This window comes from Brachionichthys hirsutus, unplaced genomic scaffold (genome assembly GCF_040956055.1).
Source record: "Brachionichthys hirsutus isolate HB-005 unplaced genomic scaffold, CSIRO-AGI_Bhir_v1 contig_310, whole genome shotgun sequence".
Classification (NCBI taxonomy): Eukaryota; Metazoa; Chordata; class Actinopteri; order Lophiiformes; family Brachionichthyidae; genus Brachionichthys; species Brachionichthys hirsutus.
In genome coordinates this window covers 1-69,000 of record NW_027180608.1, presented here as the reverse complement: position 1 = coordinate 69,000, position 69,000 = coordinate 1, and the positions used below count along the sequence as shown (strand labels likewise).

The 69,000-nt window shown below is 41.7% G+C and overlaps 1 protein-coding gene across 1 annotated transcript; it reads right to left on the bottom strand.

The window, feature by feature from the left end:
* Nucleotides 1-19,609: 19,609 nt before the first annotated feature.
* On the bottom strand, nucleotides 19,610-65,433 carry LOC137916173 (beta-catenin-like protein 1). Its single transcript, XM_068759253.1, has 16 exons — nucleotides 65,404-65,433; nucleotides 63,765-64,001; nucleotides 61,680-61,786; nucleotides 60,667-60,806; nucleotides 60,113-60,210; nucleotides 57,303-57,396; nucleotides 55,353-55,444; nucleotides 54,653-54,725; nucleotides 52,291-52,349; nucleotides 51,744-51,892; nucleotides 48,675-48,856; nucleotides 38,812-38,909; nucleotides 36,872-36,952; nucleotides 26,279-26,416; nucleotides 24,721-24,793; nucleotides 19,610-20,873 (listed from the first exon to the last, which is right to left on the bottom strand). Exons 1-16 carry the CDS (start codon nucleotides 65,431-65,433, stop codon nucleotides 20,785-20,787), a joined length of 1,740 nt encoding a protein of 579 aa, XP_068615354.1. The 3' UTR covers nucleotides 19,610-20,784.
* Between the last annotated feature and the right edge of the window lie 3,567 nt (nucleotides 65,434-69,000).

Genomic DNA, 69,000 nt, shown 5'->3' with positions numbered 1-69,000 from the left:
CATCATCGGCGGAGACTTCAACACGGTTCTAAATCCATCAGTAGATCGCTCCAGTACTACAGTACACACGAGGCGTTCACAATCAGCCAAAGTACTACTGGAATATATGGATGATTTTGGCCTTGGCGACGGCTGGAGATTAAAAAATCCAATGAAGAGGGAATACACGTTCTTTTCTTCTGTGCACCGTTCGTTTTCAAGAATTGATTATTTTCTCACAAATAATTCTGTGATTGAGAATATTTCTACTAAAATTAATCCAATAATTATCAGCGATCATGCTCCGGTCACGCTTACCTTACAAATCGCAGCGACCTTTAAACCCCCGTCGACGTGGCGCTTTAACACCTCTTTGCTTAAAGATGCAGAATTTGATAGGGTCATAAGAAGAGAGTGGGCAGACTATCTGGAAACAAATGACTCTCCAAACTCATCTCCGTCTTTACTCTGGGAAGCAGGGAAAGCTGTAATCAGAGGTAAAATTATATCATATGCCTCTTACAAAAAAAAACAGGAACAGAAAATGGAAAAGGAATTAGAGGAGAAAATTAAACTATTAACCGATGCTTACGCAGCGAACTCAAGCAATCAAATGTGGACTGAACTACAAAACACAAAACTAAAACTAGATGATATATTATCAAAGAAAACAGAGTTCATATTACAACAATTGAGATACAACGACTTTGAATATAATAACAAATCAGGCAAGTTTCTGGCGAATCAACTCCAACGTAACAGAGAAAGATCTCTCATAACAGCAATTAAAGGGTTAAATGGTGAGTGCACGCAATCACCAGAAGAAATCAATCAGATATTTTACACGTTTTACCACAACTTGTATTCAGCAGCTAATAAACCCAACCCGGAGGATATTGAGGCATTTCTCAGTAATCTGAATATGCCTCAACTATCAACAGAGTATAAGAACATTCTGGAAGCTCCGCTGTCTATAAATGAACTCCACAGCGCCCTAGATAGTATGCCTAACGGCAAAGCACCAGGCCCGGACGGCTTCCCGGCTGAATTTATGAAGCATTTCTGGACTATGTTAGCGCCGTTATTCTTCAGATCAGTGACAGAAATGAAAAACAATGGTCATATACGACCCCACATGAATACAGCAGCAATTAAACTTCTACTGAAGCCGGACAAAGACCCCACCCTCCCTTCAAGCTACCGACCTCTATCATTAATCAACGCCGACATCAAAATTATAGCAAAGGCACTCGCATCCAGGCTGGAGACAGTGATCCCGTCTGTAATTCACAGCGACCAAACAGGATTCATTAAAGGTAGACATTCCACCAACAATATTAGAAGACTGCTAAATCTGATCAGTATGTCGCAGCGACTTGGAAAAAAGGCAGTGGTTGTATCGCTGGACGCAGAAAAAGCCTTTGATAAAGTTAGCTGGTCCTTCCTCTTTGCCGTCCTACACAAGCTTGGGTTTGGAGAGTCATTTATTCACTGGGTGTCAGTATTATATAACTCTCCCAAAGCGACCGTAACCACCAACGGGATTACCTCACAGGGCTTCACCTTGCAGAGAGGTACCAGGCAGGGCTGCCCACTCTCTCCTTTATTATTTGCAATATTTATTGAACCCCTAGCAGCAGCAGTGCGGCAAAATACCAGGATTAAGGGAATCAACACTGCGGTGTCAGAACACAAAATCAATTTATATGCTGATGACATCTTGCTTTATTTACAAGAACCCTCGGATTCGCTGCAGGAAGTATTCAAGTTGATAGCTAAATTTTCACAACTTTCAGACTATTCCATCAATTGGACAAAATCAACATTACTTCCCATTACAGAAAAGTCATGGAACCCTGCAGACCAGGACCCAAACTACTCCTTTCCTACGGGCAATTTAAAGTACTTGGGCATTAATATTTCACCTAAACTGTCTGAGTTAACCCGATTAAACTTCACCCCACTTCTGGATAAAATCAGCAGTGATCTGAAGCGTTGGAATAACCTCCCGATATCCCTTTTGGGAAGAATAGCCACCATCAAAATGAAAATTTTACCACAAATAAATTATTTATTTTCAATGATTCCGTTTAAACCAACTTCCAACTGCTTCCAGTCGTTGGATTCAGCCATCACCAAATTCTACTGGAAAAATAAAAAAGCAAGAATTAGTCTATCTACCCTTCAGAGGAGTAAATCTAAAGGAGGCCTGGAAGCCCCAAATTTTATGAATTATTACTTGGCTAACCAGCTACAATATCTTGTACTATGGATGCACCCGAATAGAGACTCTAATTACTGGTTAGAATTGGAACAGAAGGACTGCAAGGATATTAGACTCGCAGATCTCCCCTTCATCACAACAACCATTAAACGGCATAACTGTTTTAAAAACCCGATGATTTCTTCCACCTTGTCCGCCTGGTGGAAAGCGTTAGAAGTTACAAATTCTAAACTGGAACCCTGCATGTTCTCTCCAATCTGGAATAACCCTGACTTTCAGGCTAGCAATCAACCTTTCCATGTAGGTATGTGGGAACAGAAGGGAATCTCTCAACTCCATCATCTCTTTCATGACAATACGTTTATGTCATCTACAAAATTGTTCCAAAAATATGAACTCGGAAGCGGAAATTTCCTTTACTATCTTCAGGTAATGAATACAATTAAGAAAAGAATTCCAACGCTCCGGGGCCCGCCTCAGCCACCTGTATTTGTTATGGAAGTCACAAAGATTTCCCCGACAGTTAAAAAGACCCTTTCTAAGATTTATAAACTCCTCTCAAGCACAGATACGTTACTTCTTCCCATCTCAAAATGGGAGACGGATCTGTCACTAACCCTAGATCATGACTTTTGGACACAAATCTGTGAAAATGTATTTAAAATGACAAAACACAGAAATCTTCAACTCATCCAGTATAAGATCCTTCATAGAACACACATTACTCAATATATGATGAAGAAAATGGGCTTCTCTGAATCTGACATCTGTTCTCAATGCTCCCAAAATACTGCTGACACTTATTTCCATGCCCTATGGTTGTGCTCACCCGTCCAGGATTTCTGGGTCGCAGTATCACATAGACTGTCGTCCATCTTAGATTGTACGTTCCCTTTATCTCCGATCTCTTGTCTACTCGGTGACTTGGCAGAAATCGTTATTTCTAAGAAATATACGCACCCCACACTCGCAGCCCTCGCCATCGCCAAGAAAACAATCCTCGTTAACTGGAAAAATAAACAGTCTTTAAACATCAATCATTGGTTGAATCTCCTCATAGAACACATATCAATGGAGAAAATCTCTGCTTCTAAAAAGATAAATAAAAAACATTTTAAATATTTTACAGAAAGCTGGTCTCCTTTTATTAAATCATTAAATATAAATATTACAACCTGATTCTGCCTGCTAGCGAAAGCCACCACAACGATGTAAATGGTAATGCTGCTTGTTTCTGTTTTCTGTATCCAGGACCGAGTGGACCTCAGAAATACATCGTCGCCCAGCCATTCTAACTTTCTATGTTTCAGCTCCAGTCTCCAGCTCAATGTTCTTCACACAAGGATGGTTGATCTCCGGGACTGTTGGCATGCTGGGCTAACTCTTCAGGGGCTGTCCCCGTGGCTTGATATGTGCAACCCGGCTCCTCGGGTCTCTGCTGGGTGGCGCATGCGTCTCGGGCGGCCGCTGGTGTTCCGCTAGGCTGCCATGTGGGGGTGCTGGCCTATGCGTTCGGGATGGCACTGAGCTGGCGCAGTCTGTCACTCCTCTGCTGGTAGTAGCGGCCGGGGTCCGGCTGGTGACCTGGCGTGGCCATGGCCCCCTCACCTCCCCTCCCTCCTCCCTGACCTCTCTCCTCCACCCTCCCCGTCCCCTGCTCGCCCTCTTCTCCTTGGTCTCGTCTCCTGTCCTGCCTCCCCCTCGCCCCTCTCCCCTCTCCTTCGCCTCCCTTCCTCTCCCCTCGTGGTCTCCCCCTTCCCCTCTCTCCCCGCATCTCCTCTTCCGGCATCCTGCTTCCCGCCGGGGCCTCGCGGCTCCCTCCTTCCTGGGGGCTTGATTATGGGGGATGGGTGGGATGCGTCGGGGGCGGCGCTCGATCCAGGCCCTGTGCATGGTTGGGCCCTCTGACACATGTGGGTGGGATGGGTGAGGCTGGGGACTATGGTCGGGCTCCCTCCTCCCCCCGCCTGGTTGGCTGGGGCCTCATGTGCTGCGCCTCTTAACTCACCACCTTAGCACAACACATTTGTAAATATACACATAGGGACATGCACCTGGGGGGCCTGGTGCTGGGGGGCGTTCACCGAGCGTCCCTCTGCAATCCCCCCCCCCCCATTTTAATGCACCACATGGGGTTACGTGGGTGCTAGGCGGGGAGATAAGGGGGAGGGCGCAGGGCAGGAGTGCGCCGTTGCCCTCCTCCGCATCCCCCGTCTGGCCCCTCCTGCCCCAAATTTTAACGCACTACATACATGTGTATATAGCACCTGGGTGTCCACACATTCACGGTGTTGGGAGGGTTCCCCAGTCTGGGATCTGGGGAGCCATATAGACAGGGTATGGGGGGGGGTTCACAATCAATTTATTTATCTTTGGCCTTGGCGCGGCATGTGGGGCCTTAGCGGGCTGGGCTTGGGGTGGGACGGTGGTCCGGCCTCCTGCTCCCTACTCTCCATCCCAGGGAATAATACTCTCCTCCCAAATGGCTGTATAGGGTCGGATAGGGCTGAAGCCCCTGCACTGTCTACTCCCGTTCCCCAGACGCTGGTTCGCTGGGTTGGGGGGTTGCCCGAGCTCGGCGGTGGGTTGGGTGGTGGGGGGGGGGGTGCGGTGGGGGGGAGGGGGCGGGGGGGGCGCGGGGGGCGGGGGCGGGGGGCGGTGGTGGGGGGTGGGGGGTGGGGGGGGCTGGACTGTGGGGGGGGCTGGGGGACTGTGGGGGGTGTGTGGGATGGGTGGAGGGTGCTGGGAGGGGGGCGGGTGGTTGGGGGGGGCGTGGTGTTGGGTGCTGGTGGGGCGCCAGGCCGGCCCGCTGTGCCCCGTGCCGCTGCGCTGGCCTAGGTTTCGTCGGCTGTGTCGGTGTAAGTCGCCCCCCGGGCCCTGGACTGGTTCTTCTGCGTGTGGTTCTGGTGGGGCCATGGTGGTCGTTCTTGGGTTGCTGTAGCTGCTTGGGGTGATCTGGGGGCTTATGTTGCCATTGTTGGGTCCGGGATGGCTGCCCCGTTCTTAGGTGGAGGTTTCACGCATGCCAGATCCACCACTCCAGCACCTATTAAAACTCGTTTAGAGAGTCAACCCCGCACACAGATCTCTGAGTTAGTGGAGGTTGCTGGGTCAGTGCTTGTGGCTCTCACTATGCTCTCTCTCTTTTTCCTCAGATCTGAGAACTTGGTGATCCATACTTTCCTCTAGAGACGAATGTGAACCTGGTCTATTGGGACAACTCTTGGTGATGATTGGATGGAAGGGGTAGAATTAAGGGGCACAAATAAATCCATTGCACTTTCTTCTCAGAACACTGTGTTTTTGTCACTTTTTGTTTGTTCATGTTGTATGTTCACTGCGGTGTGCACAGCCCTCTACGGTGGTAAGCAGGTAATAAAATCAATAAAATAGGAATAGGCTAGGCTGCCAAGAGGGCAGGTGACGGTCACAATCACTATAAGAATAAAAATTGCATAGAACTCCAGCAGTGACTGACGTTATGTCCGTCACTGTGGAGCACGAATGCAGACAAGGTAAGAGAAAAGAAAAAAAAAAAAAAAAAAAAAAAAAAAAAAAAAAAAAAAAATCAATTTCAACATTTCTAATGTTGTTGTTGCAGGTGTCATGGATTATTACCGCACCATAAGAGGAAATAAACAAACATTTGTTTTTCTGTCTGTCAATGCACTTTTATTCTCTTTGTTTTAAAGATGATGGATAAGAGGTTAATAAGCCAGAATGAGATGTGTGTTCGCTCGCTCGCTCGCTCGCTCTGTGTTGCCTGCACAACAATGCAGTGTCTAAAAATGTCCAAACTAAATCAAACCTTTATTGAGACTAAAATCATTATTTCTGATTTAATTAGAAATGAACAAAAATGTTTGAGAGATGACTTTGAGTAAATAAGATGATGAATGGATTGTGGTTTCACAGGAATAAGAGGCACAACTCTTCATGCAGCTTCATGATGTTGAAAGTAATGATGGCGATGCATCCAAAGCAACTCACGCTTAAGTACAAAGACTTTTACATTCGCAGTTATTGTCTCCCAGAGAGAAAGAATGTGTTTAGATTCCTCATTTTGCAACAATTGCAAAAACATGTAACATATCATGTGCATTATTGCTTTAAATCTACACACAAAACACGATATATATCCTGACATATTATTTAACTCCCGACACTTTAACAAGATCCATAACATTTCAACTCAGCAATGAGTCCACAATATTAAGGCAAAAGGAAAAAAAAAAGACGTTATTTTTTAAGTAATCCTCTAAATTTAGCGTGACATTGCTCTGTGGAACTTGACATTTCCTGAGTTTACTGATTTTAATGGTGTTAAATGGCGTCTAGAAAAAACTGTTTCATGCTGCAGGGAGTTCTAAAAAAAAAATTATCTAGCATTTCTATGCCAGCCGTGGAGCTCCTGCGCTTCGGAAACCCATCAAAATGTAAATGTTTGCTTCATGAGCCACATGAAAGTCGGCATAAGAAGCAAACACAGTGAAGCAGCCTTCAAAGGCAGTTTCCCCATATGCTCTGAGTCGTGGGATGTTTCCTGCTGTTTGTGTGATGGATTGATCCAGAGGACTAACACAGGTCCCTGTCATCACTCCACATAGAACAGTTCAATATAGTCCTCTCTGAGCGTGAGCCCAACACGAGACAGTTGCCATGGTGAGGAATCAGTATAGGCTATGACAGAGGGGTGGGGTGCACATAGAATATAAGTAACACATGACCCACAGTTTGAAAATAGACGTTAATAATTCAGATATCAGGACGGTAAAGTTATAACATCTGACTTCAACCTGTCACTGAAAAGGCAGCGTGTAAAAAAACTAGCAGAAGATGCAAAATTGCCACCTGCGTCTCAACATTATGCAAATTCTAAATATCTTGTAACAGGCTGCCGAGGCTCCATTCTTTCAAAATGCATCAAACAGTCAACGGTTAGGCGTTCATTTACATTCTTCAGATTCCCTCTGACGTATGTGTTGCTATATCACCATGCATTGCAAAGACACTTTTGATTTTCATCCTTTTTAACACAACCCTACAGAAGAAAAGAATGATTCGCTATATTTATTGATCTTATTGGTAGAGGGGGAAAGCTAGTCCTCTGCATTTGAACCATCCTGGTGGTGCAGTGGGCAGCCCTGGACAACCCTCTCACCTTGGACACCACTGCTGCACCTTACTGTCTGAATTTGAGACAGACATACAGACAGTTTCACACATGTAAAATAAATGTAAATAAAGTTTCAAATTAGCATCTCGGCATGTAACTGGTTAATTTAACAATCATTATGTGTTTGCGTTTGGTTTTTCATACACAGTACATTTGGACGGGTTTCACGTTCTCCTTTCTATATTTCCCTTATCTTGTTTTACTAAACACACATAAGAGACTCTCTGCACTAAATCATGAGGAGCTCTTTGATGAAATGACTGATCCTGGACCACAGATGCATCACATTCTACGATTCGCCTGTCGGTCCTCCTCTTCCTCCTCTTCCCTCCCTCAGTGAGACTGCCAACAGATGACTCCTGCCAAGCACCTCCCCGAGAGAGGCCCGAGTGTACTCCTCTAAAGCTGAGTGCATGTGTGTGTGTGTGTGTGTGTGTCTCCCCCCTTTGATGGAAACACTGACAGTAATGTGTCTAATGGAAGATAAGCAACACTCTCATGGACGGCCAAACACCATCATGCTGAGTGCGATGGAGGCAGAACTACACCGCACTCCATCTCTTGGTGCATACGCATGGAAAAACACACACACACACACACACACACACACACACACACACCCCAGCAGGTGGATGATTGGATGGTGAGTCCGGAAGATGAGTTTCAGTTATCGAGGAACATCTCAGAGAAAGTAAAGCGTTGGATCGCCATGTTCAAAACTGCCACAATCATTCTCTCTCCTCTAGAGTATATCCCCACCCACACACACACTCACACACACACACACACACACACACACTTGAAGTGCTTGGTGAGACAGAGCAGGACGAAGGCAGAAGGCACTTATAGAGAGAGAAAGAGGAAGAGTCCTTGACTGCCGGCTGACCCCGTAGCTTGTTTGTGCTGATTTTGTCGAGCGCGTTCTGATGGAGGGGGCCGGAGAGGATTCAGAGTTTATTACACACAACACATCGAGCGCTGACAGGCGGGGGGAAAGGGAGAGTGATGGAGGGCACCAGAGGTCTGTGTCTACATTGTCAAGCGATGACTACGACACCTGAACAGCCGCCATGTTTTTGTTTTTTCTCGAAGCGCTGGGGTGATAAATCATCTGGGTGCATCAAAACCCAGCCAGGCGGCGCCGTCCGATCATGTGACTTCCTCTCTGGCCGCGGCTGCACTAAACCCCCAGTGAAGTTTAACTTCACTTTGATCCATTGTATATTTTTTCATTCACTGATCCTTTACAGACTTCCTCCCGCAGCACATTTAGACTGTTGAATGCGATGCCTCACCTTAAGCTGCAAATCCTTGTTTTGTCGACCGTAATGAAATCTTTCTTCATGTGTCCCACACAAGAAAATGCACTTTTTGGTTAATTACATAATTAATGACATTTACAAACCCCTACCAAGGCGCTGATGTTTTGACTGTCGGCTTACTTGAAACTTATTAACAGACTTTGAGGACATTCTTTGATCTGGATCAATGGATCGCTACAAAATCGATTCTCCCGTCCTGACTCACTGCTTCCTCAAGCTGTTAATCGTAGAGATGATTCGAGAGGGCGCCTGGCGCCTGTGGACACGAGCGCCATGCAGATTTATTTAGAAAGGAAAGGTGCTCCGCAGGTCGATTGAAATGCAGCCACAGAGCTTCATTGGGAAACTGAGCCACCTTAATGAAGCTTTTTTCCTTTTTTAAAAGGTACCTGCCAATTTATTGCAAAGCAGCTGAATCTAAAATGCTTTCGGCTGTTAGCCAGCAGAATGTATTTGCTAGTGAAATCCAAGAAACGTAAACTCTGAGACTCACGTCTGAGCGGTGTAAGAAAACACCTTGGATTAACATATTAGTGAAGTGAGCCAGTCCTGGAGGAGGATATATATTCCTGACATGGAGGGGTTCAGTCACCTACTAATCCACAGTCAGATTATTTGTTTCTGTGCATCATTGTTTTTTCACACAGCATCTTAAATATTCAATGTGCTCTTCCTCTGTGTTTCTGAAGAAAGCATGGTGTTGCTGAGTGTGTGTGTGAAACAGCCCCAAGCTGCTCTGAATTCAGCCAAGATGGAGAACAATGGATCATTATCGTTTTTATCATATTTATATATTATTCAACATGCTGCTAACTCATTGCCTTCAAGGTATCGAACCCGTTTGGCCAAGTTGGATCAACCGAACACTGGATTGTTACGCCTCTTTAGATGAATGGATCAAATCTGATCCAGGTGCTGTAGTTTCTGTTGGACGTGAAATAGAGGAAACTCGGTTTTCGAATGACTCGGTCGTCCAACAGATTTTTTAACACCCAAATTCCGTTTTCATTCCACTGCCGAAAAGCCTAATCTGTGTGTGTGTTGCTGTTATCGGCAGTAGAGTGTCTGCTCGTTCTAATCTGGCGGTTCTGTCCAATGGGTTCCCATGAGGCAGTCCTTTCCTTTCTGTCCCTATTTCAGTTTGCATCCTCCTCCTCCTATCTCAGCTCGTGTTGTAACTGTTGGGACCAGCGTTTCGCTCATGGAGGTCATGCCGTCTTTTTACCACGTCTTCCTTGTTTTTTGTGTTTACTTTTGCGTGGCCCCTGCTTGTTTGTTTTCAGCTCATTTTCTGTGGATGCAGCGAATCCAATTGAGCCGGCGTTCAGGCTGTTGCCTCCAACACGGCGCTGCATGCATTTTCTTGATATTTTTGCTCTCATCAGTTTCTGTATGTGTCTATTGAAAATGAATGTTCTGTTATAGACCCCTTTGAAATCCAGTGTGAAGAACATGTAACCTTTATCCTAATTGGACAGCAGCAGCATCAGCGTGTATTAAAATGAAACTGTCGTGGATTATTGCTTTGAGTGCGCTTTCCTCAGGGAAGGATACGCAGACAAATCCAGGAGATGTGTACCAGATTAATTTTTATGTCCTGTGACAACTGAGCTCCACACTGTGAGGAAGCCGGGTGCATCGACTATAATCATTTCCCTCCCTCTATAGTTTATCCCAGGCTGCCCTTCAGCACATGTCTTCACAGCGAGGTGTGTATAGTGAGGTCAGGACCTAAATGCATCAGCGCTACCGACTGCTGAGCGCCAACAAGCTTTAAAACTGTCAGCCTGCCTCTCTCCCCTCCTTGTTTGTTCAGACACTTTCCTTCTTCTGTCGATTTATGTTTGTATTCCCTGACAGACAGTCAGAAAGTGAAGACGCTCCGGGTATCGCTAGTTTGAGGCAAACGTATTGCTTAAACTGAAGCGATATGCGGAAAGAACTGATTGATTAACTCCGCCGAGGTGAGGCGGAGGTTAATGTCATCGCTGGAGTCTGTCAGTCTGTCTGTCTGTCTGTCTGTTAGCAAGAAAATTCCAAAAGTCCTGGATGGATATGGATGAAATGTTGGGAATGTTACATTTTGGTGATTATCCAGAAGAGATTCTGGATTCTGGATCACTTTGAAATTTTTGTAACATTGCATTCAGTGGAGCTTCAAAATGTGTTCCTCAATATCTCGGTTGATTATTGACTGATGTCTATCTCACCCCCGAATTTCATCCAGATGGGATCGAGAATGGAGTCAGTAAAAATGTTTACATTTTAACATGAAAACACCATTTACAGATTCAAAAATCAGTTATAAATACACATCAACAAATAATCTGTATGCTAAAGACAAAACTAGTCAGGGTTCAATGAATTTACTCCAAGTGAGGAAATGAGGAAACCATAGCCTCTCTGTCCAGAGGCTGGGCCCCTCTTTTTTTGTCCACCTACGTTGTACATATTATGTGTCTTTTTATTTTATTGTTATTTTGCATCAATTGAGTAGTTTATTTGTAGTTTTATTGGTATTGTTACATGTCGGTGATTTATGTACCAAGGACTTTCAACAGAAACAAGACTGCAAGGGCTTTTTTGAAATGCTCCTCTTAGTGTGTTTGACTGTACTGCTCTAACATTCTATCTAATAAATATATTCATCATCATCATCAGGTAAATAATATTGATCAGCAATTACAGTTTAATTTGTATCAACACTAAAAGGCATCAATTAGTAGATTTAATTCGGGCAGCATATATGTATGCTAGGAGTAAAAAACAAAAAAAATAAAAAATACCCAGGTCTCATTTCATTGATATTCTTTATAGTAGCATTGAGTATTAAAAAAACAAAAAAAAAAACATGTATTTTTAAGGTTGGACTTCCTGGTTTCAAACCAGGAAGTCACTGAATAATATCTGTAAATGGGCTATTGCATTTTTAAAGTAAAAATTCAATTTGTTGCTGTCCCTTTAATAAAGAAGAAAAATTACTTCTCTGAAGCGGTGCTATTTTTTTTTCTCAAAATGTAAGCACCGGTATTTAAATTCTCTGGATTTAAACTCACTGTAGTTTGCATTTTATTATAACTTATGTTACATGTTGCATGATTGTACCGAAAACAATTCCTAGTCTGTGAACCCTCATTGAGAATACGGCGATTCATTTATACATTAGTGTTTAAAATGTGAGACCTGCTTCAAGGATTTTTTATGGATGTTGTTTTACTCTACTCAGTACTGTGACGATGTGTGGAATCCCACCATCACTCCACTGCACTGCTATAGTTAAGTGCTTAACAGTCCAACAGTAGTGTGATGTCATCGCCTCAGGGACGGCTTGCATGCGCCTACGTAACCACTGCTATATATTCATCACACCGCCCATCAAAGAAGTGCATTTCAGGGCATAAAGAAGAATTAAAAGGAGGCTGTTTACAGGATGTGATCACATCTGTGCCAGATGATTACTCATCCAATACTCCTCTCAAATACTTCCATCGTGTCGTGGAGCAGTCATGCCTGAAACCTATAAAGATGACGCAGGAACAATAAAAGATTCTTCTTCACAGAATGGAAAATGATTCAACTGCCGAATTAGAAAATAAATTGTTCAAATCGAATCATAATGGGAGTCAGACGGGCCGATTTCTCTGCTGAAGGAGGTCGGGGCAGGGTGAAGATATTAGACCGGCCCTGAATGACAGCTCGATTTTTTTTTCTCGAGTCACCTTGTACTAATGTGTTTTAAGTCATATCGATGTTGAACAAACAGCGATACAGGTTTTTGAGGGTGGGATGAAATCCCGCTCTCCAAAAAGTCTGTTCACGATGCTTCCGAGTCTTTTTTCCTTCACAGAGTTTTAGTACCTTAATGGCAGAATGGCTCATTTGCCCTTCACTGATTAATTAAGGCAATTGATTGTCTGGAATAATCTCTTTGCTGGATAACCACGCTCTAATTGGGAGTTAATGCAATGAATAAAGAAGCATGTGCATATATATATATATATATTAGATAGAATATATATATATATATGCAGGCCAGAACATTATGAAACTTGAGCAAATGTGAACAGATTTCCATCACTTCCCTCATATTCTTTTATCTTCTCCCCACTATCCTCTTTTGCGAGGCGAGGATGAAGCGGGAGACTGATAAATTACGCCCCCCCCCCCCCAGTTGAGCTCGTAAACCAACAGCGTGAGCCAAATGTAAATTGTATTTTCGGCAGACAGCAAAAAAAAAAGCGGTTTCTCAATCTGACTCCACTTTGTATTCACGCAATAATACTCACTGAGGACGGGGTGACACCGCCCGCCGACCTCATCACTCTGGATGGCGGTCTAAGAAGTACAGTCATCAATTTATTCTGCAGACATAACTGTGTGGGCTGATGCACACCTATGTCCCTGATGTGCATAAATTCCTGTCTTCAGATAATTACTCCTGCATTTCATTCCATATGAGCCTGAAATCCACTTGATTTTCAAACAAGAACAACAGAACATGGAACCAATAATGAGCCCCCATCTGTAAGCTTCAGCTTTCATTCCACCCACAGAGCAAAACAAAAACGAGTAAATGTGCACACGCTGATGTCTATAACAATCCCACACACCCACTTTAACAAACTCATGTTTCCCTCTGAGAACAGATTCAGATGTGCTATGTTATGGATTCTGCTCTGAGACATTGCTCATTTTGCTCCAAGTAGCGACAGACGGAGGGGAAAAGAAACTTTAACCACGCAGAAGTCGATCAGAGTCATATCAAAGAGGAAGTCCTCGGAGGACGCCATGGAAAGCACGTGGGCATGAGAAGGCCTTTGTGATGTACGACAGATGATGAGAATCTAACGACCAGAACCGACGCTATACCGACAACAAGTTAACAAGCTGTACGCGACGCTGCACTGAAGCAGCCACGATGATCAGAGACAACATGGACACTCTGGATGGACATCAGCAGAGACGGCATCGATTGAGGGAGTCAAGAGATCATCGATCAGGACTCAGCGGACGCCCGAGAACGATCCAAGGGGACATTATTCTAATGGCAGACCTTTAAACTGGGACGCGGTACAACTCCACTCTACACAGCGTGGCCCTGCAGGGTCCTCGGGGTCATGTTGCGTCATCATCCTCATGGCAACTGAGAAAACTCTCTCCAGAGTAGAGAAGGCTCGTTCTCTTCGTTCTCTTTGTCTTTGTAAGAGGTCGACCGAGAGCCAGCATCGTTGGCAGGGCTCATGAATTCGATTTGATCAATTAGAACTATTCATTATTATTATTTACCGGTATTCTATTTTACTTGTGCTGTGAAAATTGACCAGAAGTGATGAACCGTTGCTAGAGGTATAGAAAGTGCTGTTCGGAAAGCTTTTAATCCCAGCCAAGCAAACAAATAAATACATAAATAAATACAAATCACAATGCAAAAGTTTCTTGTTTGTAGTTTTCTCCTAAAAAACAAAAAACTAATGTCCCATGTGTTTATAATTCAGCTCGTGAGTCGTCATGCTAAGCTAACAGTCCCAGACAGTATGCCTGAGTGGTATCGATAAATAGCTGGCTCTCTGCAAGAAAGCAAATCTTTTCATTTCCTAAATGTTTTTAACTGTAATATTTTGTTTTTGTTTTTGTTTGAATTGCCATTCATTTGTTTGTTTGTTTGCGGATAATCATGTTCGCATTTTTATCATTAAAGGTTCCTTATTTATTGTAGAAACGGGAAGTTGTTGCGATCTTTTTCTTCTTCTAACTTCATGGATAATTCTAGAACGGAGAAAATGACAAAATGACAAGATCTAGAACACGTGGATTTAAGTGATACTCAGGATCCAAATTTCAATTTGGGCTCTCAGAAAATGCACTAAGATGAGATAAATAATGACGACACAGACTTGCCTGAGGCAAAGTGTAGCTGAAACTGTGCCGTTTCATTTTGGTACAAAATAAGACGTTCCTGAATATTATTATTTTTTACATCGCCATTAAAGAATTTTTTTTTTTTTAATTTTTTTATGGGATTATTGGGGAAGGGGAAGCTGAGCTGTTGTCAGCTGAGATCTGATAATGTTTAGGATTCTGAAAGCCAGACTGTGGGGTAATAAACCAACAGTGTAATTTAATGTTACTTTATTGCAATGATATATATATATAAATATCCTCTCTGCTCATTCTCCATTCTCCTCCTTACGGTATTTTCTCCATGACACCTGTAGAGATCGGCAGGCCGACCCCGAGTTGCTGAAACATCCCAGAGAGCTGCAGCAGCGCACCGTGAGTCCACGGGACAGGGTGGACATTTGAGGGGGGGCTCCTGGTGACAGCGATGGAGGAGGACGCCGAGCACATGCTTTCACGGGCACACTAAAAGAGAATATTAACTTCCATCCGTCAGCTGACCTCACCTCTGCACAGCCCGGATCAGTCGCCTTCTGCTCAGGAGGAGGGGGCCACGATGAACGCTGGTGAATTCATGCCAGTCGTGAGTGGAGGCTGGGCTGACCCCACTAATGGCCCCCACCAAACAATCCTCAGGGCTTTAGAAATCAGACCACAAACCTCTGATAAGATGGGCAGACGTTCTGACCTGTTTCATCTGGGGGGGGGGGGGGACCCGCACACAATCGGGGAACACATTAACAGCATCCGCCTCAGCCTGCGCGCTGCTCTTTGTGCAACTCGCCCACCGCGTGTGAGCAGATGGCACCATCATCATCATCATCATCATCATCATCATCATCATCATCATCATCATCATCCTCTCATCAGCAACATGACTCAGAGGGTCGGGAGTCGCACCTACCGTTCCCAGAGACGCGGTTCTCAATCTCGCCGTGTCCGGCTTGCCTGATGGAGATACTAAGTTGCATGTAGAGTCCCATGCAGTGTAAACTCCCCAGCAGCACTCGGAACGCTCCCATTTCGCTTGGTTTCTTTATTTTTATTTGCTCTCCTTTTTTTCACATCGGGTGGAGCGGACGTCGGAAAAGATTTGCCTTTTCTTTTATTCCCGGTGACTTGTTCTTGCGAGGAAGGAGCGAGAGAGAGAGCGAGAGAGAGAGAGAGAGAGAGAGAGAGAGAGAGACAGACAGACTCCTGCGAGGAATAAAGACGGGATGAAGTGGTGGAAGCCTCGGTGCGTGCCAGCACACTGACTGGCTCTCCTCCCCGTCAGTCGGCTCTACATGCGGCGGAGGGACACAGTCTCCCAGATGGGCGGTGCTGCGTCTTACTTTGGAGAATATCAGAAACACCAAAATGTAGCCAACAAAAAACATTTTATGGGGAAATATGTCCATGGGGCTAACATGCAATTGTTAAGCTGTTTATTGATCAATGTTAATAGAAATAAACAGATACACAACCAAATACACAACATGATGGTGCTCAAAAAGCTATGCAAAGTGGATTTAAAACGCCTGCCTCAGAGTTGAGCATTTGTTGAATAAATTATTATTTATTACAGAATTCTTCTAGTAACAATAATAAACACATCTTGAACATTCGTTTTAGAAAAATAAAGAAATGTAAGAAGATTCAGTGCAACGTGCAGACTTCCTGTTTCATTCAGTAATGCAGGGGGGAATACGGTACACTGTCAAAAACAAAAACATTAATGTGTCCATTAATAAAACTACACAGCAAGGCTTTTCAACATTCAAGCATGTGGACAAAATATACACAAACGTACACAGGTAGACATATTCACAGCGTTTCATTGAATCCCTACACATTTGTACTTGAAGATACCATTTAAGCTTTAAAATGCTCACAGATTCTCGACCTTGCATCAAAGGATTCAGAAATTTCACACAAAAATGTTCCGATTTGTGCTGCCTGGCTCCATTTGGGAGAGAAGGAAGCAGACTTAGAAGTGTTGACTCCAGGCAGGGATTCCTGTCCACGAGCACCAGCCTTTTCGTCTTAGTCTTTTTGATAGAGAAATGCTTCATCTCCCAGCAACTGACCTTTGAAAAGCAAACCTGATGAATCTGAACGTCAGCAAGACACAAAATACCTTCATTAGCATCTACTGTTAAATGTGCAGGCAGTGAAAAGGCCCGCTAATAACCTGCACCACATCTGAGCTCTTACTCGCACACACAGCTGAAATATGTCGGTTTTGGTTCTCCCACCCTCTCTTCTTTTATTTTTAAGGGCCCGTTATTAATATGGAAGAGGCCGGTCTGACAGTCGGCATCGAGACACTGACTGAGTGCTGGCTGTCTGCGCCAGTATGTTCATGGCAGAATGTGTCAGTCCCAAGGCCTGCTGGTGGGGCTGAACACAGACACCTGTCACAGACAGTTATCTGACATGGCTGTGGACACAGGTGGGCGATCATGTTGCTTTAGTTATCATAGGGACAATGCCTGTCTGGACAGCAGACCGTCTGAGGTGCTCTTTTCTTTAGTTCTGGACAGGGCATTTTAAAATTTGTTTCTTAACCATGAAGCTAAGGCAGTGCTGTCATGAAGGTTAAAGATATGCAGTGAATAGCAAAGAACTGAGAAAAATATATCTCACATACCGGTACCTTGATCTAAAATATTCTACTGAGAGGAAAGTGTTTGAATTTTAATTTAAGTGACCCACTAAAAATATAATCAGTCAGAAATGTTTTAGACATTCAAACGACATCAGCATTAAATCCTCTTATTGGCAATAAGCACACAACACCAAACGTAGGACTGGTTCATCAGATTGGATAATGGCAACGTGTGAGCAGTAAGAGAAAATATTAGCCGACTTCTTACGCATGACAAAAGAGGTTTCGGTGAGTTATGACGACATTGTGGATCGTCTTCCTGCCCTGAAATTCTGTACATGCAGTCAGAGGCGCCGCTGCAACTCACCAGCATGGCAATCACGTTGACAAATGTGCGTCCATATGGATTACGATATTATTTATTCCTGGTTTGACTTGGCTACTAAGAAGATGTTTCTTGCCTCGTTTCTCCTGTGAATTAAATTTGTAGTTTGAGGCAGGTTTATTCTTTGAACACCAGATAAAGAAGACCAATATTCATGCTGGCTGCTCTATATGAGGCAGAACCTTCCCACACCGTAATGGTGACATTGGTGTTAATGTGCTTCTCACAAGTTTAGTGTTTACCATGTGACAAATTAATTTTCATGCTTAAAAAAAATACAGAAACGAGCAGTGAACACAAACTAGAGCTTAAAGGCTTTGGTTTGTTTCAATTAATCAATTTACCTAGACATTGGTCCACTCACACACACACGCAGAACCCTGGAAACATGGAGCTCAGACGAAGCTCCTGAAAAGAAAATCATTTAGCAAAGTCATTACAACCGAGACTGACGGGAAAGTTTGCAGGAGGCCATTTCACACCAACGGCTTCAGATGTATGCCCATTTAACACATTTTTATAAATCCCTGTTGTAATTCTCATTAACGCAATACCTTCTCTTCTGAGTCCTGACTCGTATAGGAAGGAGTCCAAATGCACCGCAGTCGACAGTGTTTGCACTCAGTCATTTGGAAAATACAATTATTCTCCCTCCCCTCGGCTGTGAAATTGCCGTATAACCGCTGTTAAACACGACACAGTCATAATCACTGATAAGAGATGCATGGGGGCCAGGCCTCCTCTGCCAATTCAATATGCAAACGACATCCCGCCGTTCTACTCATCTCGTTACCGAGCAAAATTCGAGTTTATAAAACTCCTTAGGAAAGGCAACAGATGTGACAGCTGTCAGTGAGCCGCCCCCTTTTCCCCTCCCGCCAGGATTATGGTCAAGGATCCAGAGAGGTTGTGCCACACTGGTGAGTGATTAATAGCGCAGAAACATTCTGCAGACCGTACAAATGGATGCTGCATCCAAGTTCATATGGGAGCATTTTTAGAGACTTTGAAAATACATAACAATTCAGACATAGCCAAGAAACCCCCATCGAACGCAACCGTTGTAGGAAATAGGGCAACAAGATGCATAGGACGGTTTCTCAATACAAGAATTCAACATGCTTTCCAATAAATTACAGCTAAAACAAAGTATAAAAATAAAGGGGACTCAGCTATGACGTAACTCAGAACAGTTGACCTCAGCTTGTCCTCACCAGCCCGGAAATGAATTTCGCAGCTAGAAGACCGTCCCCCTAATGACCAGAGATGAACTACCAAGCACATTATAGAGCACCAAGAGTAGCTGGAAGTTGATATTGTATTGTACCATTTGCATGATCGCAGTCTGGGTGTTGGATTCTAAATCCGCTGGAACTGTCCTGTTTAGACTAAATTCTGCCGATAAGTAGCCGATAAGCCTCATCTTCTGGAGATGAATGCATGCTGCAGTTTGTCAGAGCCCATTTGGATATTAATGCTTTAACTCAAGTGATAACATCCTGGTGATATTTGTAATGGAAGTCGATCCAAAATTATATACAATTTAATATGAATCAAGGTTTAGACTAAAAATGATTTCAAGCTTGTCACTGCAAGTCTACAAGACTGATCCCGTGGCTCTCTCACCCTCACAATGCACTAATAATTGAAAATACATTAAGACAGTCTACAGCAATAGTACAGCAATGTGACAATACTATGGGCTTGTGAATGCAACTCTACCATATCACGCCTCCGCACAGACGCGTGTAAACAGTGTCACAAAGAAAAATAGTAGTGGGCTGAGAACTCTGGGAGCTTGCTGAGATCCGGGTAGTGGGCGGGTTCAGACATACGCCGAAGCAGCAGATCTGCCTTTCTGTGAGGCATCTAGATCTCGCTCTGCAAAAGGAGCTGCAGATATCGGTGCGCTGTCTCCATCTGTGGCTCTGTGCAACAGTAACCAAGCGTAGGCAGAGGCTGTTATCAACAAGCTGTGCCAATCTCTCTCCGAGTAGTGTGACATTAATCAAGCAAGCCAAGCATGCAATCAGGATTTTATTACTAAATGTTTTATTAGAAAAGAAAATACAGGTAAATCCAAAAGGGAAAGCAGGAGCGCCTAGGGAGATGTGTTAAGTTTGTGGATCTAAGTGGAGTCTGTCTATAATCACCTGCCAGCTTTCATTACCCCTGTACAGAAAATGAACAGCAGCTCTATGTCTTATGCTTTCTGTGTTTTAGTCCAATCATAATACCCTGTTCCACAGTGAGTGGGTTTACATGCACAACAATATTCAAAGTCGAACCAATCCTCTGCTGCTAAAATTGTGTTTATTCAGAATACAAATTTGGAAATGGATAATATTTAATGAGGGGAGTATCCGGTATTAATCCTTGATTAGGGACAACTTTCCAAAGATGAATAATGTGACGAATTAACAATTTGCATTTACAGGTCGTCCACTTCCTGGTAATAAATTGCACCTGCATCAATCACTGTGTTTTTTGTAAGGCTCCTAATGCAATGGAAAATGTTGTTCTCTACTTGTTAAATAGGACAAAACCTGAGATTATTCTCACACATCCATTTGGCTTTGATACGGAGTCAGAGACAGCTAATGTTATGCTAGCACAATTTAAAGTCAATAACGATGTGCACAGCTGGCAAATGGAAAGCAGAATTCAACAACAACACCACTATCAAGCTGTGTCATTGAACATCAATGTTCAGGTACGAATAAAAGGCTATGTGTAGCGACAGGACTGTGATAGACAATAGCTTATGTGCTAGGCTAGGCCCTAGGGGTAGATGGGATGGGGTAGGACAGGCTGCTTGCAGCTTGTTGGTTACAGTTACAACCCCGTGGTGAACACGAGGCACTGAGGAAGCTCGACGTGTGCTCCAGTTTTTTCATGAAATGCATCTCTAATGTAGCGATATCAGCAGCTAGCACTGACTTTCAATTAGGAGCAGTAAGTTTCATTGAAATTATTAAGTAGGTGATGACAGCTGGTCAGAATATTGTAACCAGGCTTTTGCTAACATTTGGAAGTCAAAGTCATGGGTCAGGTGGGAGGATACAGAGGCAAATAAAGCATGTTTTCTAAAACATATTCATGAAAATAGACAAATAAATTATTACTTTTAACAGACTTGCAATTACTGAATTACTGTGCATGTAAGAATGTGTGTGTGTGAGAGAGTGAGAGAGCGAGAGAGAGAGAGCATTAGAAGTTTTCTACAAGGTCCATGATCCTCTTGCGCTCAGCCTCTTTGAACTCATCACTCTTCCCGTCTCCGATGCTCTCGGCATACTCTGCAAAGACAAATCAAAGAAAAGCCACACAATTAGACGACTTGTCAGCACCATTGTGAACACCGTGGTTGCTGTTCAACCTGGGAGGTTGTAGAGAGCATTTTTGATCCACTAAACTATCCCCAAAACTCTGGAGATAAATTTGAATAGGAAAATAAAACATGCCTTGGGATTTACCTGAGAGCGAGCTGTTGGTCACTAAAAACGAGCAGTGCAAGACGAATGCCTCTGTTTATAAACTACAGCTGATGGAAGAACTATGCAGAAATGGAAGCCTTAACGGCAGCTGAGCATGACAAGATCTCACAAAATTATCTCAGGTTACAACAATATAAGAGAAGCTGAGAAACGGAAACCAGCAGTTTTACTTCATTTATTTGTTCATAACCTGTGTGCAAATATGCAAACCATAAGGGGACAGAAAATTACTTGAAAGTAGAATAAAAGGAGCGCTGGTGTCTAGTTGAATCTGAAACGTCTATGATGACTCGATTAAAGAAAAAAAAAAGAGAGGATACGATAGTCAGAAGAGGAGACAGGAAGTACTGTACATGAAATGATGAAAACTGAAATGTCCATGAAATAAAATTAGAAATCGATTACTAAAATATGGAAAAACAAAAACAAACAAAATCTGATACTAAGGTAAAACATCAGAATTTTTGATAGATTTCTAAATAGTTTTTATCAATATTTACTATCTGAGGTATGGGTGGATCTATGCGTTTAGTTTGATGGAAAAAGGCCTAAGGAGAATCCATGTTCCAACTGGAAAACAGGTACAGCCTGATTATTACCAAATGCATTGTTATCCTCAACCCACTGCTACACAGGACCGGAGTGCCGTTGGTAATAAAGCCTTGGTTCACAGTGGGATATTTGCAAATCATTCCCCCCGTACTCCATTTAAAAGACTGTTGCTGTAACTGGGGGAATATAGTAAAATTAGAGTCTATGAAATGTATTGTTATGGACAATATGGTGAGACACAGCGTTTCAGTGCTACCATTAGTCAAAAGTCTTGTGTATCCACCTTAAATCCTGGACGTGAACAGTAACAATTCCAGCTACTGCGTAGTGCTCCTTCTTTATTGCATGCTTCTGTTTTCGCAATTTGTTGAGTCTGCCTCCCACACAAGGCCTTCGAGACCATCAGCCGGTGGATTTGTGAGTCTAATGTGTAGAAAGAGATAGTTGCAGCTGCCGCAGTCCCGGCGGTGTCCAGGCATTCGCTCTGTCTCTCAGCCAGCCTCTGAGGCAGGGATTACGCATTAAACCCAGAAAGATGAAGACTACTTTCTCTGCAGTGAGAAGAAAATGAAGGGGGGGGGGGGCTGTCCAGACAAGAGCCCGCAGGGTTTAGAAGGGTGAAGCGTGGCCGTTGTTGACTTCGAGGGGCATTTTCATATTATAAGACAGCTCATACGACATAGTTGTAGTAACTTAAATGAATGTAAAAGAGCCTAACCTGTAGAGAACAAACAACTAGAGTGCTGAATGATTAGCTTACAATTCATTTTTGTTAACAAAGCTCCAGAAGACTGGGGATTTGTTTAAAAGCTTATTGTTCATTTCAACTTAATCTGCAATGTCACCTCATCCACTAATCAAGTCTTCTGACTGATGAAACAATTCACTCAAAAAAAGCAGAATTCAATCATCCACAATGATAGTGAGATTCCATTTATAACATTTCCAGTGCTCTGTGAATTTGTAATGCATAATGTCGCATGGCAGAAGTACAGATCTTTCAATAAGGCCTGCGTTAAAAGTTGTCTCATATATATATATAGTGCTGATCATATTCCCTCCTAGAATAATAATGATAATACAATATTGAGTAACGTATCAGGTGACCCACGAAGATTCACAGGCAATTGTTACTTTGGAGAACATCTGGTCGTTTTTCAAAATAAAACCCCCGTGAGACTCTGATAATCAATACAACGGAAACTATACAAATGATGTATTCTTTCTGTGCGCCCGGTAACAAATGTCGCACGGCCCGGTACCGGTCATAAGTACGGCCGGTTGTAAGTCGTGAAGGTCGCACCTCGGATAGTACCTGTGTTATCTTAGAGAAGCAGGAATGGGGAGATGGATGGAGGGGCTCAACCACAACAGGAAAACCTACGCACACTCGTTCACTGAGAGTCTGTCCATTGTGTCTGTGTTTGTGTCTCCGTGTCTATAAATGGTTGTGCCGTCAGCTGCAGAGACAGAAAGGTCAGAGACTCAGTGACTCTTCAACTCCCGCACAACCTTTTCTTTGGTTAGCTTGCGCACTCTCCTTTTGTCACCACGGCAACGAGGCAGAGGACAATATACTGAGCAATATCTTTACTCAGGTCAGTGACTGGGACTCATCGGCCAAGAATACAGAGGATAATCATTTCCAGGACAGTTTCTGTAACAGCAGCCAAGGATAGCGACTTATCGTAGGAGTTATCGTCTGATCACAGCTGCAGCTGGGACACCGTGACGCATTTAAAACGCTACCAGGGTGAAGCTCATCTGATCCAACTTCACAACGGACAGCCGGCGCAGATGTTCCTCAAGTGTGGTAATCGAACCACAATCATATTTGCAAACGCATGAAGATAACCAGAGGTAATGTCTGGCACAATGCATACTGCAAAGACACCAGTAAAATGTAATTTCAAAGAGAAACAAAGTAATCAGCTAATTGGATCAATCACTTCCAAGGTTTTTCCAATAACATTACCATGAACAAGTACAGCTGATAACAAAAACTAATTAGAAAGCCATATTGCTGACATCCACACACCGCTGTGAGGTGGAACTTCTCTCTATGCACAGTGTGTCACGTTTTACGTAGACAACTGAATGCGTCACCATGGATATCTTTATGGAGCTTCGCCTCCATATTGAAATAATATTACGTAAACTTACCAGTTCACCAAAAAAATAAAACCGCAAAAGTGATGTTCTTGTTCTGTAGAAACATCAAAGCGATGCCAGGAAATTGTCAAATAACAAGCACGCCATCAGATGGCCTTAAACCGTTTCGGTTTCAGGTTGCTCGGACATGCTGCTCTTGTTGGTCAGTCTCCAGCACCATCTCGTTTGCATGCCATCTATTCTTTTCAAGCTTATTTTTACATCTGGAATTGTGCCTGTGCTGTAAACTGCCACTTTAAGAGGAAGGGACACGAATGGCATGATGGGAAAAAGAGTCCAGAAGGAGTCTTGTAGTACGTTCCGGGGCAGCAAGCTAGAGCAGGTTTGGCCCCTCTGATCCGGAAGCCCTGTTTACTGTCTCACAAGATCGAAGAGTCGATTGGAGGCGAGGGTCTGCAATCTCTGATTGTCTTTCTAGTTTACGTTGATTCGCATCTTCAATTTGGCCAATTTTTTTACATCGGATGGCATTCCTGACAACTCCCAGTATTTTTTTCGCGTTTGCCGGTGGTACTACTCTTTGACAATTACTATACATACCGGTAATCTTATTTTTAAAAGTCGAATATGTCCCTTCACTCAAGAAGCCACTTCCTTTGAGACGGGCTATTAACAGAGATATGGCTGTATTTATAATGTATCCCTTTGAAATGTGGATTACTTCAGTAATGTGTTACATTAATTTGTTCACAACCAGATGTTTCACATTAAGCCCCCAGCAGTGTGTGTGTGTAAGTAAAATTACAGCAGATTACTAAAAAGAAAGCCGAGAACCAAGGAAAGCACAAGTGATAAAATCAGTGACTGAAAACGATGCTTCCGCTTCTGCGCTAGTATTTATTTGATGGTATTTGCAGAAATTCCGGTAATGAGATTTGGATTTTATTTGAGAAGTGATGGCATTGGAGGAAACAGAACTACTTACCTCTCATGATGTGGCGCACTACTTTTACAGAGCCCCCTCTTAGGTTGAGTATTTGATGGACCCTCTGCTGAAGCTACAAGTAGAGAAAAAAACTGAAGTGACTTTTTTGACCAAGCAATTTGTACAATTTGACATTTATTTTAGTTGGTGAAAACGTGATTGTACATATATTTTGTAGCACATGCATCTGTGAGCAGTAAGAGCATCTCCTTCGCCACCAGCTTTTCATTTTAGCATCCATGTGGACATTCATCCACTTATTGAAACCTGGGAGAATGCCAGCTTATGCTGTACACATCCGTGGTCGGACAGACTTGGATGATGCTGTATAAATATAGTTCATTTACAATTTTATGATCTGATTACCATCAAACCGACGTCAAAAGAGTGCCAATGTCTCTACTGCATGGAATATGCCACAGACATGCAAACGTCCCCATCAGGTAAAAGGCAGTATTCTGCTGTTGTTTCTCTTTTGTTCGCTCTCAATGTGGGTAAAATAGATAGAATATATAATTACAATCTGATTGTAAGGGATTTCTAAACCCCTCTTCCGGTTCTCGTTCTCCGTCGTGGGGAGAATGTGGGTTAAGATTGAGATATTTATATAATTAACAGATCAGTTACATGTTGGTTCAGATATCAGCGCTGAGATTCGACCATGTTCCTCGTGTCTGTCTCATGATGGAATGAAGATACTTCCTCCTTCGTCATGCCGTCAGTCCTTCCCCTGAAGGTGGGGTTTTGCCCCGACCAATCTTAAGCCCATGTTTATCTGTGTTGTGTGACGTCACTAATGAGATGTTCAATGGAAATCAGTCATAGCAATACCAAACTAAATGCTGTGTGTTCCTGGTGCAGTGTCGCCATGTAATCACGTTGTGGAATTTCCATCTGGTACAGAAATTCCCTGCACTGATGTAACTGACATCATTAAATCTTAAAAAGATGGGCTGTGTAAGGGCATGTTTGTTGCCTTACTGTAGTTCTAAAAGTGAAACGACTCATTTCATAGAGGTCACGACACTGTAAAACATCTAGTTTCCATGCTAGTGAGCACAAAGTACCGGTAATGTATATAGTCAGCTAGGTTTACAAATTTGGATCACTTCCTCAGACCTTGATTGAGTCATCCTAAAAGTCAATCGACAGCATCTGGCTTTGACCACTGGGAAACACCTACCGGTACTTGAGTCTCCTGAAGCTTACATTCTAGTTTACGTAAATATGCACAAGATTTTTGTGTGTGCGTGTGTGTAAGGTCAAAAGTCTTCATTAATTAGCATAATGTAAAGGATCCCCAGTTATATTATACCATGAGGAGATTATTTAAGGACTTAAACAGCTTTACTAACAGCAGGCAGGAAGTGGTGTGGTGTTGAGAGACAAAGATTAAGTACATGGAATACGTGGATGCAATGGTCGTAAAAAACATCCGACTCCTGCTTACTTTTAGAGTTGATCTAATCAGAGGTCGTAACAATGGTCAGAAGGAAAAATCATTGGGCAAGCCGGAGCCGTTGCGTGTGTGTGTGTGTGTGTGTGTGTGTGCGTTTACCTGTGATATCCCTGAATTGCTGATCTCCACCATAACATAGCAGATCAACTGCAGGACAAACAGTCCTGCGTCCAGGCGCCGAAGGTAGAACTCGTCCTCCATGTTGTCATCGAGGATCTCCCCCCTCCGAACCATCTCCTGCACACACCAAAGACAAACACACACACACACACACACACACACACACACACACACGTTAACACAATCGACAAGCTTGAAACAATCCCTGATGTGGGTGCTTTTCAATGAGAACAGAGAGAGAGAAGAGATGCACGTTGTATCCGTTTGTTACAATGACTGTTCATTGCAGAGTTGAGAAAAAAGTAAAAAATTATGAATTGAACTAAATACCTAAAAGGTACTTCAGCAGTATATTCCCTTTGTCCGTGGCGTGGTATAAAAAAAAAAACCTTTCTTTTGCATGGTGAGGCGAATAAATCACAATTTACTGTGCTTTTAAAGGGTTCCTATTGTTCTTTGTTCACTTAAAATAGATACAACAAACAGAAAACTGGACCAAGTGGAATTTAGGTGTGTTTTTCAGCTTTCTCCACAAATCCATTTTCTCCATTGACCATACAAATCAATTGATTTCACAGAAGAGTGTGTTCAGTCGCCGATGCTCACAAACTCACACGCGTACTACACACATACTTGCATAGTTATCCATCTTAACAATCCTGTCAGTATGCCAATAACATCGCACTGCCAATACCCACACAAGCCACATTAATCATCATTAGAGATTAAGAAGCCGACCCTGAGGGGGGAGAGTGGAGCGTGAGCCACTGGAGTATCACAGAAATATAATGTTTTACCTCCATGTGTAACAGCAGGAGGAAAGTTAAAGCCTTTGAACTACTGCAGCAAATAATATAAAATGCAACGTGCATCAATTGGTGACTTCCTCTTAAAATTGACATTAAACAATTAGCGGTAGATCCTCTTTCCAAAAATGTGGTGACATTATGCACTGATGTGCGACTCCTTTGCTACCGAAATGCAAATGAAAACAGAAACATTTCATTTCCAAGATTAACATTTTTTAAATATGCTCATTGAGTGCCCCAGTTCTCGCTCATTTTGCCCGATTTTCCAAGCCCCACAGAACATTCGTTACTATGACTATGCAAAAACCAAACCTTCCGTACGAAAGACTAAAGTCTCTTCTTTCATCAAGAAAAAAGAAATTTTATGCTACCACCATTTTGCGTTCCGGAGTTATTAGCCGTTGAAGAGAGGCAGATGTCAGGTTTGGCAGTGAATGTTTGCGTTATAAAAAAACTTATTTACACGTCAATGGCATACAATGAGTTAAGTTTCCAAAAAGTTGGGATTCACGGTTCACTGTTGTTTTTCATCATTTTCTTTTAAACACAGTAAAAGTTTGGAAGCAATGACACTAATGGTTTAAATTTAGAAAGTGGAATCACTTCTGGTTCTTGCTTGATATTAAAGTACAGCAGTATAGAACAGTGAGGGTAGAATTCCCCAATAGAATCAAACCAGTCAGTTTAATTTCATATTAAGAAACCCAATAATTTGACACGTTTAACTTTCGTACTAGAAATCTCCCTGAAAACATTTCGTCACCTCTAATTCAATCTGTATATATTACAGTACAGGTTAAGGACACCATATTTAAAAAAGTAACAACAAGAAAGGTGCTCTGCAACCCAGTAAATCAACTTTTCAAAGCAATGCTAATGAAAACAAATCGCTTGCAGCACAGAGCTAAAGGGTACCACGCATGACATTTACATCCAAACGGTTCAATCTCAAAGAAAATTAGAACTTTCAAAAGGCCTCGTCTTTAAAGATCAATTACACTTTAAATCCAATTATAGCTTAAGTGCAGCTCATTAACGGGCCTCAATCAAAGGGCCGCTCCTGAGGACTAGCACTCAGGACTATTCTGGGAAAACCCTTTGCGCTGCTGGCGGCAGAGCTGGGGTGCAAACCAACAGTTGCAGCTTCGTGACATTGGCATTCTTTCATCCTGATAGAAGAAAGGACCTGCAGATTCTGCTTCAGAACAAGGCTCAATTGTACAGTGTCAACTTCAGCTTGTTATAGATGCAAAACATGCCGATAATTAAAACAAGAATCTTTAATAATAAAGCCACTGAATGTGGGCCATTTGTCTCCTCCGTGTCCCCAGGGCAAAACACGAGAGATTGTTTTCCTACAAAAGCCGAGCGCCATCGTAATGTAAAACGGTCTCAAAACTTGGCCTTGGCGCTGTCAAGTAGCACCCATTAATAATGCAAGAAACAAAAAAATCTATTTGAATGTTAACTGCGATTCTCTTTCCTGCAGGAAAAGAATGATCTCAGTTTCCAGGACAACACTGTTCGTTATTCTGAGCCAATGCTGTAGCTTGCGGCAAAAATACACTAATCTCACACTCCATCCTCAACAAAGGTATAAAATACAGCATGCAAGCTTAAAAGGCTAGATAGAGGACAACGCTCGGTGCACGGTGATGTAATGCATGGGATGTGTAATTCCTGCCATCCTCATTACTGTTCATGGACACCATTGCAAATCATTGAACATCCTCATATGCTTCCATTACAGCTTAAGAGCTGCAGACATGGAGTCATAGGAAAGATCCTCCTGCAGTTTGGTTTCTGATTCATGTCCTGGCAAACCTATACAGTATACTGGCCGTATCAAATCGATACAGGGTAGAGAAAGCTGATGGAGACTAGGAGGTCTTCAACTTAATAATGCAAGAGGTCCTGTAAGAGAATGCTCCTCCCTTGTTGAGCTCACAAGAAAATACTTGTCATGTCTCTAAATTTGCATTGCAATAAATTCTTTCCATTCATAAAAAGGAACCCTGACTAATATAAAGCCCAATCTGTCTTGGAGTCTTGATGGTAGAATGAGAGGAGGAATAGGAGTAAAGCTAGCGATAAAGAAATAGTGTTAAGTAGTAACTTGTGTTGTGTTGCACCAACACAAATATAATAGAAGAATAAAAAATAAAAACACAGTAGAAGTAAGAATAAAGTTTTTGAATAAGCTGAACAAGCTGAAAGGCAAGTCTGACAGCTGAGACGACAACAGCTCTGTTATGTTTGGCCAGGATTCAAGCAGTGTCTCAGAATGAGTGTCAGAATCCTGTCCATCAGAATAAGTGACAAACGCTGCGGTATAAAAGAGATGGTTCTGAAATGCTTTCAACCGAACTGAAGCCCTGAAACAAAGCATTCTGCTTTTAGCTGACACAGAATCAGCTCCCTGCAGGGAAGCGAAAATAATACGCTAATTCTAGGTGGCAGTTCCGTGGCACAAAGGATCCGACAGATTATTACGGGCTGGATTATCTCAACCACTATTGGCTGGACTGTTGTGGAATGTCATACCGGCTTTCATCCGACTCTCTCTTTTGAGCCACCATAAGGTTGCCATTTTTGAATTTGTGTGAAATGCCCCCGTAACAATTGGATGAGCTGCCATTAAAACTTGGCACACACGTCGATGCTCCTCTCAGTATAATCATAGTAACTGAATGAGTCAACGAGCATTTCTTATTTATCCATTTCTTTGATTTATGATAAGATTCCTCCAAAATTAACCACATGTCCATCAGCCTTCGTAACTAACTCCTACTCTATTTATTTCAATAACAACTGGGCAAACTATCTACCGAAGAAAGCAAGTAAGAGCGGCTAAAATTATATGCAAAATTATTTGTACATTATTCCTTTTTATACAGTTTCTCTTCTCAAATTCGGATCAGCGTTGTTTCACCCTCTTGCTTATATTAATTGATTTGTGGATGTTTATTTCGTCGACACAGCATTCCATCTAGATAAATGCTCCCCTAACTTATTTCCCTCCCACATGAACATTAACAATCTGCAATCATTTTATCTTAATGCTACTTCTTACATCTGAAGTATAGCTTTAGGGACAGATCTCATTTGGTGCTAGCAACAAAACAGAAACCTATGCTGCATTAGGGACGGTTCGTTATTCATGAGAGGAGTAGGCTTGGTGCAAAAGAACTTCAAAAGGTTTTGCAACCACCGGCAAGTGACTCATCTCGTTTTGGTTCAGGAGAAGGCCACGCAACTCTAAAGTATTGGGTTTTTTTTTATTATTTCTCTTCAAAATGTGATTTACTACTGTATGGTGAATGGACTCCATAATCGCTGTGGGGGTTGGGTGAAGTAAAGGGAGATTACACAACTCACCAATACCAGTAAGTAACCGACAAGTCATCTGATTCACTGAAATAAGACTTCTGATGACTGGGTAAACTCATGATCACAGTACGAGTTGATTTAAACTGTGAACTCAGCAGCTGTGAGCTGTGCTGAAGCTTTGGGTTCTCTCCTGCCGCTCCAGGATCTTTGGCAAAACCTGGACAAACGTGTTAACGGAAGAGATTGAACAAGTAAATTACTGCATCCCCAGGGGAGCCTGGCAGGCCGGCCACAGAACGGACAAAGTCATCTGCAGCGATTTTCAGTCTTAGTCACTTTACTGTAACTCAGTTGCTTTGTGAATGTGTGTTTGTTTGAGTTATGAGGCGAGTATGATTTATGGGTGTGTGTGTGTGTGGCAGTTATTCCTGTCCTCTTTTCTTCTGGGATGCTGAGATGCAGAATTAAAGTGATTTCTTTGTCAGCATTTTACAAAAAGCCCCTGTGACTGTGTCTTACAGTGAGGGTAGGTAATGCGCTTTATGAGGCTTAAGGAACCACCAGAAGAGAGAGGTCTGATGCCCTCGTTAAAAAGAGAGAGATATAAGGGTTGATAATGAGGTCGACTTTTAAGGAAAAATTGGAACTTTGTAGGAGTGCGAGACAACATGCGGATTTCAAGTTGGAATTTCCCAGAAAAATAAATAAAACAGAACTTTGGGCTGCGGGTGATCGATAATTAGTTTGTGGGGCAAAGCATCACGGCAGTGCCACCAGGAGGGCAAAGGTGCTCGATGTGAAGAACACCTTGTCGCTCAATTTGTGCTGGAAAAATAAATCCTTTGTCAGCAAACGCGTTAGGAAAACCCAAATTAAATGTACAGAATTGATACAAAGGAGTTGTGCCGACTTCTGATATTTTTAGATGCCTCCTTCGCATTTAGCCACGTTAATTGCACTTGCTATCTACCTGCAGGAATTTTCATGTCTCGGTATGATTTCTTCACTATCAATTCGATTTAGTGTTTGTAATTATGGTAAAATCTCTCAACACAAAAAGCATAGGTTCCTTTGGAATGAGATGTCTGCACGGCCGTGACAGTTTGTTTGATCCCATATAGTATCGAATTACCGCGAATACTGTGTATCTTAGTCATTGGGAACACTCAAAAATAATGTTCAAAACAAGAATTCCTTTATTTATATATTATTTATGTGAATTTCCCCTACATTTGTATCTTTTCCCTTGTATTATTGAACAAATGCGCTGTATTTAAAATAATGCTACAGTTTAGATTGAAAGGATCGTCTCTGAATTGATCACTGCAAATTGTCCGTCGGTGTGAGTGTGTTCGCGAGTGGTTATGTTTATGTATGGCCCTGTGATGCTCTGGCGACATGTGTGGGGTGTGCCCCATCCCTCGCCCTTATGTATGTGCTGGCTGCACTGCAGCAGCTGTATACGTTGGGCACATTTCGCTGTGTGCTGCAGCCGCACGTTCTCAACAAATGAATCAAATGAGAAAGAGAACATTAATCCTCAGAAGGCAACTAAATATATTCAAACCGGGCACAAAACCAATTCTAACTTAGCACAGATGTTCTTTAAAAATGTCTGTCAGCAATGCTAAGCCACCCATTTCACCTGTACACTTTACAAACAGCCCAGTACACACACACACACACCTTGGTGCTTGGGTACTAGGAAAGTGCACTGAGGCACTTTACAGTATTGAGGTCAGTCTCCGCCATGTTTTGCTGAGCTTCATCAATCTCCAAGAGCTCTTACCAACAAGCTGAGAGCAGAGAGAAGGTCTGGAGAAAGAGAGATGCACCACAGAAGGAGGTGAGGAGACAGAAAGCAAAGCAGAAATACAAGTAAATATAGGAAGGGAGGAAAAAAGCAAGTAAAGCAACACAAGAGGAAACAAGAGGAAAAAGAAGGAATCAGACGGATGGAAGGACAGAGAGAGACACCAAGGTGGGAGGAAAATAAGCAGCTTATTAATAGGGCTGGGCTGAAGACAGAGAAATAGCAGCAACAGCAGCAGCAGCTTTTTCTTTTGCTATTCTCCTGAGAAATCTGTGGGTAATATGTTGTAGAGGAAAAACATTTTGCTTACCAGTCCTTAAAAGGAGGCTTAACAAGGAGAACCCAAAAGGCCCAGCAGAGAGAGATAAAACATTGCTGCTGACAGCAGCCGATTCAGCCGAGGTGCTGGACAGAACTGGGCCGGCCATCTCATCACCTCATCTAACATAATGCGGCATTTAATGGAATCTTTGAATCACTTGGGCTTACAAAATCTCAATGTTTTCTGCATCCAGACTAAAACCAGGGGAAAGTAAACCACATCTTCTTAATCCACCCTGCAAGACGTGCATACATACGTCTGATTAATGCATAGAAACCCAATCAGCAGTGCAGCAAAATAGTATTACTGGATTGCAGACCCTGTACAAAGAATAAAATAAAGCGATGCTGGGTCCAGCGACTGGAAAAACTCAATCTGCACTGATGGGGATGGACCACAACCTTTATCGGAGGTCAATGTGAGCAAACGCCACGGAAATCAACAGTTAAAATATGTCTAAAAATAAAGCAATTATGAGATGGACATATTTAGGATCCTATGCTGCATTATGTAAGAATATGTGGATAGAGTAGGGCAATCCTACAGGCTGGTTTTGGCTGTGGCAAAATAACTACCGGTAAATAAAAATAACATAATGAAAGAGCAGTAAATAAACAAGAATCGCCTGAAGCAAATCATATCTTGATTATAGCTGAGATAGGGAAATGTTACAGCGTGATCTGAGCACACAAAATAAAACACTGAATAAAAATTACATCAAAAGGTGCTAGAATTTTTGTCTCTTAAAAAAGAAAAAAAAAAAAGAATTGCAAAAGGAAATATTTCTGGAACCACAGATGTTCCACTACAAGCAGTGGAAATTCCAACAAACAATATCCGCCTCCTGTCTCAGTGAGTAAAAAAGTTAACTCGCAACATTTTTTTCCTCCACACACGACCATTTAAGTAAACAGAAAACAGAAACCGTCTCTGGTCTCGACAAATCGTTTAGGGATGCTCTGTTTCACGTGTTTCGCGTGAAGCAGTTGCTCTGCCGTGATAAGGCATTTACAATTTTCGACGCTTACAAAACACCATATCAGCTCTCTGACTAAACCTCCCACACGTTATATTATGGCGTGCACGGCTTCATAGCTGCACCATGCTTCATGCTCTCATGGCGCTCATGTTTGCATCTCATCTTTGTGCATAAAATCAATCCAATCCATTTAATGTTTGCACGTTCGTCATGTCAGGGTTAATGTCGCCGGTGTTTTGGTACGAGACGCCGTCTCTACTCTCTGAATGAGGTTTGCCTGGACACGTTAAACAGATCTAATGAAGGTTTAGTAACTGAGGCTATTTAATATACATATCTTTACAGAAGTAATACTCATATTTGTGTAGATAAAAAAAAATTGAATCAAGAGTTTTATTAAAGCAAGACATTTAGAGACCAACTAATATAGAGATGGTTTCTGATAAGTTAAAACAGATATTACAACTATATATATATTTAAAAAAAATCCAATCCACAAATTGATATTTCATCACTTGTGTCTTCAGCTCAGCGTGTGGCTCTGAACCGGGCAAGGAGGACCAAAGGCAGGCGAGGGCACAGAAAAGGCTTCCTATCAGGTCATCAAAGTCTTACCTTCATCATCCCAGGGGAAATGGCGTGAGAGCGACAGAAGAAAACAGTGAAAAAGATAGAGGGAGATAAAATGTCAATCTGTATGGCCTTTTCTTGGTAAACCCGCCAAAATGTCTGTCTGAGATATTAATCTTCAGTCACCTTTAGATTGGAAGCTCACACTTATCTAGCTCCTTGTCACTTCCTTTTAATATTCCTCCTTTTCCCAGATTCCCCATCGGCTGCACTTTCTGATATTGATAGTATTTAAATTTTTCTTTTCGTTGACATCTTCCTGCAGCTTGGGAACAGATCAGAACGCTCTTTCTCTGTTGAAGTCATTATTCCTGCCTGTGCACTTATCTTCTATCCATGTCCTCCCGTTGGTCTGTCGAGGCCACAGCTCAACATACTGACATACACACACACACACACACACACACACACACATACACACACTATGCAGACCGCTCCATGCGGCTCACACGTGCTGGTATCAGGCATCCTCCCTGTGTAAACCTTCAGACTGCTATCAGTCGGATTGTGATGTTTTCCTTGATCATGGCTTTGGATCTGACACAGGGTGGAACAGCCCATCTTATCTACCAAAAAAGAAGCAACATTTCAATCAATCACCACTTTTATGCCAGTGACTGTTGGATATCAGGAAATCTATAATGCCATTGCAAAACCATAAAACTGCGACGCGATTGCGTCCATGTGACAAGTCTTACGGGAAGCCATCATCCCTGCAGCATTTGTACATCATCGTGTTGAATTGAGGTTATATATTTAGAGAATCTTGACACTCAAAACAATCTCTTGATATGCATTATTCTCCGTTAACAAAAAAAGAAGAGTGCTTCCTCCTCGTTTTAATAATGCCAGTGACCGTTACAGGTTTATAGTGCGAGTGTTATTTCTCCTTTGGTTAGTGGTTTAATTTATTTCTATGAAAGGCTGAAATTATTAAATAATTTGGACAGTTTCAACAAATTGTATCGTGTGTATATTTATATACACAGTGGGGGCCGTAACAATTAGAATGATGACAGTAGTTGTTGGCTCATAGGCTTATTTTACCAAGTGGAAGCTTGCCCCCCCCCACCCCATGATTTGTGGATGAAGGAAGTACTTTATAATTTAAGGCTGGCTGGAAAAGGTTTTTCACCAAAAGGCTCGATTAATAAATTTAAGGGAAATCATTTTCTGTTATTGGCTGTAACTCTGCTTCCTGGGGCAGAGGTGGGTTCGATTGCAATTGAATTCAATGGTGGGGGTGGGGTTTGGAGTAATGGACATACGCGGTTGTAATGAAACCAAGTTGTTAACATTTGCTACTTTGGTTTGTCTTTTCTTAAAAATCAACAAAGAACGTTGGATGATGATGACGACGTTACAGATCATGTCTGCTAAAAAATGTTTTTGGGGATCAAGCCCTCTTCAGTGTTTTTCTTCGCTTTTAATGAGACACCTGCCTTGATATAAATACACCGACAAATACAATATAATTACACCAATCATGTGATGCCATTTTTTCCAGACCTCATGCAGGATCAGATCCAGAAGACATTTTGCACGATAGCGCATATCAGATCCCTTTATAACTGGGATCTTTGGTGAGTGACTTCAATGCATATTGCACAATATATATTTTGAAAAGGCATCAATTATAAGTAAATGTGAAAATCTGGATTTGTTTTTTGTATCCAGATCGCTCTCAAAATGTAATGGGATCTAAGTAAGACCAAGACCCAACTTCATTCCCCCCCCCCCCCATTAAATTCCATCCAGCAGTTTTTCAGCAATCCTGGAAACAATCAGACAAAGGTAATCAAAAACAACCTCCTTGGCGGAGGGAATAAATCTGCCCTCTGCTGCAGCGCTCATTTCTATGAACGTTCATTTCCACACATATTTTGCTCCTAATAAATATACATTATAAATGATTGATGCAGGTATGTAGTCTTTTTCAACCTACAATGAAAAGTTTTTATCTGCATTCCATTGCTAATTATTTCAAGACCATCAATCATTTATTGTAATAACTTGCAATTTATGCACAGCCAAGATTGAGAAAGGCTAAGATGGAGTGATATTTGGAGTTACGATTTTTGCTTATTAAAAAACTCCAATTTTTTTTAACAAGGGTTCCTTTCTGAATCCTTGGTATACTTGTAGAGAACAAACAACACGTGTCCACATCAGTGGCGTTCGGCTGTGTAGTGAACGCAGGACACTCAAACGCAACCTGGTTAAATGCATAATACCACCTGAGCATTATTGGGGCGTAGAGATGCTGCATGCGAAGTGAGTAAGATCTTGTCTCTTTTCAGGATTCAAAATGTGATGAAAATAAAGAGGCAAGTGCGGCCAAAGGATTAATACACTGCATTCTGGTATTGATCCAGATTATCATCTGAATCCAGAGTTGATTCTTCACTAATGCGACGGGGACTGATGTCTACGTTGGTAAACCAGAAATTACATCATATCATCCCCTTAAAATCTTACGCGAACGAGCCTGATCTGGATCCAAGTGAACCTGAAGATTAAATGAAACTGCGGCTCCAACTGTGCTGATTCGCTGGTTTTCCTCAGTCACCATCAAACTAATAAATGAAAACAACAAGCTGAACGATACAGAGCCAAGGTAAAAAAGAGACCGCGCAGAGGGGACCAATGAGGAGGGAGGGAGACATGAGAGGAAAACAGAGAAACTTACATGCTTCTCTCCTTCGATCCTCTTGTCGGCCTGCTGAACAGCCTCCAGGTACTTAAAATGCAGCTCCATCAGTCGATCAACCTGGAAAGAGAATGCAGAGGCAGGCAAAGAGAGTGAGAAAGTGCAGCACTCAAGAACACTGGGAGAAATACGAGAGCACCAAGAAGAAACGGAACAAGATGACACAGATTTCTGTTAAATTGTTTTCTGCCTACTGATTAGACCGCTATGGTTCATAAAGCCAAGAGCAGGACAGGCGAAGGAGCAAATCTGTCGCATAAGCATGTAACTCCGTAGAGATTTAAAACAGAAAAACAGAATGCAATGATTTGTAAATGTTTTAATCTTTGCGTTTACTATTGCGACGTCACTCATTAAGCATTTGGGAAGAGGGGCAATTTCAAAGAGGAATTCTGTCCCACTGCTGCTCAGTGATTCCCGGGTGAAAGCGTCATCATATTTGGTGCTTCGTAACACTTGACACATTTTCAAAAAGGGTCTGTGTGCAGCTCAGTCTAGACTAGAGATCGACACTAGACTCTTTTGCTCTGAAGTCTTGCTGTTGTAAGGCGACAAATGTGTCTTCATTTCTTCGACTTTTGTCAGTCTGTCCTAGAAGAGTCTGGGCCCGGAGAGGTCGCCAGCATCTCTGATTGTTATCGTAGTATCAATATGCTTCACTTGATGGTGTTGGTTTTCAATCAGGTGCTGTCTGAGGGGTTAACGGGCATTTATTTAGCATACATTTCTAAAAAAAATATCCCTGAAGCTGATGAAACGGAAATAAATATATCGTCTCTGTCCTGCTTTCAAATCAGGGGCCCCCAATTTTTTTGAAAGCAGAGTTGCAGTCAAAGACATTAAACTGTCACGTAAAATATAAATAACCGAGGAAGTGGGTGATGTAAATGAGACAGCAGAGGACGGTTTTAGAGGTGGCGAAGACAGTCCTTTTTGATTTGCGCATTGAATGCAGGAGTAACAATGAAATCCAGCCATGGTGTCAGGTTTGATATTTTAATCTCTTTCATGAATTCTGGAACATGTGGCAGAACTGAATATAGACCGGGCAGTGCAGACTCCTGACTGTGACCTGAATGCATGCAAGCGGCTGCTATCATCAGTAGAATGATAAACACTTTCATACAGTGACGCCATGATAATCACACATTAGACAGACGTCTTCCGTGCCGTTCCAGCTATTTCATATATTATGTGTCATAAAGCCGTCCGTTTATACAGCCTAACGGGGCTTCATCAGTCTGATTTGCTTTGCCATCCATTTGTCAATTATAGTCAACTTCTATATATATGATACTCGACTAATTAATAGAGGTACTTTTTTTATATAATTAGCTGTTAAAGCGATTCATCAACTCTTTATAGTCTTCTAGACATATTTAGGTTTTCAAATATTAACATCCACAATAAGTAACATTATATAAGACATTAATATCCTGATTTAAGAAAGTTGATCAATGAGGTCATAATTTTAAGTCAATCTGTGTTTACAGAAATTTAGGAAATGTACATTGAATTGATCATTGATTTATCTGAAATGTGGAAAAACTGCTTCAGCCAGTTCAGAGTATTGTATTTAAGTTAATATTCATGATAGACTATCAGTCATTTTGAGGCATAAATTACACTAAACAAGAATTCAAATGTTAACAATTTATTGCAATTGTGCAACCCTAAAATATTATATTACTAAAATAAATTAAGCCACGCTGACTTTGCAAAACATGATGAAAAATCCAAAACATTGATATTAATTTCATCCTAAAACAACTGATAAAACTGGTTCATGCAAGCAGAGCAGCAGAGTATTTGGGAAACATAACTAGACCAATCCATGACGCCTTCTCTTTTCAAGTTGCTAATTGTGCAGCAAAAGACGTCGAAGGAGGAGGAGAAGCTCGAGGATGATAGAAACTAACCTTCTCACAGTCATTCTCCGTGAACTTGTTGAGCAGTCTGTTTCTCTGCTGGGACTTGAGATTTCTGAGCGTAGAGGCGATGATGGAGCAGACGTGTTCTGGGAAAGTCAAGTGACATGTCAAGTAAAGCTTCCACACTCATACTGTAAATTGATCAAAGATGTTAATTGCATGTATGTAAATTCATGGAAATAGTAAATGTTCACGCTACAGTGATTTATCATAACAGTAGGGCATTTAAATGCAAGTATGCAATGGTGATTTCCTCATGTCAAGCAAATTATTGACTCTGTAACAACAAATAAGCAGATTTCAGCATATTGCATAAGAGCTTCCAACATAACATTTCATTAAAGAGCTAATTGTTTTAGCTCAGAAGCATCATGTAGCACCAAACAAATATTAATCCACACCAATAACTGTAAAAAGAATGATTGATTGACACTTGATAAATTATTATGACACTCTCCAAGCTCAGCCGTGCTATCTTTTTACAAAAAGCACTGAGAATAGGAGGCGCAGCAAACAACGATCAACTTTAGAAAACAGTTTTCATTTGAGGGCACATGCTGGACGTGCGGTTAGGGTGGGGCTAAATTACACTTCTCATAGGAATGGACATTTTCTATTTCTCCAAAGAGAGGGGCATTAAACATTTGAATTGACTAAATTTGAAAGAAAAACTACATTCATCGCGTGTCCTTGTCAACCTGACTGATGCTCCGTATGGTGTTAAATGTTATTCAAAGACAATCTTGCTCAAAGGCTGCAGAAAGAGGTGACAGAGGATAATATTCCCCTGTGGATGACAATGCACTGTGCACACTGGAGAGGCACTGAAATTCCGGGATATACTACAAAGGGAGAAAACCGTAATTGGACTTTATCAACAAGGTCAATATTCTCTCTCAACAGGGCTCTGCAGTTGCTAAGCAACAAGAGTACAAGAATCAATCCGCTTTCTGCTTTTTGAAAAGGGATCTTGTTTACCGTCAGCTGCCTTTCTGCAATCCCCAACGACCTGCAGCGTCCTAATGAGACTTGAAGGCTGACAAAATTAAAAGGCCATAACAGCTGTTGATGTCGAATCTTTCAGATTTCTACAAATCTGCTTGACAGCAGCAACACAAAAAACTGCAGCACTGGACTGTGTTCCTTTCAAAGAAATGTCAAGTAAAACATCATTAAAAAATGACACTGAAATGAATGTACTGATTAAATGCCAATAACGTCTAAAAATGTCAATTAGCTTTGAAATAGATTTCCTTAATCCCCCTAACCTGCTGCACATCCTTCCCAGCCTGGTCCTTTTGCCTCACTCACCTGTACAATTCCTTTTCAGCATTAGTGGCCAGTCTCACATGTAACTCATCACATGCCTTTGATCTTAGCCACCATTCTCTGTGGACTGCAACACATCTGCCCATCCCACTTCCACCCCCCCCCCCCCCCAAGATGCTGCATCTTGCTGCCAGGGCTCTGACCTCACCTCTGTAGGAAGAGGGGTTGCGCTTTCATGGGATATGTGGTCTGTTTCAAACAAGTGGCAACTACAACTTGTTGAAAATGTCTATGAAGACATCTCAGCGGCTCACACACACACACACACACTTTGAGAGCTGGGCCAGGAATGCCATTATTCACACAGTGGTCCAGGAAGTAAATAAGGGTTCATCAATAAGGACCTCAACAGCAGTGCAGGCTCAAAGAAAAGTCCTGACGTTTTCTCTTCAAACTATGTAAAGTTAATGATCGATTCCATAAAATGAAGTGATTTTTATTCAGCAAAATCATAAAACCTAAGCTTGAAGGGAAAGCAGAGCCTTTTAACTCTTTGAGTGCCATTCACGTCCAAAAACGCTCAACATTCAACGCCAACCCTGACATTGAAATCCGCCTCTCTTCAAAAGCCAATAACTCCAGAATGAAAAAATGATTGGAACACATTTATTTTTCTAGATGAGACTTTAATCTTTCATTTGGTAGGTTCGGCGTTTGCATAGTCATAGTAAAGAATATTCTGTGGGGCTTGGAAAGTCAGGAAAAATGCACGAAAACTGGGCCACTGGCTGGCACTCAATGAGTTAATAAAGCGGTTTATTAAATTTGCTGAGGCGGGTTAATTAGATTTTATTTCATGATAGTGTAAGGATACGATCAGAATTTCTGTAAAATTCTGTAATATTATGGGATGTCAGAAGCAGCAGATGAAGTAGGACGTACAAGTCAGTACTGTGTGTCATGGATGTACGTCACACATGTTTGGTCAGAGGTTCCTTCATTTTGATGTAGACAAGGCTTACTTCCTGTACACAATGACATGGAGGCTAACTGCCTTTTCCAAAAGGGCACTACTTTATCAACTTGATCAAAGCGGTAATTGATGCCACCACCTCCGCACCCCGCAAGGGAATCTATTGATCGCTGAGTTTGAAAGGAAACAGCTCCTGCTGTGTTGAGAGCTGTCACGGGGTGAAGGTGAGATTACACTGTAGGAACAAGATGGAGGGCAAGGCTTTGAAAAGGGGCAATCAATACTTCATTTATATGCTTGGCTTCACACTTGAATGGTGAATGTAACTGCAATTAATGCCTTTTGAGAGTGTTGAAAGTCTGTGCACCAACCAAAATGAAGTTTTTTTGTTTTTGACTGTTCAGGCTTAATTCATTAAGTGATAGAAATGAAGCGAAACTAAAATGTTTCACACACACACAGCCATAGATTCACTACACAAATATTCATTATATACATGGTATCTGTAGGCACAGACACGGCTACATGGTTTGTCGTATCTTCATATAGAAAAGATCGAACTACCACCAGAGTTTCAATGTAGCCCCCAAGATAGATGTTCCCTATCTGACCGAAATACAGTCACTGGTCCCCACCTGTTCCTGAATATAGAATATATATCACTTCATTTTAGTCCAATAGATATTTGGGTGGAGTTGCAAAATGTTTCCATCAATTGCTAAAAAAAAAAAAAAGGTAATGCATGGCTAAATTCAAAGTACCAGATAATGTGATTTTTATTCACCAAAACTGAATCAGTTCATCCTTGAATCTGCTTGGATTCAAGGCACTTGAGCCAAATACCGTAAACAGTCCAAGTATGAAATGTACCTGGCCATGCTTTTTGCTGTCACGGAGGCATAAACAAAAAACAAAGGAACGAGAAAGTGAACAATGGCCATTGCTACCATATTGTCCTTTGATACAAAGAACATGTACCAACGGATCTGAGACATAAGCCACGACAATGCAGCACTAAAGTGATTTTACATGGAAAATGTGCACAAGCAAGACCAATTTTCACACCGATGATGATGAATGGACGCTGCTGCCACTTGTCAGATAATAATTATACGGTTGGTTAAATCGAGAATCTCACAACCTATGAGAGCGTTTTTTTGTACAACATCTTAAAAAGGTGGGCAACGAAGATGAAGTTTGGACGATTATTGGACAAAAAAGCACAAAAACCATGGTGGCATGAAAAATCCTTGCTTCGTTTTATTTGTAACAGAATAAACTCTTGGATTTTTAACATAAAACAAATGGGCTGAATGGGGCTTTGGACACGATCACTCCAAAACTTTAAAGGCATTCATTTCAGAGGTGGTCCTCGCCCTTGTGCTTGGGATTATTGTCTCACTGCATGACCCACTTCTGTTTGAGCTCCAACTCACAGAGTGACAACCTGACATTCTCCCTTTAGGATCTTCTGGTAGAAAAGAGAATTCATGTTCCCCCTCAATTGCGACACGTCATCCCGGCCCCGAAGCAGCAAAGCATCCCCGCATCATTATACAGACACCTCCATGCTTGATCGAAGGTCTGTTCCGTTCGTGCTTTGCTGTTTGGTTTGCAACGAGAGCCCGGTTTTCAAAACAGTGCAAATTTAGACATTCTGTCAAAAGCCCTGAGGGCCATGAAAGACGTATTACGGCTAAATCCAGACAAGATGTGGCGTCACTGTCGCGAGAGGCAATAACATGGAACCGGGCTTCACTTGGTGTCAACACAATCAAGATTCAAACAATTACAACCTCTGATGGGGGCCGGTGGTATTTGTAGGATCATCTGCAGGTGTTTATCCATTAAATGATGAACAAATCTCAGTATTTACTGCACAGACCTGCAGAATCACAGAATGTAATTACACTTTAGCATCCAACGCCTGCTTGCTGTTAAACTGAATCTGCTCCAACAAACATGCACAATGGCCAACAATGAACAACTGTTGTTGTAGTTGGCACCTCCAAAAATGGACAATGCATAAAATCAACCCATCATCTGGAACTACTTCACAGCAGCACATAACTTCTCAGCCAACTTTTGATGGAGGGTTATTTGTGGTCAGTGAACAACAATCATGTTCAAATGCTTGTATTCAGTCATCCTTCACTAAGCAGCCACTGTTTGTCTTATCTTTGCCCCATGGGGACAAACAGCATTACATGCAAATAACCCAGAGTGGGTGGGCCTGCATTAGTTTATTGATTGACAGCCCGAGGAGGTGCAGAGCACCTCTGAATGACAGAGGATAACATGTTGGAGCTACTTCAACAGGAGACAGATATGGTGTGAACTAACTGCGCCCTGGGGATAGCAATCAGCCCCCCAGGGGTCATGGAGACTGCGTCCACTGTCTTTGGGACCAGGAATGAATTGTAGCTCTGAGTTTTCAGAGAATGCCAAGAACAGGAAATTCAGGATAAATGATCAGTAGAACATGATGTACGCGCCATTTGTGTTTCAGCCATGTCGACTCCAGGTTTGACAACATACAAAAGAGGCGAGAGCGCATGGCAGGGAGAGCCCAGAGAGGTGAAGGCTGAAAACAGCCTCCAAGTTCATTTACGCGGCTGCATGCTGGAACCAAGGGTTGAATTTTGACGACAAAACGTGGAACAAAGTATTAATATTTTGTATTTCAGTGTACAGCACTAGTTTACCAATAATTAATTAAAGCATTCTGGCTTTCATATTAATGCCCCACAAAACTTGCCCGCCATTAAAATTGATGCACATAATTTAATAAGTTCCACTTCAAAAACCTGCAATGCTTTCACAATAACAAGAAAATGTCTGAGCTACTTAAGCCCAAATGCAATTAAAGTTAGCTATGCTTTTTTTAAAGGTTTATATGAAAGATGATATGCTTGTAATGGTGTGTAAAAAAAAAGAAAAAGAACGTAAACAAAAACTATAGTCCACACGATCTGCCGCATCTGAGCCTAAGTGGCATTTAAAAACATGTTTAAATGTTTATTGTGCTGCAGCTGAGCAGCCAATGAGCTATCTTTTTATCAGATCTGGAGTTACGCAGAGTCACGGAGAAAGCCATCTCTGCTCCACAGAAACAGCAGAGCGTGCGATATGACATCACTTCCTGTGACGCTATTGGTTGAATGCCGTCAAGCAATGTAAAACAGGGAAGCAGCTTGAAGCTAGTCGCACGTGTACGTCTGCGGCGTGGAAGTATTTTGAAGTGGCTGACAAAAGCCCTGCAATTGAGGTGCTGTTGATTTTATTTTAAATATTTGTGTTTAATACTTCCTGTTGCACTAGTCCAAGTCCAAAGTATTTTACTTATTACTTGAATGTTCAAGCTATGCCACAGAAGTGCTCTGTTTAAGAGTTAAATGTTGAAATAAGATGATAAAAAAATTATAGAAGTATCGGATTGGGACTCAAAATCAAATGACTGGTCAGGACATCCGTAGTTATTATTCTAAATCTGTGACATCGTCGTAGTGTCATAAGGTGCTTTCTGAACCTCTGACTGTGACCTCTGTCTGATCTGTCAATGATAAAACAATAATGCTACTGTTATAAAGATTCAATGTCCTGTATAGAAATAGGCTCACCATTTATCTAGACTGGTAATTTATGCATTTTGGTTTCTGACTTTCTCCAAGGAGAACAAAGGAAAAAGCACTTGAAAATGCAAACGTGTACAGTAGCAGTAAAAGCATACGATATATTTTCCAGTGGGACTTCATGCACTGATATCTGATTCTAAAGGTGGAGTGCATCCTGTCCTCTGCGGAGTCTTGAACTGTAAAATATACTGCGGAATGTCTCATTACAGCGCGGGCATATAGAGATAGAGCACAATCAATCCACACTCGCGTAAAGGGCAAATGTGAAGAAGTTAATTAGAAGCGTCTTTACACAGGGATCCAACAGCAAATCTCTCCCACTGAAACACTAATAATAGGATTACACTGCACGACTGACAACAAGGATTATAATCAAACTTGTATCATGTAAAACGCTACTGATCTCAATCTGCGCCACAGGCGCTCTGTTCGGGGAGCTGGGACGAACACACGAGCGCTGCATCTGAACGTCTTGCCTTTGAAATACGATTTATTTAATGGAGTTTTCTGCATTACGCTACTTTATCTCGTCTCTTAGAGTTCTGCCATGCAGTCATACATTCTAAATCCATGCGTTAATATCAGAGTAGATAATAATGATAAAGTAATGGGCTGATTAAATTCCATGCGTTATCTTGGTAATGAAACGCCCTTATTAGAAGCATCGTCGCCCATCTTTGGACCTTTGCTGCACATTTCCGACAGTCGATCCACAAAATAGTTTCATCGAACGCAGACCTGAGCCCACGCTCAAGCCGCATTCATCACTGCATTTTATGCAAGTTACTGCATTTAATTGCAAATACAGGTCATGATGAGGACACTCACGACACTTGAAGGTGTTGGCGTTGCATTAAAAAACAGCAGGTGCCTCTGTTCCCTCCCAATTCACCATCTCTCCACCAATCAAAAGCCAACAAGCTCATGAGAGCACAAAGAAGCACTTTTTCCAGAGTTGGATCCAGAGACAGAACGACGACTATTGTGCCTCAGCGTGTAAATTAGTTGTTTACTTCTGGTGCCTCTCGGGTTTGCTTGCATCATTAGCCGCCTAAATATAACAGCCAGCTGCCACCAATTTCCACCATACAATCTCACTTCGCCATTAATGACAGAGTCCATGAAACAATAAATGGAGACTGTTAAAAACAAGGAGAACAGCAGCATCGCGACAGGAATACTCATGAGCAGAAATCTGTCCCTTTTTTTTTTTTGTTTGGATATTTCTTCCCCCACTTATAAATGTCTCTGTTAATTATGTCATTCTTTATGCTCAAGTGGCCTGACAATCCCTGGTCATTCGCACTGTGTCAATTTCAAAAGGGATTTCACAGGGATCAATCTTTGCTCCGGGTGTTTATGGAGGACGGCATCGCGGTGTGAATGTAAGAACTGGAGTACAGACAGGACCGTACCTACTAATTAATTTTGTTCGAGGTGGATGATAGTTAATTAATCTACATTGTTATTGTGTTCCCCTGGAGAACCACTTGATTCACGGCACTTTTAATTAGTAGTCTTACTGAGGAGGCGGGTCCACTCAATACACGTTATATTATGACAGGGATGTCATTAAGCCTTGAGCTGTTTGACGAATCAATGGAAACATGATGGAAAATCATAAACAGGCTGAAACTCTCATCGCAAACAATACCAATCAGAACTAATAATAATAATGAAAAACCTTTTCCAATGCCGAACATGTACATATTTAATTGTTAAAACTTCTAAATTGCATCATTTTACAGACACCAACTGCCAAATGATGTATTTATTGGGCTCTCTTCCAACAGTCATTACTGCAGGCCAACTGATGTCCAGTCATGTTTCTCAATGCTGCTTCAATTACCAGATGGGGCCGCGTGTTTTAATTACTGTATTATATGACAATGTAGCATCATGATTATGTCCCACGTGACATGATTATTAATCCTGCATTTGAAAAATGACTGAAGAACAAATAAGAATGAATATGAACATTACTTTGAAGCTGACTTCATCATCTATTAACGACTGGACTTAATATGACTGTGGAGAAGAAGAAAAAAACACTATTGTTTTTGCCTTCTCCAAAGGTAAAGTCATTGTCAGATTGTTTGTCGTTTGGCTTCGACGCTAGAATATCAACGCTCTACAAACATTGCGAATGCCGTTTTCAACACGACACACACAGATGCCGTGCCACCAGACAAAGAAACACCATCTCCATGACCACGCCGTGGATCTCTGCACCACCATAACAAATGATTACAGCAATCCACAATGTACAGTATACCGCATTTCAAGAAACACAAAATGACTGCACATGGTACATGCAGTTTGTCTTTCCATTTGTCCTGTCTCTCTGTGGCGATTCATGGTAGTGATGATCCTCTCTGACAGTAATTGACATGATCACATTTGCTATTATTTGGAGCCTGGCAACATAGCATCAGGCATTCAAATTTAAACGTAAAAAAATCTTCCAAGGTGTATCTGTCTTTGGGCTCCGACGTGCAGTGGGGAGAGGCTTAACCACTAAGATGGGTTATCTTCCCAACTCTCCCTCCTGTTGCTTGTGGAGTTCAAAGGTTGATTTATTCTATCTGTTGGTGAGTCAGGACACAAAGGAAAGACCACTTTTCCTTCTCTGCAGGGTTGGGAAGCCCTGGGATCAAACGTAATGAATACAGACAGGGAGTGAGGCAGGATTCCACCGTTTGGACATCAAAAAGGCAGAGCGATGGACCTGGTTTCTACCCATTTTTGTTTCAGTTTATTCTCCATTGAATTCCATCATCCTGTTTCACAGAGACATCCTATATTTTTCTCTCTCTCTGGCTTTCATTTGCACTTATCTTCCACTCATAGACAAAGGGAGGCTCCAGAGCGCAGTCAGGAAAGTCATTCGAGATTGGATTGATAGTGTAAACTGACAGGCTGAAGAGGCAGAAAACCGTGATACATGAGCAGATTAGGAGGAAATGGGCGTAACTACATGCAGAAAACTCAGAGCGGGAACACAAACGACTCTGCCGTGACAAGTGCACTCACTTAAATTAGTGCATTTCTGCAAGCTATGGATTTTTAATCTTGAAAAATACAATTTATGATGTGTGAAGGTTGTTAGAGAAATAAGCATCACACCATCAATCATCATCTAGACTACAAAACATATACCGGTACATATTAAAAAAAAAAATTTAGAGCTCAAATAAAACTTTAAAGTAGCATAAATGCTATTCTTTGATGATCGGCAAGGAGTAAATAATTTAAATATATGAAAACAAATAGCTGAAACAAATTCTCTTATGTAAAACAGATTTATCTGGGCAAGCACCAAATGTATTCTAAATATGTACAATATATACCTGTTAAAATAATTGCTAAAGTGAACTTCTGGGTTTGTACACCTTATTACATTAGATCAAATAGCACTTGATCACATCCACATTCCATTTCATAGGAATAAATTGAATTGCTAATGTAAAAAATAATAATGATGGATTCAGTTTTGAAATCAGCAAATCAGAAGAATTATTTCTTTAAATGGTTGTTAAATGAGATGTCAAGTATCCAGAGCTGGAAACAAATACGGAATGTTAATGGATTTAAAGAATTGGAAGAATTGACACAAATTAAAGTATGTATTTATATAAAACACACCAAACCAAAGGCAACTAAGCTTCTTAAAGTTTGGATTAGCACCACAGAACAACTAACAGACTAAAAATATTGTGATTCCTTGCTGCCTTCGAGAATACTTGTCACTCTCAGCTGTTGCTTTGCCTCATGTGCAAACAAATATACATGGAATTTAGAGTATATATTAGTTCAGTACATGACAGACTAATGGATAGACACTAGCCTGTTGGGCATTTCGATGTGTACAGACATACGCCCGTAAATTATGTAAGTACAGCTCTATTGTGGGGGCTAGTGAAAGGGCGAATGGAGCCGATTGCAGCCTTTTCATGGTTCTATTAGTGACCAACCTTCATGCTCCTTCTCTGTGGTACCAGTTTTCTTCATCTTCTTGGGAGTTTTCATGAAAAGAGGAAAGATGGTTCGCAGCCCCAGAATGTCAACAAATTTATGACAGTTATCTGCTCCCTCCGGTCCAATCATCCCATGGTCCAGGACCTTCAGAGCGCTGGTCCGAGACATCTTCTTTTCTCTGCAGCAAAGAGAGAGGAAATAATGCTGAAGTCAACAATAATTAACGTTGTGTAATGCGTATATCCACCACAAATCAATGAATGTTTCTTTGTAAAAAGATTCTTGAGTTTCTAGAAATATCACTTTTGCAAGAATGACGAGTACAACCACGTTCAATGTGTTGTGGGATCTTCACTAGTAAGAAAAGCATCCCCTCATTAACCATCTCCGTGACAACCACATCCTCCTGACAACCGTCCCTTTAAAGCCATGGTCCATTGAAGCAGGAACTTCTGTAGCATTCTGTAGCACCTGTGCCAACGGCCAAAAAAAAGTTACTGTGCATAAAATCAACGAAAAATGCTCACAACTGTTATCGACTAAACTACAGACGTACCCCACATTATAGTACAGCCATTAACCAGTAACTCTGTGTTCCCTCAAGCTTACATCTGTTTTCCATCATGCAAGTGCTGGCATCAAGGAGAGGCCGACTCACTCTCCGCTCTCTTGACACCCCACCAGCACCTTTTACACCCCTTTCTCAGGAAATGTACCGTAATTCCCGGTGTACAAGCCGCTACTTTTTTCCAATATTTTGAACCTTGCGGTTTATGCAACGACGCGGCAAATTTACGTATATTTTCCCACTTTCTTTACGAGCCGTGTTTCGTTAAAGCCTATTTATTTTCGTTACAAAATTAACGTCCGCCCGCCCGGAGGGAAAGCCCCGCTTGCGCGGAGCTGGGGAGATCCGCGAGAAGGGCCCGGCGCTCGTCCAGAGTCGCCGCCGCCGGACCGCCGTACCCGGTCCCCGCCGCCTGTCCGCCATCCGCTACGCGGCGTCGGACGCGCCGCGTAGCGGGGAAGGAACCCACCCCCTCGACCTCCCGGGCATCCCCACCCCTGCCGCACCAAGCTCCCGCGGACGGAGGATGAGGGGCACGGGGGCAAGGGGGACGGGGACACCCCGCCAGGCGCGCGCGCGCGCCGCGCAGCCTCCGACGGGCAGAGAGGGGAGGGCGACGGGGCGACTGCTCCCCCAGCCGCGGCTCGAGCCCGGCCCCGCTTCGCACCCCAGCCCGACAGACCCAGCCCTTAGAGCCAATCCTTATCCCGAAGTTACGGATCTGATTTGCCGACTTCCCTTATTCTAACATGCCAGAGGCTGTTCACCTTGGAGACCTGCTGCGGATATCGTTACGAGCCGTGTTCCGTTAAATATCATTTGTCTCAATGCACTTGCGGCTTACGAATATGTGCGGCTTATTTTAGTACAAAATATATAATTTTTTTAATTCAGTGGGTGCGGCTTTTTCACAGGTGCGCATAATAGTTCAGCAATTACGGTAGCTGTCTGTCATGTCACTTCTTCCATTCCCTCCAATGACAGAAGACAGCGTTTATCTCAGAGGAGGGACACATATTTCAGGCAGTTGCATCCGGTGCTCCAGAGAGACACATTAGATGTGATGGACGGCTGGAGAGGCCAGGGGAAGTGATACATAGTGAATTTTTTAAAGGAAAACTGAGCAATCCAGTCAGCAGACAGCTGACCAACTGTGGTGTCCCGAGTGTCATGAACTCTGCTGTGGCCAATCCAAACGGGTGGCGACGAGACGAGTGAGGTCATCTCGTCTACGAGAGGATGGATGGATGGATGGATAGATGTTGTCTTAGTTGCATTTCAGTTAGAAAGCAAGAAGTCATCAAATGAAAACACTAATAAAACTGATAAAGAGACATAGCGAAAACCCTGGTGCTGTAACCAGGTTACTCCACCACTAAAAAAAAATTCCAACTCATTCTTAATAGCCACATGTCTGCGTGCTCCTCCTCCAGTTTATCAATTCTCTTTCCCTGGTTAACGTTTAAACTGAATTCAGGTTTTGCATTCCAATAATGAGATATTGATCCAAACCTTACTTCTACAACAGTTGTGAAGATTTCTTCAACGTGTCTTTACGAATCTTTGAGGCTACGTCTCATGCTTTTCTCTGGTCCAGACTGCAGACTGGATTCGGCTGGCTGCCTCTTTAGCATTAGCGCTGACAGAAGACATGTTCAGTGCAGCGCTTCTTCCTGTTCTAATATAATATAATATAATATTAATGTTCTTCTAAGCACCAGAAGGCAAAGGCACTGATCGGACCCTGGTCCAGACTCGTAGCTCCAGAGACGTTCTGAGCTGGGCTCTGCTTCAGATGCTTGCCTTTTAAAGAACATATTTTATAGCATTGAGGCACTCATCGCTTATGAGTACTTATTGCAAAGCTTCCCGTTTTGGCAGATTACTTCAAATATTATTTTATTCGAGCTTCCCTCAAGCTAAAAAAATATATTTTCAGTAGTAATGCATGAGAAAAATAAACTCCAACAATTCCCTGTTCCATCGAGATTTTCATTTTGTTTTCCAAGAATGATAAAATGATGGTTTTTAGAGTTTAACAAAGTAGTCTGCAATTGCCTCTGCATTTCTGGTGAGCACTGTTGTCGGTGCTCATTTCAAAGTAGCCACACTTGCTGGGCTACCAATTAATGACAAAAATAGCCGACAATAATTGTTCAACAAGGATAGTGATTAAACCCAAATTGTAAAAACAGAAACTAAGAGCAAGGGAGGAGACTGACGCTCATGTAAGCTGAGCATCAAATGCATTCCTGCTTCCAAAGAGACGTGGATGCCATCTATTACTGTAAACATAAACAGGTTACAATCGTTTGCAAATATAATCCTGTGTTTTACCAAGCAGGGAACCTCCCGCCCTGGGATGACCGAGGATGCTCTGTCACCCCTACCAGCTAACAAAGTATTTTATCGCCCCTCTGACGGTGATGGTTCTGAATCAAGCAGCAAAACAGCAAACCCTGTTGCTGTCATTTCTCATAGTGCAGTGCAGTCACACCTGAGCATGAGATTCATTAGCTGAAGCCCTTCTCCTCTGAGGAATCGGTCCCGATTGGCTGAAAGCATGAGGCAGGAACACAAAGCATCAAAGAGGTTCTCCATCATCTCCTGTTCTTCCGCCGTGGATGGGTTGTGACGTTTGAACACCTGAGATGGAAGGAGGGCGGGAAATCAATAAAAGGGGAGCGTTTAGAAAGAGAAAGAAAACACGACGGTAATGTTGCATTAGGATTAGAAATTTGGGAATGTGTTGAATATGTGCACTTTTAGCAAGAGGGAAGAAACCTAGCATGACAGAAATCTTAGTCGGGTAAGGGATCCAATTAAGCGGAGGAAGATGCAAGGTGAGAAAATGCCAGCAGTAATTTGGACTTTCACCTGGTGGGATTAATAAATAAATATCTTATTGGACCTGGCTACAACAAATTATGCATAGAAACTCTTTTTTATTATTATTGTGTTTTAGCCCCACTTGAATGGCTGGTAAATAAAAGCGTGGTGTCGTGGATGAAACTATAAATAGACCGTAAAAGCAAATATCTTACCGATAACTGCTGCAGCAACACATCAATGCCGTCCATCTCTCCCAGCAGTTCTCTGGTATCTGTGGACAAGAGATAGAAAAGAGGAGGAAGGCTGATAAATAAAAATGGAGTAACCGGAAAACGAGGACATTAAATCAAGATGGCTACAAAAAAGAAAAGGAAAGACCTGAGAAAAAGGACACAAGAAAAAGAGAAACCAAGAGAGGGGATGCCAGTCAAAAGTATAAGATGAGTACGAACAGAGAAACACAGCGGAGACGAGCTGCTGTTAATTCCACAGGATGTGTAATTAGACAGTGGACTGAATGACAATCTGAAATCTATGTGAGGTAAAGTATGAAGAACGCAGATTACACACTCTATGGTTGTCCAAGATGTATAGACTGTTGACAGTAGTTTCCCTGACACCCTGCGTAAAAATAAATAATTATCCTAACAACTATATAGTTTTATATTTTTGACATGTTTATTTTTTTATAGTAGTTACCTATTTCCGCTTTATGACAAAGATTGGGCAGTAAGCAACTTTTTGTTGTGAGAACACAAAAACCTGCCGAGGCCGAGCCTTGGCACTAAAGAGTTCCACATTCCTCCTTACATGCAGGTTGCACATCTATGATGTCACAGTAGTTTTTGTCACAGCAGTGACATTACGAAACCTAAAACTCCCTTTACTGGCGTCAATATGCAGACGCGTTCAAAAACCTTCGTTTTTAAAGACGGAAATATGCGTTTTCGTGTAGGTGATAGGCAAAACCCTAGAAAAATATTTGTTTTTGGAGATACCCGGCTACATGTGTACATGGCCTCAGTTTCATGGTAATTTGTCGACTGCTTTAAGTGTAACTGACAATAAAATGTCAAACAACATTTTATTAATATCCTGAGTAGAATCTTCATTTTTAGGGGCTAAACCCTTAAACCACGCTTCTTTTAAACCTAGAGACGCATGATGCAATGTTCGGGGGGGGGGGAGACTTATGCACAACATTTTTCATGGAAATGTGTAAAGCTGTTTTTGTGCAGTCCTGCTAACAGACACACACCCAGACAAATCAAAATAGTCAGCTAAGATACTTGGCTCCCCTCCTAAGGCCCTCCACAAGGTAAAATACCAAGCAGTCTAATCAGCAGGGAATCGGAAGCTCATCTTATTCACAGCAGCACCTATTTTAGGGTTTTAAATCATGTATAACAGCACAAAGCAATAATGACATTCAAATTAGCTCATGGAGGATTGTCCAAAATTCTAATTTCTGCAATAGTAGTGGTGTCATTTGTCTTATTCCCATTGATTAAAATTGAAAAGGTGTTAAGGGGAAAAGAAGAAAGACATTTTTTGACATTTTATTTTGCATTTGAGAATTGATGTAAAATGAAAAATGAGTCCCACGAAATAGCAATATGACCCATACTATTAATGAGAACTCATGCAAGGATCCGAGAGTGGAGAAGACAGCAAATTGACAAGGTGATGAAGAGGAGAACAGGCATGGAAAGACCAAAGAGGAATGAGAGAGAGAGAGATGAATGGGAAGAGGGAGAGGAGACATGAAATCAAGGAGCAATGGAGGAAAACGACAAAGAGGATATGAGGGAATGATAGACAATGTCAGGAGTGATTAAAGAAAGAAAAGGATGGAAAATATTAAAAAAGAGAGGAGGGAGAAGGAGTAAAAGAGAACAAGAATAATTTAACATTTATGAACTAGGATTAAAAATAAAAATGGATAAGAGTGGAAGATAATATATATTGTCACATGTAGTAATTGTTATTTAAATAATAATAACAGAGAGCGCAGACCTCCACCAAGCACCTCATTCCCCTCCTAATTGGATTTACACTGTCCCACATGGTGATCTGGATCATCGCCAAAAAGTTCTAAATTGTTTTTGGTATCTTTATACACCAACCATGAAAAGTTAAAAGTGAATCGGAGTTGATTTGTAATAGATTTTTTTAATGTTACGGGTTTTCAATGTTAAAATGTAATATTTTAAACGAACTTCATTCTGTGTCAAACTCCATAAACATCGGTCAATAACAAACCGGCATAGAGGAACAAATGCTGAAGTTCCATTGACGGCAATGTTACCGAAGATTTCAAACTGATCCAGAATCCAGGATCTCTTCTGGATCATCACCAAAATTAATCATCCGCTCCTGGTAACATTCCAAACACTTCCTGAAACTTTCATCAAGATCCATCCAGAACCTTTTGAGTTATCTTGCTAACAGACGGAAGGACGGACAAACAAACGGTTTAGTTTAATTTAACTTGGCTCATATAAATGGAACTTATAAATCAGATAATGATGAAATTAATGCTGTAATGAACATCATTTATAGAGATGCACTTACTGTCGTTGTTCTGCAGCAGGATAGCCAGGATTTCACTGCAGTACAGCTTGTTGGCGTCAAACGGCATCTTTATCTGGAAGAAGGGATTAATTTTAGCCACTCCAGCTGGGAAACTCCATGACTGAGTCCAGAGTACGAGAATGGAAAACAAAGGATATAAGAAGATTCTGTTTTTGGTGTACAGAAAGTTTTAACAAATCTTTTAAATTTTCACATTTGTGGATTGGCTTCTTTACCTGGGATGCCGTTTCAACGATTCTCCAGATGCAACCAGAACTACTTCAGCTCATCCTCAACATTTACAGTCACATTTTTTATTAACAGCTTTCAATTTGTTTCTAAAATGTCTTACAAATGACTGACAAGAACTGTGAGGAGGGTTTTACAGGAAAGGTTATTTAATGACGGTTTGGTCCGTGGCATCATCAAAGAATTTAAAACGCACAGATGTGTACAGAAATTTAATGCATGATAAATTATTCTAAATTGAACACCCAATAAATATCTGTTAAGTTTTCATTTAAATATTTTTTTATGGTTTATCATTTATAACCAACTTTTTTTCTTTTGTTTTCTGCTTGAATATTATCATTATCAGAGAATTACAAATATTCAATATAGGGGTAATTCATTGATTCCAAAACCTACCAGTTGATGTTCTGTTTCTGCAGCAGCTCTGAAATGAAGTGTTGTGTCTCACCTTGATCCTTTTAAGTAGCCACTGCATGAGTCCCTGCTGAGCTGCCTCCGTGCACAAGCCGGGTCTGAACTCTGCCATGTTTTCAGTGATAGCTGAGGAAGACGATAACAACATCAAACAGCCAACTTCTGAAAAGCACACATCTTCCATTCCCCTGGTGAGCCTAGAGTAGTATAATATACCGCACTGCTGCAGAACCGGGGTTCGAACTACTGACCAACAGATAAGAAGATGAACACTGAGCCACATAACGTCAAACGGCCGTGAGCCGGAATCAAACCCACTCTGCCGTATGTGGGTGCATTAAAAACCACTGCAAACACCAACCATGCAGAACTAGTTTTTGCAAATGTTGGTCAAGAACTGAACGTTCTGGATCGCTCAGAGTCACCATCATTAGCATTAGTTTCAAAATGCCAAAGGGCGCATGTGTGTGTGTGTGTGTGTGTGTGTGGAAACAAAGACCACATTTGAGATAAAACGTAGAAATCGTGTTTCCATGAAAACCAAAAGAATACAACTTGTAGAAAATGACACATCAACATATTTATCATGATTTATATTCGTTTGGTTTGTAGTTTGTGAGGTATGTTCTGGACAGAGCGACAAGGACAACTCAAACACAGGAGGCTGGATGGAAAACATAATCCGGGAACATTCGTGCTGTGGAATAATTCCGCATCGTAAGTTTGTATTTATTAACAAAGCCACTTCTGCTATATGATGTGCCCATCACTGGAGACTGCAGCAGGGGAAGAGAGAAAGGAAAGGAGCCGTGGTGTGATATGACTGGAAGGAGAAAAGGAAAAACAGAGCAGTAAAAGAAGAAGGATGGAAAGTTGAGAGAATAAGAGACAGTGTAAGAAACATGCAAAAACAAAATCAACCCCCCTCTGTCCGAAAAATAAATAGATCTGAAGAAAGGGGCTGAAGTGAAATGTTGAGAAATGGAGAAGGAGGGTGCCGAGGGAGGGAGGGAGGGAGGGAGCGCCTTTATCAGCGTTTCAAACCGAGCAGACCGACAGGCTCCTGCAGGACAGCAGGCTCAGAGAGCAGAGCAGCCAAGGCAGACAAAAGGCTTATTCAAGCTTGGAGGGCTCCCTTGATAACACATTGTCACATACATGAATAGAAGATGCACAAGCACTGCTCCCTCAATATAACACATTCGCACAGAGCCAAACACACAACACCTAAACAGCTCTCCTGACACCCGGCCTCAATCCGGCAAGAAAGGGAAGAAGAAAAAAAAATTCTCAGAGGACTCATTCAACGCCGAGGGAGGCAGAAAAGTCAGGTTCATATGAGGCTAAATAGCCCATGACTCCTCAGATGTGCCCCCTCGCTCCTGCACCTCATGTCCGCATGCAGCGTTGTGACACAAACACTGACTCTTACTCGCATTTACAGCGGCCTGTCACCACAGATACAAACGCTACGCTTCTTCCTTCGGTGAAAACTTTGAAATGAGTCTTTGCGTCTTTCCGTCGTCCTCCTTGATAAAGTCAAGGGCCCTTTTCATTGTTAATGCTTAAAGAACACAGATAGAGTTAAGACATACGTCCTCTTTGTAATGTCAAACCCAAATCCAGGAGGAGCGGCTGTCGCCGCTCTCCAGAAGAGCTCATCACGTTTTGAGCCCAAACGAGACGAGGGCTCCAAATGTTATTGAGCCGCTGTCTTAATCAGAGCCTGATTTTTAATCATCAGCACTGAAATCTGTCCCAGATATTTGTCTCGCATGTTTGGAATATGAATGAAGACGCGGAGCCGTGCAGACACAGAGGGCATCTTCTTTAGTTGCTATACAGCTGCTGGGATATGTTTATGGGTATGTTAGCTCATGTTAGCTCACTGTGCTTTCAGCAACAAGAAGCGGCGAGTCGGCGAATCAAATCAAAACTGATCACATCACCAACCGAAACGCAGCGCTGAAGTGCGTTCCCTTACCCAATGTGTTGAAGACGCCGTCAGCCTCCTCTTTCACCTGTTCATCGAGCCGCTCCATGTTCTGCACCAGCAATGCCACCACCTGACCCTCCAGCTGCAGACAGACAGGTGAAGTCCAACATTTTACCAAGATGTGAACCCGTTCCATCAGGCATGGCAGACATTATTCCTCCATCTGGAAAAGCTATCAGGGTTGATCGAGGAACGGTTCACATTCAAGGACGAAGACTTAGTCCAGCGCCTCTATACCGTACATTTTTGTCGTTCGACAAGAGAACATATTTTCTCTGCTGATCTTGACTGCTATGAAACATGATGTTCGGACACTTTATGCTTACGGTAGTTCCCAAACACTTACATGAAATATCTGTGACAGTCTTTGGTCAAAATAGCAAACAGATTCCATCCCTATTGTTATCCCATGTGGTCTGCAAAATGATGCAGCACTTCAGAAGAAAGCTGACAAAATGTGGAGGCATGATGTTAATGCGACGATTGTTTTTTTGTTAAGATTCACCCTTGGCAGAGGAAACCTGGTTCCTGTCTGAGCGTCTCTGAGCATTTCCATGTGTTTTCAGTCAAGTCAAGTTTGGAAACTCATAACCAAACAGAGCTCGCGCCGCGGGGTTCCGCCTGGCTGGAGAAAAGTACTATTACAGATGAAAGCAGACAGACAGTCGACGCAGATTTATGAGCCACCAGAGACCGCCGTGGATCATTTTGATTCATCGTATCAAGGATAACACCTGGCCTTCTGGCAACAAGGACAAAGGAGCTGGAAGCAGTACCTCAAAGAGGAGAGACAAATGGATTCAACCAACCCTTGCTGCCCTCAAACCGTTTCCCTTGGAAGTAGCCGTAAAGAAGAGCGTGGGCGCGCCATTGGGCAGTAAATGGACTGGATTTATTAGATGCATTTTGTCCCCAGTGTTACAAAGCCACCCAATCTACCGTGGTTTTGTCTGGACACAAGTAGAATGTGAGAAATGCGATTTTTGCAAATTAGAGCCAAGATGCATTTGGAGTTGAAAGACAGGAGATAAATACATGGGCGTTGGTTGACAGTCTAAACAATAATTATTTCACTTCTTAAATTGAAAATTGTTTAACTTCCCTGCATGATTTAGATATTTCACTCCACAAATACACAGATTAAAGCTTATTAAACAAATGGCTTGTAATCAGGCTTTTAAAAGATGTATTTATTAACTAGGCCAACATTTTCTTCCCTCAGTACAGGTCATGAGTGCATGTTTTAAAAGGATGTCTGTCCCTCTCTGTAAGAAAATTCCTATAACAATTATTACAGTAGTTAAATGATGCATCTGATAACACAGAAGTCCTAATATTTAAATTTCATATATAGAGCCACTAAATTTCATTCACTGTAGTGAGAATCGATAAGTTAAGATTTTTGGATGAAGCGTAATCGTGATGGGCATAAAGTTCTTTTCTCCTTAATAGCTGTATCTGCACATCATTGTCGTTTGACCTTTGTTTATGTTGCTCTAAATGTCAGCACACATAAAAAAAAAGTATAAAAAATAACTTTCCCATTCCATAGACGGCACGAGTCCAAACCTCAAAAAAGAGTGAGAGAGGCAGAGACACAGAGAGAGCGAGAGAGGATGTTAAAGACAGAGCTGATGCCAACAGGCACAGCTGGAGGGTGACAGAGCAAACGGTGTGAGAGGAGATGCTATAATGATATGGCTGACATTACACATTGAAATGAGTTTTTGTTCCCTTGACTAAATTCGTGTCACTTTCCAAATTAAATCTCAAATGTATTTAATTACCACAACAATTCACATTGGCATCCCGCTAAAAAGAGCCAACTGGTTGAACTAATGATTTTACTTTTTTACGGTGACAAAAAGCACAAATAAATTCCCTATTTCTGGCCAAGTTACTTTCTAATATGTTTCGATTTGTTCTCATAGTAAAAAGTGAAAATCTGGTTCTATGATTATTTTAAAATACTTCTACATTTCATACATCTATTCTGGAGAAGGCGCTGCGAGAGGGCGCTCTAGGCTCATGACAACTCCAGGTACGCGATACTCATGTAACATTAAATTATAGACAACTGAAAGAGTAAACACAAATACCCCCAAAAGAAAATCTTATTCTGCCGATTGCAAGCCAACGGTAGTAAAATATGCATCTGAAAATGTTAGTGGAGCATCAGAAAGAGAGTTTGGAGTGAGTGAGAAATATGCGAGGGACTAGCGAAAAGCTGAGGATATGCTTAATGCAATGAACAAAACAAAAAAAGCTAATCGCGGGCTAAAAGCAAGCTGGCCAGATATGGAGGAAGGAGTCCACAGATAAGAGCTTGAACAACAATGTTCAATGCATTCAGTGATGTGGAATGACATCAAGAGTTTTGGTAAACTTGATTACCGGTAATTTGCTTGTTGGACTCGCGAGCTTGTTATGTTAATTCTGCCTTTTCAGCCTCCCAGGTATGTTATTTATGCTATTGTGGAGCTGAATAACTGTTAATGTATAATGTTAACACGCTGGACACCTATTTAGCTTGCTGTGTATGCTACGTGTAGCTGAATAACTGATAATGTATGACATTAACATACTGGACATTTAATTAGCTTGTTGTGTACGCCTGGATTTCGTAAATTAAATTTCCCAATAAACTGCGACTTATACCGGTATATATATTTTTTTTTCCCATGACGCATTTTGTGAACAATGCAATTTATACTCCCAGTTAATCAATATTCATGTTTTAGAGAGCAAACTTGACAACGTGCTGCTTCATCAATACAGTCTAATATTGATGCACTTACCAGAGCGTCTATGAGCACCTCTGCACCCTCCTCGCTCTCTTGGAGTGTGTCGATATCCGTCAGCTCCTGCAGGAGGTCCACCACTGCGATGGCAACATGTGATTCGGGTTAAGGACAAGAGGCTTTGTGTTAAAAGAGCACTCCGCTGATTTAGCATTTAGAATTCTGCAGAGGTCAAATGAGCTCACTTCTTTCAAATTCCGAGATGAAGTGACACCAGCTAAGGAAATCTATCATTGAAAAATGACGCCGAAGCTTCAGCTGCACATATACATTAATTGTTACAACTGTAATAGTTCTGGAAATGGATCACAAACATCATGGTTGCACATGCTGACCTGATTATCAGAGACAAACGGACTTGGAGCTGAAAGAGTTACGCACTCCTCAAACATTCCAAACAAGCAATTCATGTGTGGCTCGCTGATGGTTTGTTAGTTGTTGTTTTTTTGCAGGGTGCTAGCTAGAATAAAAATCAGCTGTCAGACAAAATGTGCAAAACATATTTGTTTTCATCAGATAGTTAAAAAAAACAATCTTTACTGAAAGGATATCAGTATTTTCATGACTGAGGAGGCTCAGCAGTGAGTGGACAGCATTAAGCTCCACCAGCAGGTGATAGAGGTCTGGCATTGTGGCAATGACGTGCATTTCCTGGATAATGTCGTTCAGATCCAGCTCCGACTCCATGAATCTGGATCAGAGAAGGAAAAGAAGCATAATTAGCATGCTTACTACTTAGCGTCTAAAAGTGCAGTAGAATAATTTGAGCATTTCTTACAGAGGTACAGTGTTATGTCAGGAACTTCAGCAGCAGTCTTTTCTGCACAGTTCACCTTGGTGATTGTGAGTCACACAGCACAATGCGTTGGGAGTGTGTGACTGCACGACAGTGCTAGGAAAACATACTGTAAGATCTTGTGATTTACTTTACTCCTGATCTATAACATGAAAGAAAAGCAGCCAAATTGATCACGACTATTTTGTGACTAAATACCAGAACAGACGAGGAAGAAGGTGAAAGTGTGAGAAGCTATTTCTAAGGCTCTGGGTCTCCACTGATCTGCATCCCTCCATCATCCTGATATGGGGCAGTGTTGGTGGATCCACCATTAAAAGCCACCAGGCCAAAAGACATCCATGGGAGAGCGGTGGTGGAGAAAGGCCCCTTGAAAGCCAGAAGAACATGAAAGCTGATCTTTGAACACCTCTTTTGTGATCCTCAGAACTTTTGGTGATTATTTTGCGGACTGGTGAGTCTGAACTGTTTGGGATACAAGGGGGTGTTGTCACATCTGGTTTAAGCAATCCATTTAAAGAACATTCCACCTTTGATGTCTGGTGTCTGTATAACGTTGTGCTTGTCCAGGTGAACTGTGTGTAGAATTTAGCACGCAATTTTGTCGCGACAGTTTGATAAACACAAAGAACAGAAGAAATGTTTTCATAGCACTGTATGCATCCATCAGTTAGACTGCTTACATTTACCTTAATTCATATAAGTGTGTGCCAGTAATAAAATACACGAGCAAGAAAGCAAAAGATTGCGAATCAGAAATGGACTTACTTCTCTGGGTTGTCTGGAAACTTAATCCTCAGTTCCTGGTTTTTGTACGACCTTTTCTCAAAGGTCAGGATCATTTTCTTCACTGAAGTCTCATCCACTAGTTCTGCCTGTTTGATTATTACAAAATGGAAGGAGAAAGGGAGGGGAGAAAGGTTAAAAGCAAAGATGAAATGAAGGGAGAAAAAGTCTGCTGGAATAACAATGAACGGAAATAAGGGGTATGTAAGTGGAGAAAAGTAGAAAGAAATGTTCTCTGTGTGTCAGAGAACAGCTCAAGTATTTGACCGCTGCTGGCTTAAAAGCTTGTAAAGTGCTGGTCAGATGATGACAGGTTAGGAAATTACACTGGACTCCACAGAGCCTCCTCTGTGGAGGTAATAAGAGAGATAATACTCAAAGGGTCCAAAAACAAATTGTTTTGTTGTGAAAACAATTTGGATCTGTTTCCTCAGGTATTAAAGATAGAACAAATCCGGTGACTTGTTCCGATGTGGAATTGACTCTGCTATAAGACGGCGCTTGTTAGAAATCTCTCTCTCTAATATTAAATGCACAGCAGGCCAAAACGCAAGTGCACCCCCCATTTTACGAATAATCTCAAACATATTTGCAATCCGGAACCAATCCGGATGAAATTCGGTGGTGAGATAGAGATCCTTACCCTACATGACTGTTTCAAATTCCATAAACATCGGTCAATAATCCACAGAGCTATTGAGCAACACATTTTGAAGCTCCATTTACTGCAATATTAATGAACATTTCAAAGTGATCCCGAATCCAGGATCTGTTCAGTATCATCACCAAAATTATAGTAATAGTAATCTGTTCCAGGTAACATTCCCAATACTTCCTGAAACCTTTTACTCGCTAACAGGCAGACAAACAGATCATGCCAGAAAAACCATAACCTCCTGAGGTAAAAAGCATGTCAGGAAGCAACAAGCACCGGAAAAGGCATAAACAATGACCGGTGAATGGCAACTAGGGATGCCCCAATCCGATCTTCTGATCGGAAATCGGGGCCGATCACAAGCTTGCGGACTCGGAATGGATTGGGCTCGGATCAGAATGGGACGTTAGCTCCCAATCAGGACTTGGATATATATGGATCGTTATTGTCATGACCTTTTGTCAGATCTGGAGTCAAATGACTCGGGGTCAAAGAAAACCTGATCGGGACATCCATAATGGGACCAAAACACAACGCCTGCTGTAGTTGGGATCAGCCATCCCAACTACAGCATCAATCTGAGCTGCTTCTTAAGAAAATCTTCTTTTTTTTTTTACCATTTTGCCTGACATTCAAGATTACTTCACCAGAAAATGTGTTGCCCATAAATGTCAGTATGCACATGTGTCCAAATGGCACTGGTGTCGGATTGCATCACAGTGTCTCATGAGTGTAAAAGCTCAACTTCGACTCTGCTCCTTAACAGTAATGTACCGTACACATTAGTCTTTGGCTCCACTCTAATTGTGTGGCTGATATTTAAAGGTCATAGATTGAACGTGACAAAAGACTAGATGGTAGTTGAAAGACGGACATTCCCTTAAGAAAGGTCAGATATCATGGTGTGTACGGAGAAGTTTATCTGCGAATCCAGGGTGAGCCAGGCTGGGATTCACTTCTGGATTCAGCCAGCTACTAAGAGTCTGACATGTATGAGTATGAAGCAGAATTCAGCAGGGAAAAGGATGCAGCAGGACACGACTACAATGCTACAACATATCCTGCATCTCCACCGAGCTCCGAATGCTCCACGTTTTGATAAACCTAAAAACAAAAACAAAATAAGCCCCACTTTTAAAATGTTATCTCTGGGCAACAAATATTGTAGATTTCCTTTTGAACCTTTAAAAGCACCGGAGCACACACTTATTCTCATAAGAGGAATGGTTCAGGTTGTGATCACAAATAAAACGCATGTGTGTGCTAGTGTGACAGAATCTTGCATCTCAAAATAATCAATTAAAAAATGCAGCAACAAAAAATACTCAAACCCACAATTGTAACATTACTGATTTTTAGAAAGGGAGTAACTGACTTGTGACACTTAAACAGGAGTATGGTATCTGAATTACCTCAGGTTCCTCTCCATCCTGGTCCATCAGCTTATCCAGAATCTTCCTCCGATCCCCAATCAGCTCCTCGGGCTCTTTCATTTCACCTCCTGCTTCAAATCCAATCCCTGCTGCTTCTCGGTATCGAGCCAGCTCCCTGGCACTCGCGCCTCTCAGCTGCTTTCCTCCTCTGGAATCATCCTCTCCTCCAGCTGCTCCTCCATCCCCTTCCCTGGGTCGCTTTGCCCCTCTATCGGGCTAGGAGATGAAAGAAATTGAAGATAAATATGTTAACATTGAATGTATTCAAGTGTTTTGATCGGCACCTCTCATTTCGAGACAATAAAACTTGGAAAAAAATTAAATGCATTTCATAGAATAGTGAATGGATATTTTACTGCGACGAAAGTGTTAATAAGTGAGCCACTCCTTATTCCAGTATTTACTGTCAACAGGAATGAAGGGTAAAATGATGCAACATGTTCTGTTAGAAGCAAAATGACTCCACACTATTGTATATTAGGTTTATTAGCAAAACACAATATTTATCCAGCTGCTTTCAACTACCAAATCAAAATGATGCAACATGTTCTGTTAGAAGCAAAATGACTCCACACTATTGTATATTAGGTTTATTAGCAAAACACAATATTTATCCAGCTGCTTTCAACTACCAAATCAATTGGGAACAAAGTGCTCCTGATTACTGCAGTCTCAAAATGATTGAACCCTCGAGGACAAGCATCTCCAGTATGGTGCATCCTTCTATGGCATAAAACAAAAGCAATGCACGTCAATTTCGTCCGTTTCACTGAAGAATCTTAACGCATTTCTCATCAAGTTGAAAAAATATATCAGAACCACCTTCTTCAAATCCAATAAAACCTTTTTCGCTATGATGCACCTGTGATGGTCAACGTAGGTCGATCTAGAACGACCCACAACATCTTCTAAAACTGAGCCTTAATGGATTTTGAGACCTTGTTGCGATAACTTTCCTTTTTTGGAAAGTGACATCAACGCTTCATTTTCTTCACAGGGGGTGACTATTTCTTCTAGAATTTCCCGACACTTGAGAGAATCCATTTGACAGCAGAGTTTAACATTTCATGCGGTCTAGACGTAAATGTAGGCCAATACATTATAAACTTTAGGCATCTGATGGAGAGTTGTGAATGCTGGTACAATGCAGCATTCGACACATAGATGCGTTAGCTCTTATGAGGTATGCTACAGACTGAAGCGAATAATTTTGAGAACGCAGTGCTAAAACTAGCATTTTGTCTTAAATTCGGGCGAGAAATAAACATTTAAATATTTTTTGTTACTTAGTCTACTAAAATAAACAAGTTACATTTTTATTCGACCGTAGAAAAGTCAAATGTATTCCTGAACACGGAATAACATCTTATACTGCTAGCACGCTAATTGCTAACGTTATTTATTGCTAAGAACAAGAGCAGAACAGAACAAACGCTGATGCTAGATGCTATTCACTGGTGGACAACGCACGAAGACAAACAGACATAAAGTTAATAATAACTAGACCAAGATTGTTTATAGCGTTCACCAGCAACTGCAAGTGTTACTTTTGCATGCAACTCAATGAATGCGCTAAGTTAGCGTTCCTTCACATTGATGCGCAGAATAAAACATTTACCTGATAATTCAGGAGCTCCCCAACATCCATTTCTACCGATGATAAATCTTAACTTCGAAAATGTCCTGTTCAAGCGTTGGAAATAAGTTAAAGCGTACGCTTCACTTTTTTATTCCCCGAGCTAAATGCAACTTTTCCACAGACACATGGTTGCCGTAAAACGCCTTTGTGTACTGTCGTAGCTCTCCACTGTCGTGAACTGTTACTACTTACTGCAACAAACTGGACGGCGAGCAGAGAGCTCCAAATCACAAAACCCTGAATCGGTATTTGTTTCCAGGCGACGTCAAAAGAAAATTCTTCAATGTAACAACGAGGACAAAAAATGTAAATAATTAAGTTATGATTTATTCAATTATACATTATGCACAGTAAATAAAAACACACAATACAAGCATTTTAAAACTGATAGTGATTCAGATGTACATCCAAATTTGCATAATGGTGGAACATCATAAGTCGCCAATACCTTTTTTTCTTTTTAGCCTATTATTACATTTATGTGTATTTTGCAAATTGATGTCTTACTAACTCTACCTTTAACATGGTAGTAATGTTTAGATGTTATATTAAACCAAGTTGCATGGTACATTTAATGTGTTTGGTGTTATTGTCCATTCCCTGTGCCGGGCAACACTGTGATTGGACGACATGTTTATGAATAACGACTACTCTCACGCTCAATTCAAACATGTATTACAGTTGAATATTCATTCATTCACCTTTTTGACTGCTTTGTCTGTTACCGGGTCATGCTGGAGCCTATCCCAGCAGTCAAAGGGCGAGAGGCGTGGTACACCCTGGACAAGCCGCCAGTTCATCACAGGGCGACACACAGGGCGACACACAGACAGACAATCATTCACACACACACACTCACAATGACAAATTCATAATAAAATCCTAAGCCTAGAGAAGCTCCAGATGCCAGAGGAAACACTTTTTGTTTAATTACATGAGCAGTGCTGCTGACCGATGGTTGGACTCCAACTGCATTCTATGCAAAATATATTGTGAATGTGAAATAAAGTACAACTAGAAATCAGCTGACTCTGAACTCCCACCATAGTTAATCCGTGAAAGCCTCCATTATTACAAAATCCTTTTTGTTTTACACGGTGATTAACCCATTCCACATCCCTGAGGGAACCAAGAGCTTTTCATACACAACTGTCTGCTTAATGACATCTCATCATCATTTCCCTGCATGAATATTCCGGGGCAAAACTGCAGGATAATTTTCACGGAATCATGCCCCCATTTCCTATTAAACAAAACAATACAATTTTACACAAGCTCTAAGGGCTGATGCGTGAAATCAGTTCAGAGTGACTGTGGTATGGCAGGGAACATAAGTGTGCTAAATATTCAGCGTGGCAATGCTTTTATTAAAAGAGTGGGTGGTGATGAGGGAGCTCTTATTATATTTCCTTGTATAGTCATGTTGTGCAATCAAATGAATTTTTTTTCTTCTCTGCTTTTATAAGAGTTGATTTATGCATCACATCAGCAGAGTTCTTTATAGTCACCATAGTGCATCAAGAAAAAATACTTATTACATTTTTCTCAAACAACTGATATGTAAAAGTGTTCCATGCTCAACATGATTATCCTCCTCGTATAGCCAAGATTTGATGTTGGATGGATGGATGTTGCCTCTTCATGCTCTGAACATCCGAGACAAGTGGTAGGACGTGTAATGTGTCTGCTCAAGCTTCTCTTTTCTTAAAGGGCTCTGGGTACATTTTTTCCAGACTTCATTGCATGTTACCTTTTTGCATTAATACATCTGGTTTTGAGGTTTCACTGAAAACCTTACGTCAAAGTACAGTGGCTTTGGGAATTCATCTTAGTATTTAAAACAACAACTGCAGACTCATACAGCTCATTAGAGATAATTCATTGGCCTAGGCGGCATAAGGAAAACAAAGCTTTCTGCATAACACAATACAACCGACAGAAGACGAGATGAATGTGTGGTACCATGGTGCATTCCTGATAAGGACGAACAAGCACAAGCACGCAGTGGCTAATAGCCTTCCTCTCCACTAGGTAAATAAACCTGACATAGGTTACTGTCTGAGTTGATGTGAGGTGGTAAAACAACAAATAAAGGGAGAGAGAGAGAGAGAGAGAGAGAAGTTGGAATAGGCATACTCGACTTTAGAGATAAATAGCATGATCAGTGTGGGGAAGAGGGAAGACGGGAGTACAGGGAGATAAAAGAGGTGGAGGGTGGCTGTCAGAGATAGAGAAAGCAAATTAATTTTATCTCCTTTATGAATATGATGGCTGTGGTGGTGGCCCATGCCTTTGGGTGATAGCAGACGAGGGGTAGCTAATAGAAGCAGAATGGGCACACGCGCACACACACTCACACAATGCTCTCTGCGGAAAAGCTTGTGAAATAGAAGCGCAAGATATGATACAGAAAGTCGGCAGTAAAATTTATACTGGTGGAAGTGTTTTAAGTAGATCTAAATTAATTAAATGAATTAACCGGTTCACCCACGTGTATTATAAGTGGAAACAGAATTTAAAGTCAAAAAGTCGCTGATCAGTCTCGAAGTACTTGGTACTGACAAAGCAAACCAACAATGACAAAAATCCCCCCCAAAAAAAGAACTTGGTTAGAGGTCGGCGCTATAATCTTTAGCATTCTGAGTATCCAGAAATAGAGGGAATCATATATTATCATGGGCTGTATAAAAAGTGACTTGTTGGAAGTCATGTAATAAAGAAGATTGTGGCTATTCATTATTCAAGTGATTACTCACATTAGTAGAAAACCTCTTAATTTAGAAACACTTAAGCCAAAGAGGGGCAGTACGGTGGTGCAGTGGGTAGAGCTGTTGCCTCACAGCAAGAAGGTCCTTCGATCGATTCCACCTGGAGCATTTATGTGTGGACTTTGCATGTTCTCCCCGTGTCTGCATGGGTTCTCTGCAGGTTCTCTGACTTCCTCACACCACCAAAAACATGCAACTGAGTTGAAATGGTTGCTCTAAATAAGTATGACTGAGTGTGAGTTGGTGCTTGTCTTTCTATGGCCCTGCGATAAACTGGTGACTTGTCCAGGCTGTACCTCGCCTCCTGCCCCATGTCAGCTGGGGTCGGCTACAGCGGAAAACCTGTTCACTACTAACTCACCAGAAAGAGCAAATCTTTGAACTATGATGCTCTGCTTACGTCTTCTTTATCAGTAAGAATGAAAAATATACTACGCTTTCTTCGAAATATTTCACTTAATATCAATACTGTAACTTTTAGATTGTCATTAATGATGTAAATAAATTTTTAAAAAAAGTGACAGTTGCTTTAGGGTATTGCCATTAAACATATTTTGTTTGGTTCAGTCAAACATCATCTTTTGTGTTTAAATAAGGATGTTAATGTAAAGTCATTGTGAAGGATCCGGAACATACTAAACAGGTTTAGCATGTTTGAGAACATGCTGGAAGCCCAATATAATTCTGTTCATTCCTCTTTATTCTGTGCTAAGTCTGTGCTAAGAGAGAACGGGTTTGGGAGCTTACGGTTAAACCACAATGAGAAAAACACATTTGGATATTTCTAATCCATGTTTAGAGCAAAATC

What these genes read in the sequence shown, in the direction of transcription:
- LOC137916173 (XM_068759253.1), bottom strand. Translation starts at nt 65,433, where the DNA reads ATGGATGTTGGGGAGCTCCTGAATTATCAG. An exon ending in CGGCGTCTTCAACACATTGG is followed by an intron (nt 55,445 to 57,302) that starts GTAAGGGAACGC and finishes CGTCTTCCTCAG; the next exon opens with CTATCACTGAAAACATGGCA. An exon ending in GGCTACTTAAAAGGATCAAG is followed by an intron (nt 54,726 to 55,352) that starts GTGAGACACAAC and finishes CCCTTCTTCCAG; the next exon opens with ATAAAGATGCCGTTTGACGC.